This window comes from Carya illinoinensis, chromosome 5, assembly GCF_018687715.1.
Source record: "Carya illinoinensis cultivar Pawnee chromosome 5, C.illinoinensisPawnee_v1, whole genome shotgun sequence".
Classification (NCBI taxonomy): domain Eukaryota; kingdom Viridiplantae; phylum Streptophyta; class Magnoliopsida; order Fagales; family Juglandaceae; genus Carya; species Carya illinoinensis.
Genome location: NC_056756.1, coordinates 31213672 through 31285760, shown reverse-complemented (window position 1 = coordinate 31285760; position 72089 = coordinate 31213672). Strand labels below are relative to the sequence as shown.

Genomic DNA, 72089 nt, shown 5'->3' with positions numbered 1-72089 from the left:
TTCATATTTGAAGGGAAGTTCAAAAGCCCAAACCAAGTAGTTAGAATAGCATGGGAGGATCTTAAAGAATTCCAATTGTCTTAACAAATTTTAAGAAAGATTCAAGGCAGCAATGAAGAAAGGAGGAACCTAAAATGGAAGAAGCCGAGGGAGGACTATGTAAAGGCTAATTGGGATGCAGTTGTGAATCAAGAAGAAATGAAGGTGGGGGTAGGGATGGTTATTAGAGATAGGAAGGGGAAGTCTTGGTTGCAATGGGTGGACAAAGAAGTAATAATTGACCATCCTGCTATTGTAGAAAGCCATACTTTATGGAAAGCTGTGGAAGTATGTAGGGATCTTAATTTTAACAAGGTAATCTTTGAAGAAGTATGTAGGAATCTTAATTTTAACAAGGTAATCTTTGAAGGAGATTCCAAAGTTATTGTTAATGCAGTAAATGATGTAAATGAAGATATTTCTTTTTATGGGAGTGTTATAGAAGATATAAAGAAGTTGTTGAACACAAGGAATGAGTGGAATGTCCAATTTGTGTACGAAAATTCAAACGAGGTAGCACACTTGTTAGCAAAGGAAGTTTTACATTTACAATCTGAATTAGTTTTGATAGAAGAAGTACCTAATTGTATAAGAAACATTGTAGAGAGGGAACGATCATGTACTGAGTGATACAGATTATAAATGAATATAAAGTTTTTACTTCAAAAAAATATATATTTAATCTTAGCCACTAAGAAAGCAACTCAACTTGCAATTTTCAAATAAACCTTTGAGGCAGTTAGACAATACCTCAAATTGGCACTTGCAATGTTCAAGTATCCCTAACCTATATCTGTTAAGACCATACATATACTCATTTTATCATAAATTGAAAGAATTTTCCAAGAGTTCCTTGAAATAGGGGTGATCAAGATGAGTCGAGTCAGTCTCTTTTCTCTTCTCTCTTGTAGCTTTTTATTAGCCCTCACCTCTTCGACTGGCTCAACTTTCTCTATCTTCGATAAACTTTTCTCCATCACGATTTTCACTTATTTCCCTATGGTTTGCTTTGTTTACTCTGTTTCCTATATTTTTCTCGAATTATGATTGAGTTTATTGAGTTTTGAGGGATTCATTCCGAGTATAAGAAGGAAGGCCATGTGGTTATTTGGATGCAAATACTCCCGTGTGTATTAATCTCTAACAGTTAGTACTCTCTACTTTTCCCAAACATGCCTCAAGGGCCTTGTTTTATTTGTTGCTCTTGATTAGGGGTGAGATTCGGCTGGTCCGGACCGGCCATTTTTGGACCGGACCGGACCGGATTGGACCGGATCGGATCGGACCCAATACGGTCCGGTCCGGTCCAATTTGGGGAGGACCGAATGAGTTCGGTCCAGTCCCGGTCTAGGAGTTTTCCACCCCGGACCGGACTGAATGGAAAAAAAATAAAAAAATATATGTAATTTATATAAATAATTTTATAAATTAATTATATAATTTTTTACTAATACTAATATTTATAATTATATACTAATACTAATATCTATACTAATACTAATAGTCTAATATTATAATATACTATAGTTTTTTTTTTTTTTGAAAGGAAAGTTTTCATTTCATTGAAGAAGATACTGAAGACATGGAGGGTAGTCCTCCATAAAGATATGTTCCTCCGAACATGTCAATGCAAATTTAGCAAGTGCATGTGCTATTACATTGAATTTCCTAGATATGTAATGTATAGACCAAGTCTGAACTTTTGACAGTACAAGTTTAATATCTCTAATCACCAGACCCGTGGGGCTCCAACTTTCATCCTTGTGTTGGACAGCTTAAACCACTGCTAAGGAGTCTCCTTCTAGCATGATTTGGTTCAAGCCAAGTTCAGAACAAAAACAAAAGGCTCTGAGTGCTGATACTGCTTCCCCAAGTAAAGGATCAGGACTTAATGAAATGGATGAATATAATGAGGCTATGATTAGACCACCTGAATCTCTAACAACCACACCCACACCAACCTTAGAATTCTCTTTATCCACTGCTGCATCCCAATTAGCCTTGTAGAAATCTGGTGGAGGGGTAGTTCATCTAGTCCTCTGATCCATCTGTGCCTTCATGGGTTCTTCCTTGTTATTTGCCCACAGATCAATTGCTGACAATTCTGAGTGGATCTGTTTGGTAACCTGAAGGGGTGAGTGAAAGAGTTGCTCAAATAACCATAAGTTCCTCCTGTGCCAGATTGCTTTTGCTGTAACTGCAACTTCTGTGAGTTCATGAGAGGAAAGCTGATCTAATAAAGACTTCAGTACTTCTAAGAAGGAGCCAGTTTGAATACTTAGTTTTTGTAACCTTCTTGAACTCATGGACCAAATATCTTGGGCAGCTGAGCATGTCCAAATGGCATGAGTAACTGATTCAGGAGCCTTGGAGCAGATTGGACAGAGGGGGGATTCCACCACCTTTCTCTTATATAGATTCTAGCTCGTGGGTAGGGACTCCCTAGTTGCTCTCCATAGAAAAGATTTCATGGCTTGAGGTGCTTGCAGGCCCTATATTTTCCTCTAAAAGCTTGACAGTTGGTTCTGATTTGAACATTGCCCCTTCCTATCTTCCATCATTGTACCTTGTAAGTGATATGCACTTTTCACTGAGAATTTTCCATTTCTTGAACACCTCCATGTTAGCACATCCTGACTACCACACTGGCTCATTGTCATCTTGCTGATTACACTGGCCTCAGACTCTGAGAAAATGGCATGGATGAGGTTTAAGTCCCATTGCCTAGTGTCTGGATTGATGAGTTCTGCTACTGTTGCCTCTAAATTCAGAATGTTTACAGGTGATTTCACTCTAAAGGTGGAAGGGTTTGGAAGCCATTTGTCTTGCCAAATCTTGATTTGTTTTCCATCACCAACTCTTCATCGGAGTCCCTCTATAAGTATAGGCCTTGCTGAGAGGAAACTTCTCCATACAAAGGAGTCACTTGCTTTCCATTTGGCTGAATTGAAACTAGAACCCGAGAAGTACTTGGCCTTTAGTACCTGAGCAACAAGGGAGAGAGGGTTTTGAATGATCCTTCATCCTTGTTTAGCCAGCAAGGCTAAGTTGAAGAACTCAAAATCTCTAAATCCCAAACCCCTTGCTCCTTGGGTTTTTGTGACGCCCCCAAATCCCACGTACAGATACGAAAAAATCGAGATGTCCGAATGGTGACATCACGGGTCACCACCCTATCGCCAAGTGCCAAGTGTGTGTACATGCAACAAGTGTACAAAAGAAACACGCAGTGGATAACGATAGTCATAACTAAGTACCAGAATTTTTCTTAGTTTAATACAAAGCTGTTCAAAACATACATAATAAAATATTACAAACCACAAATATAGTTTCAAATCCAACAACATGGCATAAACCCCAACTCAAAACTTCGGCGGAGCCGCATCCTCGGGCTCAGCCTCCTCCTCCTCCTCGATCTCTGCATCAAAATCTACGGTACCAAAAATGGTGCTGCAGGTAAGTAAAGATCCAAACGCCACTAGATAAAAAAATATTAAAACTCAAACAATATGCATGAAAGGATGCCAATGCACATATCCCATAAAACGATATTTTTCCACGCACGCCAAAAATCTCATTTGGCCCCAAAAACGTATTACTTTCCAATTTCCGCCAAAAGTCTCATTTGGCCCAATTCCAACTCAATCCAATATCCAATTAGTCTGTATGTACCATGACCTCCCCTCGGGGTCATCCGCACACCCTGGCTCCTGTGTCACACTGCAGGTAATGATCACGTGTGTGACACCTAAACGAGCGATGCCCAGTTCCGCGCCCTGCGCGTTCGTAGCCAAGCATCCTCTAACCCTCGCCAGCAAAGGGCCACGGAGTCGGTACGAAAGCGTTACCGTCCCGCCCGCTCCCGTTGTCGCCTAGCAACAACTCAGGGGACATCACTCAGTATATTACGCTCCCGAGTGAACAGAGGAGCTCCACCGAGATAATACCCCATCTCGGCTTGGGGTTGTGATACACACGCACCCGAAAATCTATTTACGCCAACAAAACATGATTTTCTCAATTAAATAAAATGCACATGTATGCTCCATGTAATGCACGCCTCAAGGCACAAATAATCAACCAATCACAAAATCAACAAAACTAATCAACTCCGTCCTCAATCCATCCGACCCCCGAACTCCTCGAACTCAGTCCGGAATCAACCAACCAGCAGTCAAATAATTATTGTAAGAGCATAATATATTTAAATCTAAAAGTAGAGTTTGAAAAATACTTATAGCACTATACGGTATTTTTTGAAAGCTAGCGGCGTTGCAAACGACGGAGAAAAAGTAACGTAACAGTGTATTTTACACTGTGGCCGTGGGTAATAAATTACCCACTTTCGAACGGGGACAAACCAAAACATAAAATTGATAGAGAATGGTTTTGAGATTTTTATGAAGTTAAAGGAAGTGAGCTTTGGCCGTGGGTGGCGGTGGAAACGGCGGTGGAAGCGAAAAAAGGCTAAATCGGAGTTGAATTCGTGGGAGCTGCTCCGGCAACGGATCGAGGCCAGAAATGGGTGGGTTAGGTTGGCAAGAGGTAGGGGAAGAAGAGGTGAAGAGATGGTGGCCGGAGGTGGAGCGACGGCGCCGGAAACGGCTCAAAACCGTGCGGAAAGAAGGGGCTGTAGGAGGCTAACGGCGGCTCGGATGGAGGAGATTTTTGGTGGGGGTGTTCACCGGCTGGAGGGGGACCAAACGGTGGGGGTGGTGTTGGCCACGTCGGCTGGCAGCGGCAGGTCTGGGTGAAGAAGGCTGACGGTGACGGGAGAGAGGAGAGAGGGTGTCCGTGCGTGCGGAAGGAGAAAACCGGGAAAGGAAAAAGAAGAAAAAAAGAAAGAAAAGGAAAGAAAAAAGAGAAAGAAAAAGAAAAGAGAAAAAGAAAAAAATGAAAAAAGAAAAGATGAGAGAAAAGAAATGAGGTCTAGTCCTCACTTCCAGAATCCAAAAACTAATCTGCCAAAAACGATTTTAAAACCATAAAACGACTAAAATAAATTAAACACCACATCAAATAAAATAAAAACCACTTTAAAATACAATAATTTAAAATAAAAGAACTATTATATTAATTAAATTAAAAAGCTCATTCAGTGAAAATACACGTAAAAACAGGTCATCACAGTTTTCCCATTTTCTGCCAACTCAACCAGTGAATTTTAGATTTATTATCTGTTTGACCCCACCAAAAGGATTGTAACAGCTTATTGAGACTCTTGAGGATTGACTTAGGGAGTTTAAAGATTCCCATACTATAAGTGGGAATTGACTACAAGACAGATTTCAGTAGGATTTCCTTCCCACCTTGAGATAACACTTTAGTCTTCCAGCTTGCCATTTTAGTCTTAATTATGTCCAACACTACACTGAAGGCTTTGACTCTTTGTTTTCCAACATATGAAGGGAGTCCCAAGTATTTATCAAAATGACCATAAGCTTTGAGCCCTGCTTGCTGAAGAACAGATTGCTGGACCTCTCTCTTGGTGTTGTTGCTAAAGAAGATGGAAGTTTTTTTCTATGTTAAGCCTTTGTCCAGTGACTTGTTCATAATTGCTGAGCACTTGTCGTTGTCTACTCCATTCTTCTGGCTTGGATCTGCAAAAGACTAAATTGTCATTAGCAAATAGCAAATGGTTCACCTTTAAGCCACCTTGAGCTGCTGGTAAACCAAAAATTAGGCCTTGACTCTCTACTCTGTTGAGGCTGTGACTTAGAAATTCTGAACATATAATGAATAGATAGGGAGAGAGAGGATCTCCCTACCTGATTCCTCTGTTGGGGTGAAAAGGCTTTTGAGGGATGCCATTGATCAACAAGGAGTAGCTGATAGTTGTAACACACTGCATGATCAAATCTAACCAAGTGACAGCAAACATTTTAAGCATTACTTTCTGCAAGAACTCCCATTCCACTCGATCATAAGCCTTGCCCATGTCTAACTTTAAAGCCATAAACCCATTATGTTTTCCTTTGAGTCTAGTTTGCATCAAGTGTAAAAGCTCATAAGCCACCACTACATTGTCAGAAATTAACCTCTCTGGGACAAAGGCACTTTGAGAGGATGAAATCAGGTTTGGTAGGATGGTTTTGAGCCTGTTTGCTACTACTTTGGAGATGATTTTGTAGAGAACATTACATAAGCTGATGGGTCTGAAGTCAACAACTGATTGGGGGGATTTCTTCTTTGGGATTAGAGAGATGAAGGTTTGGTTGAGGTCAAAAAGGCCTTGCCTACTGTTCAGTACTTCGATGACTGCTTCTGTAACTCTCTTACCAATTGTGCACCAGTGTTGTTGATAAAAGACAGCTGGGAATCCATCAGGGCCTGGTGAGCCAAGGGGGTTCATTCCCTTGATTGCTGCTACCACTTCTTCTTCAGTGAAAGCCTTAGTGAGATAGGAGTTCATGTCTTCACTCACTAGAGGCTGAACAGACTGCAAAGCTTCTTCGATGTTCATTGGATGAGAAGTAGAGAAAAGGGCTTGGTAAAAGGTTTGAAAGATCCTGGCTATGCCTTCTTGACTGGACTCTACAACACCATCCTCACCTTTAACCAATCTAATAGAATTCATCGGTTTCCTTTGAGTAGCACACTTATGAAAGTACTTGGTATTTCTGTCCCCATCCCTAAGCCATCTTTGTTTGGCTCTTTGCCTCCATTTGAGTTCTTCCTCTTCAAGATACCCATCTATTTCCTTTTGTATTGATCTTATCTGACAACTAAATTGGCCTGTGTTTGAGTCTTGAAGTCTTCTGAGCTCTCCTCTCTTTTGATCAAGCTGTCTCTTCTGATTTCTGAAAGCCTCCTTACTCCATGACTTGAGTTTTTCTCTACATCCCTCTAGACCTTCTCGAGTGTCTTTAAGTTTAGTCCCCCTAAGATTTCCCTGATTCCATACTTCTTTAATAAGCTCCATAAATCCCTCTCTTTTGCCCCAAGCCACTTCATATCTGAATATTTTTCTTTTTGGAGCTTCTTCCTGAGCAGAGTTGGTACATTGGATTATTAGTGGGTTATGGTCAGAGCATTGGCCAGGCAGAATATAGGCTTGATTAATAGCAAACAGATTTGCCCAATCCTCATTTATTAGGGCCCTGTCTAATCTGGACTTTGTAAGCTTAGACCCTTCCCTTCTGTTGCACCAAGTAAAAGTAGAGCCTATATAACCAATGTCCATCAGACCACAGTCCAATAGGACCAATCTGAATTCTTCCATTTGCTTGAAGGGGCGGGTACTAGAACCAAATTGCTCTTCTTGGTACATGATTTCATTAAAATCTCTCATACATAACCAAGGAGTTTGGATTCTAGAATGGATTAGCCTCAAAAGATCCCAACTTTCATTTCTTTTAGCTGTTATTGGTTGACCATTGAAACCAGTTATAGTCCTTTTATAGCTTGCGTTATTAGCATTGATCAAAAGGGATATGTGGTGTTGAGAATAAGAGTCTAATTCTGCTTCCACCCCCTCCTTCCATAGAAAGGCCAGTCCACCACTCCTACCAAGACTGTCAACTGAGAAACTACATTCAAACTTTAATCTATCTCTAATCTTTTCAATCCTTCCCCTCCTACACTTCATTTCACTAAGAAAAATCACATCTGGGCTCTTCTCCTTCACCAGAAGGTGAAGTTCACGAACTGTTCGAGGGTTCCCAAGCCCTCGGCAGTTCCAAGCTAAGTGTTTCATGGGGAATGGCAGGGCTGGAATCCAGCCTCTGCCAACTTAACTTGTTTAGCCCTTCTTCTTGTCATTATAGGTTCATGCAACTCCATCCCTGATCTTTTCTTATGTTTCAAGCCATTAGAGTCAGTCATAATAGTGTCACTAAGACCATGTGATCCAGGAGGGTCAGGCAAACCCATAGACCCAATGCCTCTTGCTCTTCTTTTCCACGTAGGACCTTTAGGGTGACTAGTGGAGAGTACTTTAATGGGAGAGTTGGGGAGCTAACCTGGGGAGTATCTCTGATAGGACTTGTGTTAGAACAGTTCTTTTGGACCATGCTGAGACCTTGACTTGTGGTGGCTCGAACTGATATCACAGCCTCTTTAGACTGCACTTCAACCACTAGGGGAGTCCGTAGGTTATCACTGCTTGCCTGAAGAGGGATGTCAACTTGACTGCCAGGTTTGTACTTACTTCTTTTCCCTAGTAGAAGACTACTTAGATGGAAGTTGTCAGAACTCCCCATCTCTGCTTGCTCGAGGACTGCTCCAAGGTTGCCCTGCATGCTAGGCCCCATCCCATCCAAGTCAGCCCTACTGTCCCTTGACTTGTTTTGGCGCCAATGTGACGACCCCAAATCCCCATGCACGGATACGGAAAAATCGAGACGTCCGGATGATGACATCACGGGTCATCACCCTATCGACGTGTGCCAAGTGTGTGTATAAGCGACGAATGTGCACGAGAAATACGCAGCGAAAAGCCAGACAATAACTAACTACCAGAATTTTTCTTGTTTAATACAAAACTATTCAAAACATACATAAATAAATATTACAAGACACAAATATAATTTTATACTAAATACAAAACATAACATCAGCACCCCGGCGGAGCCGCATCCTCGGGCTCAGCCTCCTCCTCCTCATCCTCGACCTCTGCACCAAAATCTACGGTACCAAAAATGGTGCCACAGGTAAGTAAACTCCAAACACTACTAGATAAAAACATATAAAACTCAAACAATATGCATGAAATAAAAACCAATGCACATGTGCCATAAAACATGATTTTTACACGCATGCCAAAAACCCATTTGGCCCACAAAAACATATCCTTAAAACCAAGCCTCGCCATTATCCCAGATAATGGCCCAAACCACCATTTTCCCAGAAAATGGATCAAAAACCTAGGAAACCAAACATCGCCATTTTTCCAGAAAATGGCCCACATCCGAAAACCATAAAAACAATCTGGTTATGCATGCACCATGATCTCTCCTAGGGATCACCCGCATACCCTGGCTCTGTGCCACACCGCAGGTAACGACTACGCATGTGACACCTAAACGAGCGATGCCCAAACTCATGCCTCGCGCGTACCTGGCCGGGCCATTCTCTAATCCCCGCCACTCTAGGGACCACGGAGTCGACACGACAGCGTTACCGTATCGTGCGATCCGGTCGTCGCCCTGCGACAACCCAGGGGATGTCACTCAGTTTTATCCACTCCCGAGTGACCAGAGGAGCTCCACCGAGATAATAACCCATCCCGGCTTGGGCTCGTGAGACACACGCACCCAAAAACCATTTACGCCAATAAAATGAAATTTTCCCGATTAAAATAATATGCACATAAACACAATATGCAACTCACGCCGCATAGCACAAATAATCAAGCAAACATAAACAAGCAAAACCAAGCACTCCGTCCTCAATCCATCCGACCCCCGAACTCCTCGGACTCAGTTCGGAATCAGCCCACCAACAGATAAATATTTATTGAATGAGCAAAATATATTTAAATCTAAAAGTAGAGTTTGAAAAATACTTACAGCGCTATACGGTATTTTTAGAAAGCTAGCGGCATTGCAAATGGCGGAAGGAAAGCAACGTAACAATGTAATTTACACTGTAGCCGTGGGTTATAAAATACCCACTTTTGAACGAGGACAAACCAAGGCTCGAAATTGATAGAGAATGGCCTTGAGATATTTTTGAAGTTAAGGAAAATGAGTTTTGGCCGTGGGTGGTGGTGGAAATGGCGGTCGAAGGCCAAAAAGGGGCTGAACAGAGTTGAGCTCGTGGGAGCTGCTCCGACAATGGATCGAGGCCAGAAATGGGTGGTTTAGGTCGGCAAGAGGTAGGGGAAGAAGCTGTGAAGAGATGGTGGCCGGAGGTGGTGCGACGGCGCCAGAAACGGTGAAAAACCGTATGGCTTGAAGGAGCTCGTGGCGGCTAACGGTGGCTCGGATGGAGGTGAAACTTGGTGGGGATGTTCACCGGTGAGAGGGGAAGAAAACTGGGTGGGTGGTGCAGGCCACGCCACCGGCGAACGGCGGTTCTAGGCTGCGAAAGCAACCGGCGACAGGGGTAAAAACAAAGCAGGTGCAGCGACTTCCGGCGGCTCTCGAAAGCTAATGGCTGGTCCGATGGCTCTGAAAATTGGTGGGGATGATCTCTGGTGGAAGGGGAAGAGAATGGTGGTGGCGGTGCACTAAACGGTGGCCGGACGGTGGAGAACTGGGCGGTCAAAGTGGAGGTGACGGGAAGGAGAAAAGAGAGGAGCTGCGCACGGGGAGAGGGGGAAAACGGGAAGAAAAAGAAGAAGAAAAAAAGAAGAAAAGAAAGAAAAGAAGAAAAGAAAAGGAAAAAGGGAAAAAGAAAAAGAAAAGAAAAGAAATGAGATCCAATCCTCACCTCTAGAGTCCAACAACTGATCCAACGAAAATAAGTTTAAAAGCAATAAAACTAAGAAAATATTTTAAACACAACGTAAAGCTAAAGTATAATAATTAACTAGTAAAAACAAACTATTTAATTTTAAATCCAAAGACAAGCTAAAATAAATTAAACAGCAATTTAAATCCAATTAAAATCTGATAATTTAAAATAAAAGAACTATTATATTAATTAAATTAAAATATTCCTTCAGTGAAAATACACGTAAAAACGGGGTGTCACATCCTCCCCCTCTTAAAATAAATTTCGTCCTTGAAATTTGTGAGATCAATATCAGCGCCAAGTAGGATACACTACGCAACTCAGAGTATACTTGAGAAAATCATACCATCAGCCATTTCCACACAAGTATGATTAAAGATCTCTCCAATTATACTCCTAAAGCAATTCCATCATATTCGTACTAGTCTCCCAGCGACGCATCATGTCTAGAACTCCTAAAGCAGCCACGTAAACCGGAATCACCATATCGTCAAGAACTTCAAAACCACACCCAAGAAAATTCTAAAAATTATTACTTCTTAGAATGAATTGTATTAACCTCAATCAACCTTCATGCTATATCATCGAAACTTTCATTGTATACTATATCTTGGTAACCTAATAGTCACTTCCAAATTAAACCATCAATAAACATAATTTGCCCAAACAAAATATTACTCTCCAATTACAAGCACCTTCTCGAAATTTTAAGTCATCACTAATTACTCAAAATCAGCACACCTAATCATGAACTATCACTCCTATTTCCTCAATTATCTCTAGCTACCTTAACTAAATCAAAATTCCGCAACGACACCCATGATCATCAACAAAGAAGACGATATCAATCAATTGCAACCTTCCAAATTAAAAACAAGTATCATTATCTCAAAATACGCCAATCTCATCTAAGATAAAGAACATAGGGCTCAAATCCGTCCCGACCAACTAATAAAGCACCTATAACTCCTACCTAACAACTTACACTTTCAAGATCATCACCTAAATTCTGAATATTGTTTAATTTAGAGATAACTAAATTCACTACGAACCACGATTAAATTCACGATAACCTTAATAAACCCTTCTTATAAACTCACTTACCTACTTCTATTCTCATAACCCTAATATTAGCACGACTATTTCCTTCAATTGCATACAAAATTAAATCTCAAGATAGGCCATGCTATTCAAACCTCCAATCCATCAAAACTATGGCACTACCCTCCTGACTTCTACTGCTTATTACCTTATGTACCTGTTTAGGCTAATCATCGTTGAATCCCAAACTTTCACTTTCAAGATTTTATTATCCACTACACATGGCGACTCAACAATCTCTCTTCAAGTTAAATAAAATGTATATAATTCTCCCAACTGGACACTCAAACTCCAAAGGAAAGTATAGCCTCAAAATTTAAATTCCTGTGTGACCTCAAGTCACAATTAATTCTTGAAGATAGTCTCAACAATAAATGCCAACCATCACTCCAATTGGTAACCCACTTCAACTGTACACTCCGATCAACTCACTAAGAACTCGAAGTTAAAATCTATTGAATTTAATACTATCACATGTAATCCACTTCAGTACTCACCAAAGCCACTTCTCTCAAGCCAAAAAGAGACTACGATTTGTACTCTCCGAAATTCATACACCCTTACCACCACTATAAATGGATCTCATGTACCCTTAGCTAAGATCAATAATCATTCTAACGTATAAGTGATCCATCACTTCCATTTCCAACATCCGTACCTTATCCTCAAAATAAACAAAATTTCATTTCCCAAAACCTGCATCATCTATTATCCTCAACTCGGTATGAATCAATCCTAAAACTTGTCACTATAACCTCGAGCTATAACAATTATTGCCAACCCACATTCCATTGAGTAACACGCTTCGACTGAACGCTCAAATCGATTCACCACTATCATGTGTCAATCTCATACGTCCTTAGTCGAAACCAATAGTCATTCCAACGTACAAGTAATCCATTACTACTATTTCCATCATCTGGACTTATATCCGCAAATCAACATGAATCATTCCTATATCTGCTTAACTTATACCCTTAACATCAGCAAATAGTTATCGCTTAAAGCTTTGTACTGAAAATGACCTTAAACCTGCTAATAATCCGTTCCCAAAAGTCTCTAGAACATAAGGTCTCAACTTCAATCGAATTCAATACCAACAATTAAACTATTGCTTCCAAAACCTCAATGGATCATTTCCTAAAATCGATTACTACAACCTCGAGTTAACAATAGTCATTTTCTGAACTAAGTCAATATCTACAATCCTCAAAGAAGTATATGAGCTAAATCATTACCTTCCATTCTCAAAGAAATGTACCCCAGAAAAATTTCATATTATTAACTAAACTCTGATCAACCCCATTTTAATGGTTGCAAACTAATCACTCTCCAGAGTGGATCAAGCTAGCACCCCAAGTCTGTAAAATTAAGAACTCAACTCTTATTATAAATTGGTCCTTCAACTCTGCAATTCTAAAACCTTAAATCAAATAAGAATAATTTCTAAACTTTCTAAGATCAATGAGCTTACACCCCATAATAGAACAATCGGCTCCCAAAGCTTTTAAAATCTAATACATTAACGGAAAATAAATCATTTTCTGAAATCCTCGAGATTGATGGCTTTAATCCAAAGCATTCACCTTAAAACTTGTAAATTTTAAAACCCCAATTGCCACCAAATTGTTCATCCGAATCAGCGAAATTTAAAACTTGAAATTTAATTATTTCCCCCAAAGCTTGTCGAACCTAAAACCTTAATTACCAAAATCTTATTTCCTAAAATCTATAAGGCCTCAAACCTTAGATAAAATTATCTTAAACCAATCCTTAAAGTTTGTTGAACCTACACTCTCCTATTCTATAGTCTCATTACATAGATTCTACAAAACCTAAGACCTCAGCCATCTTAAGCGACTTAAAGCTAACTCCCCTCCTTAGTTGCAACTTACATTCCTACTCCCAAGAAATTGCCTAATCCATGTCGTTCCCTTCTAGCCACAATATTATAAAAGTAACCCACCTCTATAAAATTCAACCCTACTTCACTAAGTATTTTTTTTTCCTATCAACGACATTCTTGATAGTACCGTCCTCCTGCCATAGCACAAACCTCAACCCCACTTAACTCCGGACAAAACAAAACAAAACAACTTAAAACAAAATAAATAAAACAAATAAACAACATACTTGCAATTCAAATAAAATCAAATCAAACCAAACCAAATCAAATGGAATTAAATAAAATAAATTCAAATCAAATAAAATCGAATCAAGTTAAAGAAAAACAATTCAACTTAAATAAATTAAAATAATTTTAACACCAGCTTTTAAAACTTTCTGGCACTCCACCTATGGGACATATGGTTTTACCCAGAGCCGAACCGCTCTGATACCACCTGTGACGACCCCAAATCCCCATGCACGGACACGGGAAAATCGAGACGTCCGGATGATGACATCACGGGTCATCACCCTATCGACGTGTGCCAAGTAGGGCTGAGCATCGGCCGGTCCGGACCGGCAAAACCGACCGGACCGACACTGTTTGGACCGGACCGGACCGGACCGAATTGGGTCCGGTCCGGTCCGGTCCCATTTTTAAGGGACCGAAAAGATTCGGTCCGGTCCCGGTCCGGGAGTTTTTCACCCCGGACCGGACCGGACCGAATAGAAATAAAAATAAATAAATATTATTTATATAATAGTATTAGCATATTACTAATATATACAATAGTATACTATATGTATATATATTAAATATATTACAATATAATTACATAAATATTAAAAAAATGTCATTAAATATTAGCATATTATATAAATATATAGTTATCACTATTACTATTATTACATATAGTTATTAGTTATAGTATAGTTATTATTACATATATTTATTAGCTATAGTATTATTACTAATAGACTAATAGTATTAGCATATTATTAATATATATATAATACTATATGTATATATATTAAATATATTACAATATAATTACATAAATATTAAAAAAAATGTCATTAGATAAAAAAAAAAAAAAAAAAAAAAAAAAAAAAAAAAAAAGTCAACCTTGGACCGAATGGACCGACCGGACCGGACCGGACCGAATAGGACCGGACCGGACCGGTCCTGATGGAGTTCGGTCCGGTCCAGGGTGGGAAAACCCTGGACCGAATAGGTCCGGTCCGGTCCACAAAACCTCCCCGGACCGGACCGGACCGGACCGAACTCACCCCTAGTGCCAAGTGTGTGTATAAGCGACGAATGTGCACGAGAAATACGCAGCGAAAAGCCAGACAATAACTAAGTACCAGAAATTTTCTTGTTTAATACAAAACTATTCAAAACATACATAAATAAATATTACAAGACACAAATATAATTTTGTACTAAATACAAAACATAACATCAGCACCCCGGCGGAGCCGCATCCTCGGGTTCAGCCTCCTCCTCCTCATCCTCGACCTCTGCACCAAAATCTACGGTACCAAAAATGGTGCCGCAGGTAAGTAAACTCCAAACACCACTAGATAAAAACATATAAAACTTAAACAATATGCATGAAATAAAAACCAATGCACATGTGCCATAAAACATGATTTTTACACGCACGCCAAAAACTCATTTGGCCCACAAAAACATATCCTTAAAACCAAGCCTCACCATTATCCCAGATAATGGCCCAAACCACCATTTTCCCAAAAAATGGATCAAAAATCTCGGAAACCAAACATCGCCATTTTTCCAGAAAATGGCCCACATCCGAAAACCATAAAAACAATCTGGTTATGCATGCATCATGATCTCCCCTAGGGATCACCCGCATACCCTGGCTCTGTGCCACACCGCAGGTAACGACTACGCATGTGACACCTAAACGAGCGATGCCCAGACTCGCGCTCCGCGCGTACCTGGCCGGGCCATCCTCTAGTCCCCGCCACTCTAGGGACCACGGAGTCGACATGACAGCGTTACCGTATCGTGCGATTCGGTCGTCGCCCTGCGACAACCCAGGGGATGTCACTCAGTTTTATCCACTCCCAAGTGACCAGAGGAGCTCCACCGAGATAATAACTCATCCCGGCTTGGGCTCGTGAGACATACGCACCCAAAAACCATTTACGCCAATAAAACGGGATTTTTCCGATTAAAACAATATGCACATAAACACAATATGCAACTCACGCCGCATAGCACAAATAATCAAGCAAACATAAACAAGCAAAACCAAGCACTCCGTCCTCAATCCAAACTTCCTGAGCTATCGGATTCTCCACCCTTCTTGTCAAAAAAAGAAGCACTTCTCTGCTGAGAGTTGGCCCTAAGCCACGTTCCATACTGCACTTCTGTTTCTTCACGTAGTTTCCCTCCTAAAGGAGAGTTTGGACAGGAGAGGCCAATGTGTTTGATAGTCCCGCAATGAAAACAAAACGTAGGTAACCTTTCATACTTGAAAGGGATCCAATATCGTTTCCCATCCATGTTGATGAATCTACCACGCAAAAGAGGTTTGGATATATCTAGTAAGACACGGACCTTGAGGAAATTTCCCCATGCCATTCCACTTGCATCTATGTCCACTGAAAGAACAGGACCTACTGTTGAGCCCAACCTTTCCCCCATAGTTTTGTTCATAGCAGCAGAAGGTAACTCATGGAGTTGTAGCCAGAAAGGTTCAAATTTGAAGACGATATCCTTGGGAGCCATACATCCTTCACAGTTGAATAAGCACACTAAGACCAGGGTCTTCCCTCTAGAACACGATCTTTCTCTATGGGATTTTGAAACTCCACAAGACTTCTGTTAAATCCTAAGTCCTTGAAATGCACCTGGCCTTCCATTTTGCACGCTTTACTCATGGTGGAACGAAAATGCTCCTCTATTTACTTCTTTTTCTACTACCACTAAAACTGCCAAGCATTTCTTACTTTTCTCAATAGATAGCAATACTTCCTCTGTTAGGATAGGAACTTCTTGCTTCTCCTCCTCTGTGAGCCGTAGACCCTCGTAAAGATTGGACAATTCTTCTGCCATAACAATAAGCTGAAACCGACCTGTGACTGAACCGTAACAATCTCTTCAAACAAAGTTCAAGAGATGAACCTCTATGTTTTGAAAGAACAGTAGAGAGAAAAGACCTCACCTCTCAAGCCGAGAGAGAGGAAAAATCCACCGCTGTTGATCTTTCTACTATAGTTATACTTATACTAATATAGACTATATAGTTATATTAATACTATAAGTAATACTAATAATTAATATAGCTAAATCACTATAAGTATAACTATATATATTTAGTATGAATGTATTATTATATTCTTTAATGTATAACTATAATATATAGTACTATTATATATTAATATATTGACATATTATAAGAGTTATAGTATAAATTATAATATAGAAATTATAATATACTAAATCACTATAACAATATAACTAATACTAATATATAGCTATACTATTAGTCTACTATTAATACTATTATAAAGTTATAATTTTCGCTATAATTAATATTAATATATAATTATACAGTTGTACTAATACTATTAGTGTATTATATAGTATAAGACTCTTAAGTCTAATATAGGCTATATGACTATAACTAATACTAATATTATTAATACTAATAATGTAGAAAATAGTTATACTAATTGATTGATTCAACATAACTAACATTACTAATATAATATAGCTATACTAAATTACTAATAGTCTAATACAAATATTATTATATAGTTATACTAATCGTAAATTCATAATAATTAAATCATTATAAGTCTATAACTATATATATTTAGTATCAATATTGTATTATTATACTATTTAATGTATAACTATTAACTATAATATATAGTACTAGTATATATTAATATATTAACATATTATAAGAGTTATGGTATAAATTATAATATATCATATATGTATAAATTTATAATGTATTAGTATAGTTAACTTAATATGTAATATGTTAGTATTAAATCACTATAACTACATAGAGTATTAGTAATATAGTATTTAATATAACTACATAAAGTATTAGTAATAAGAGTATTACTATTATTTAATATAGTATGACATAGAGTATTAATAAATGTATGGTGTTTGAAGAGATATAGTAATACTAGTATATTACATATAATATTACTATTATTACATATAGTTATTAGTTATAGTATTAGTACTAGTGTATTATTAGTTATAGCAAATAAGTTAATAACTATTACTAATTTACTATATACTGATAGACTAATAGTGCTAGCATATTACTAATATATATATATATATTAATATATATATAATAGTATACTATATATATAAATATTAAATATATCACAATATAATTACATAAGTATTACAAAATGTCATAGGATTAAAAAAAAAAAAATCAACCGTGGACCGAATGGACCGACCGGACCGAATGGGACCGGAACGTCCCAACCCTTAGGGAGTTCAGTCCGATCCAGGGTGGAAAAACCCTAGACCGAATAGGTCCGATCCGATCCACAAACTCTCCCGAGCCGAACCGAACTCACCCCTACTCTTGATATAGGGGAGATAAATGTCATAAATTGCCACTGTCATTGACACGTACAAGAAATGATATTTGTAAATTTTTGCAATTCGTTGTTTTACAATTTGATTATCAGAACTGCTAGATGCAGTCGGTAAATACAAGCGGGATGCAAACGGTTGTACGGAATGAATAAAAAAAAGTTATAAAAATAATTTTTTTTTCATGTAGATCCCATATTAATTCATTTTTTTCAAAACGACTGCACGCCGCTTGCACAACCACAACTACAAATATCACTTCTCTTTTATTATTTAAAGCTATTGGTTTGTTTTCTTCTGAATATAGGTAGGCTTACAACTTATTCACAATTTTATATACAATTTTAAATATAAATGATATCTTTTCTTATATTTAAACCCGTCAAATCAAAATTAAAAGTCAAAATAAAATTTAAAATAATATCCTTTTATTACATAATTATAAACAAGTTGATATACAGAAATAATTCTATCATTTCTCTTATTTTTGTATTCCATAGTGGTAGTACTCTCTTTGAATGGGAAAAAGACTTACTCTCTTTGAATTTAAATTTGCAAACCTTTCTTTTTTGGGTCCTGCCTATTTAAATCGTGTATCCATGGATGCCAACAAAAGCTGACGGAAGGATCTGGTAATTAACCCATGATCTGATCTCATCCCACCCATATTTCCAAACAAAAAAACTCAACAAGTACAACATCACATGGGGAAAAGAACTCAACAAAACTGTAAGCAAAGAATAATTTATACTTTGCTGTTGTCCGTGATTGAGAGAGAAATAATGGCACAACTCTATTTGTCTTCCAAGCAAATCCAGATGGGCCAGCATCGGTATGTTAGCAGCAGTTTCACCATCTTTGGGTTTGAAGAGCTTTACACGTACGCCTAAATTCTAACAACCAAAAAGAGCAACAATAAAAAATCTATAAATAAAAATTTAAACAGAAAATGAACCTACAGGGATTCTTAGATGCTAATAACCCTAAATGCGTTTCAACATCTTTGGGTTTGAAGAATTTTTCGGAATCCATCTTCCAAAATAAGTTAGAATTTATGATGCAAAAGGCCAGAGAGAAAGTAAAGGGTAAGAAGAAGCTTGGGTGTCCCACATTAATACCATAGTCGATGTTAATATACAATAATCAATAACCAAGATTGATGATGACTCGCCAAAGTGCTACAGACCAGATGGCATAAGGTCTGATCTCCAAATGAGAGAATTAGGTTCGAACCCTCCCACTCCCAGCATAAAAAAATAAAAAGATTGAAGCTAACTCCACGCTTGAAGTATCTCCTAACAGCAATCATTGAGCCTCAAATTATGGGATTCCAAACAACAATCCTTCCGCAACTGTCAAGCTTACCAACAAGGAAAAGAACCAATGACTAGCTAGTTACTTGATCATAGGTGACCAAATGTAGCTTCTTTGTAAAGTGTATACATACTTGTAAACTCAGCCTTTTTTGTTAATAGAAATTCTCTATTTTCTCTCAATTCTTTCAGTCGGCACTACTATTACTGGTACTACCACTTACCTCCATTCTTGAATAAGCCTCTTCTATCTTTGGTTATGGGTGATATCTGTTCTACCTTATGGTTATTGGGTGTAAACCATATGAGATGTGTCATGAGATGATGACTAAAAGTTATGGCTATGATATGCAAGCATATAAGTTTATGATTATGAGATGTGTACCAAAAGTTTCGGAATTTTAACCATAAGGATGAAACGAGGAAAGAGAAATCTCAACTGGAACTGAAGAAAATCATAAGGATTTTAACCAAAATTTTGAATTCCATTAGAAGATTATTAGGGTTGAGAAAACAGAATATTTCGATATCAATATGTTTCGACATATCGTTTCGGAATAGTTATTATATGGATAAACTATAAAAACCAATTATATATATAGACAAAAATTATATTCCAAAAGAACATCAATACAAATCTTAAAAACATACATACATGAAAAACTTAATAATACTTCTCAATACAATCTTAAAAACATATGTATCTGAAAAACTCATAATACCATACATATCCAAAGTCCCGATCACACTATTTTCCCACCTTCACAAACTCAATTATCGTATACAACACAGCCTCCTAAATTCACACCGATTCCATACAAATATAAAATATAGACACATCCTTTGATTTGGACGATCAGTTATCAAACAATAATATTCTGAGGCAAGACAACAAATTAGATAAAAGAGACAACATAGTAAAGAAGGGCCCTCAGTTGTTCGGTGCGCTAAACATATGCAAGCAACCCACAAAAAAGAATCAGATTCCAGAAAATGGTTCACCAAATCCAACCGACTTTAGTAAGCAAACCAATGCCTCCACTCACAAATCAACCATGAAACTTCAACGAACTGAGCAAGTTCTTGTCCGTTTCCTGCTCCTATGTCCTATTATTTAACATCAACTCACATATGATATCAAAGCAGAGAAATAAGCTGCAAAAGTTTTACAGCTTTGCTCTGTCGCAGCTCAAATCGAGCAATAACCGGTCAAAATGGGTGTGGAGTGGGTTTATACTAGCGGTCTGGAGTGAGTGGTGGAGTGTGGAGGTGGACATCGACCTACAGCAGAGGAACACAAGCTGAGACAGAGCTGATCGATCAACACGAGCGAACAGAGCTTCAACAGAGCAACAGTAGCTGCAATGGCATGGAACACGAGGCTCGAGCTGCGAGTCTGCAACGGCATGGAGTGTGGAGGTGGCTTCGGTGTCGGTTGTCAGAGTGTAGAGAGTGGAGACAGAGAGCAAAATGCCAAAACAGAAGACTGGAACTAGGGATCTCAGTTCTCATCTAAAGGGAAGGGGAAGAAGTAAATGGTGGGGAATTACAAACTTGCCCCTTACTATTCAAAGCATTTACGATAATGCCATATGTAGATGTTTCATTCTGGCCGGAATACCAGAATTCGTCCCGAATGGATCGGAACAGGCCGATGGCTACAATTTTAGCTGGTACGGAACAACTACCTAAGCCGTGCTGGAACGGCAAAATTCGGTCATTCCGGCTGGAACGGAGCGGAAATAAAAACATTGATTTTAACTACTTAGATGACTAGTGAGGTCTCTACAAGTTCCCATTAGAAAAACTGCAAGGAAAAGAGTGCACTCCCATAAATACTGCCCTTGATAGGTGAACCAACAGAAAGGGTGTAGATCGCAAAAAACCTAACAAACTAGCATTACACTTTTGAGGAACTTCTTTATAACTTGGCAGTACCTATTCTAAACTCACGTTCAGATGAAGGAAAAGGGGGAAGATAAGAAAATGGGGGAGGGAAATAAAATAATTTAGTGCACAGTAAAACTCACTCTTCTCCAGAGCAAGAATGGCAATCATTACACTGGCCAAATATATCAGGAATTCCATCCCAGTTCTTTTTTTCTTTTGCTTCCCAGTATCCACCCATATAACGGTAGCAACCATCCTCATCCTTCTGAAACCATCTTGGCTGCCAGCCTGTCTCCTGCAACTTCCTTGCCTGTGTCATGAAGTAAAACAGGGGTTGCTAAATGTGCTTATGATATGATAAAAGATATGAAAGAAGACTTGCATATATTGCACTTATCAACTTCATTCCCTGATAATCATGACTACCAAAAATAGAGGCTTTCAATCCAATGCATTAAAAAAATGGATTCTCAAAAGCACAACTTTAGATATCTGTTGTAAACTTGAAGTATTTGAAGTTCACTCCAGTCGGTAATTTGCTATACAAATGATGAAAAGATATATATGAAAGTGGTGAAAGGCTGGATGGAGTTCACAACTAGTAAATACATATCCACGTGGCCCAGACCTGTGGCTAAACTCGATCTTTCATCACATAGCTATTCCCAATTCCCTTAGACTTGAACATGAACGCAAGGATAAATACATCATAGGATGAAAAGGTGAATACCTGTCTCTGTAACTGTTCAAGTCTTAGCTTCTCGGTATTTGCCAATTCATAGTCTCCATTCTCTACGTGTCTTTGATCTGGCCTCAGCCTCGAATCAGTTGGAGGCAATTTCTCCAATAATCCAGGTGTCAGTTCATTTAAGGATATTGCAAAAGGAGAGAGATTGTATCTTGTCTTAGTAACATATTTATCTCTTTCCCACAGGAGTACAGCTTCTGTCATTGGATCATAACCCTTAGGCTTTGTAAATGGATCTCCCAGCACATAATACATCGCCCCATCCCACTTCCCTACCAACATAGCTACCTTCTCGCCAGTTCTATTGTCATGCACAAATCCATGGACCTGAATTTTATGAAATTAGACATAACTTCTTATTAGTGATTAGTGGAGAAGTAGGAAAAATGGTCTAAATTTTTCAATGCTTTTCTCATCAATGGCTTTAAAATTTTGTTAGCATGATTCATGAATGCAGAACATTTTCTGAATGAGAAGTTAGCCTTTTCTTTCCAGAAAGGGAGGGGGTGTGGGACTGTAGCACCAAAATTCTGGTCTGCTATGATATTGTTACTGCATATTTTTTCTATGGTTATTTTTAAATTTACATTTGATCTGCACACAATGATACTTTACGGATGAGAGCAGAAAGGGTAATAATCACCAAATCCTCTATTTCCTTTCCATTTGGTACATAGAAGTGGAAATCTAGTTAAAAAGCAAAGTACCATGGAACAAACAAAACCAAAGATGCTGTGTCTGATACATACTGCGTCATGTTTGGCTTCTTTCCTTTCATGGTTGTTTTCATTTAATCTGCATACAATTATACTTCATGGATGGAAGTGAAAGGGTAATAATCACCAATTCATCCATTTCCCTTCCATGTGTACATTGAAGTGGAAATCTCATTACAAAGCAAAGCACCACAAAAGGAAAAAAAAAAAAAAACCACAGATGCTGCATCTGAGACTGCACCTTGTCTGTCAAACAAAAGTGTAGGGGCATGATGTGTCTGATACTGCAACTTTTATCCTCTTATTTGAAACTATGAACTTACCTGATGGGGATTTCGGTCGATGATGGACTGCTCCTTGAACTTCAGCTTGCAGGAGTAATTGCCACTTCCCTTAATGCGCATGGTTCCATAATGGTCAAAATAGATTTTACCTAGTATGATATTGTATATAGAAGTGGTAACCTTGCTCCACTGAAATGTCTCACCATCCTCAAACTGCAGAGTAAGGATACCTACAGGATCAAGCTGAATAGAGCGCCCCCAAAACTTGCCTTGGAGATTGGAATCAGCCCAGAATTTCCATCCTCTTCCCTCACAATGACAAGCAACAATCATTGGGTGGTGACTAACCTGAGTGGGAGCTGCTCGTTAGACAACAGTTTGTTTGTGGTTTTTAAAACACATGGCCTCCATCAATTATTTCTATAAGTAATGTAATGCAATTTTATTAAAACTTCAGAGAGATGCAACTCAAATACACAGGTGGTATACCAAAAGAAACACCCCAACTAGCAAGAAAAAGAAAAAGAGTAAAAATCTTTAAAGTCCAGAAAAGTAGAGCACCCATAACAAAACTCAAAAATTCAATGAGTCAGAACAACAAGGCAAGGAAGACATGACTTCACAGTTACCCATCAAAATTTCTTGCAGGTAGTGTTAAAACTACAAAAGGTCAAAACTTTGAAGAAAAACATTACTTTCTCGGAGAAAAAACGAAGCCCTTTATCTGGATAATCAGCCTCATATGTCTCCCCAAGGAGAGGATTGAAGGGTTTGCACTGCCGACCTTCTGTAGATGCATAACCAGAGATGGCAAAAGCCGCAATGTTTAAAATTCTCATCAAGTCATTTCCCTGCACCACATAAAATCCTAAATTTTAAGTCACAATTCTCATTCATATATCAACCTAGTCATAACATAAGAAAAACCAGAACAATCATGAAATCATCAGGGAAACAGTCCAGATTAATTCCAGGATACAATTTGGATAAGAACAGATTGAAAAATGTGGGGAAAATAAAGTGTTCTGGCCACTTCAGTGTACCATTAAATCTCAACTCCTTAAACTTTTGAATTCCATTTTTTATTTTTTATTCTTTACAGCATTCTTCATCAAACCAATCTTTCTTGAAAAAAGATGTAAGCAAACACACTTGGAAAAACACAAAACCAACAATGAGTTTTCCGATAGTCTCTTAAAGGGGAAGTCTGTTTTCATGTGTAGAGAGAGAGAGAGAGAGAGAGAGAGAGATTGTGTTGCCTTAGATAAAACAATTCGCTATGTCAAAGTATGAAGAGTCAACTACATTTGGATAATGTGCTGGTCCCTTAACTTCATTGTAACAAGCATTACTCTTGCCGATTAATTAAATTGTTTTCTATACCATCTCTCAAAAAGTACATAAAGCTACTTCCAGAAATAAAAATAGAAGAAGCAAAAGTGGGTATCAAGTATCAACACCTACCATTGATTGTAACTTTAACTAGATGAACCATAAATAGCACTTTGAAAAGGAAGAAGAAATAGAATATATTTTCATGCCTAACTGCTCAATAAGAATGATGAGCAATAATGAATAAAGGTTCACATTAATTGGTTTTCCTTTTCTGTAGTATGTATACACATTAAGAACAAGCCTTCTGACTTGGTTGTCTCTGTCCAGTCGGAAGTGAAGGGGCTCAAGTCCATGGATTTCCATAGAGCAACCAAGAGTGAGGAGTGAGTGTTACCCATAAGTTAAGGCCTAGCTTAAAAGGCTAAACTCCTCAAACTTCACCCCCCCCCCCCCCCCCCAACAAAAAACAACAACGCCAGAAAAAAAAAATACACATTGAAAATTTTATTGCGTTCAAACTCTATACAAGACGCCCAAGTACTATATAAATAACATAAAGGCCTCATTTGGTTATACAGATGAGATGAGATGAAAAATATGTGAATAGTAGCAAGATAGTTTGAGTTAAGATGTTTTATGAGGTTTTGGGAAAGGAGAGAGAAAGTTAAATAAATATATTATAAAGTTAAAATATTGTTAAAATATAATTTTTTTAATTGGAATTTGAAAAAGTTGAATTGTTTTTTGTATTTTATTTAGAAGTTTGGAAAATTTATAATGATTAGGTAATGATTAGATGAAAAAGTTGAAAATTTGAAAATTTGAAATTGGAAAGTATTTGTGTTTTAATGTGTTTAGATGTTGAGATGAGATGAGATAGGTAGAGCCAGTAGCTCAACTACCTGGGATTTAAATGCAACTAGGACATCAAATTTTAAATCTGCTTTGAGACAAAAGAAAGTACAGGTGAGAACATGACCTGCTTTCCCCATTCCAGTGCTCGATCAACCAAGTAAGAATACTCCAGATCTTCAAAGCACTTTTGCAATGAAGACAGCGGTTCATTAAAATATACAGGAAGACAAACTCCAGAAAGGTCCTTTCCAATATTATCCTTAATAATCGACCACAAGCCGACAGGCTTCTCTTTCTCCTTTGGTTCTGGCAAATTTTTCCTTCTGTTGACATAAGGATATTCAACTACCCTGATCACCTTCTCAATTCCACACAAATGTTCAGAAGAAAAAGAATCTCTATTGAACATACAAGCATTTCCAAGTGTTTCCCTACTCCTATACGAAGCACTTCTTAAAGCGTCTGAAGATAAAAAATCATTTGTATCAAAATATGTTCCATCATCTTCATCCATTTCAACATCTACACCATCTTGACTCTCATTATCAGCACAAGAGTCTGTTGCACTGCCCTCTGACATGACAGAATAGAAATCTGTAACATGAAATGAGATAAGAGAATGAGTGGCATGTAAAACTAAATGCATAAATGTGTGTGCAAGCGCACATGCTTATCTATTTATGTAAGTATATGTTATATATAATTTTAGGGATAAATACATTTTGCACCCCTCAAACCCCTTTCCACCCTAAACTACTAAAAGTGACCCATTGTATCCTCAAACTACCCAAACCAGACACTTTGCAATCTCTATTAAGATTCAAACTTCAAGATAGTGTCATATATTTTCCATCCATCTTACCAGCCAGAACTAATTAAGAGAGTAAAATGTCAGTTTTTAACAGTTTGAGGGTGCAATTTGTTAGTTTTCTTAGTTTAAGGTGAAAAGTGCAAATTAGCAGTTGGAGTGTGTACAGTGTACTTTCCCCACTATTTTAATACAAGAAACTATAGGAAAGAAACTTTTGGAGCAATCTCAGTGAGTTGTTGAGGAAAATTTAGTATGAACGACTGGTTCGACAGCCTAGGAATGCATAAAAGAATCTGCCCAAAAATATATAGTGCTGCAGTTCAATGAGCTACGTTAAGTGACAGAAAGGATACTTTTCTAAGAGTAGTGTGGAAGATGGTTCCAACATGCTAACTGTGGCGTATTTTGAGAGAGAGAAATTATCGGAATTTCGAAGATTGAGAACGGTCTCTGGATGAACTTAGAAACCTCTTCATCAATACCTTGTTTTTACGAGCAATAGTTATAGATTTCAATGGGCTGTCTTCATGATTTTCTTGTATCTTCATCTGTTTTTAATACTTAGTTAGGTGCTTTGTCTTGTATATGTCCCGTGTACTTTTGGACCTATTTATCATTTATCAATAAAGTTTTTGTTTACCATCAAAAAATATTTCTAAGATTTACGAGCCTCATGGTTCTTGTTCCAGTTCAATGAGTTACATTAAGGGCCAACAAGGACATATTTCTAAGATTTAAGAGCGTCATGCAGTTAAACTAAAGGTACTTAAAATGTAGACTACTGTAAATGATCAGGAACTAAACTTGTTATCCATTTAATAGCCGGAACGTTCATGCACTCATATTTATCCACTTCTTAATAAACTTTTGTATACCACATCAGTCCAAGTTTAAGGAATATATATTTTACAAACACTATTACCATAGAAGCAGGACTAACCACTAAATCGCCTATTCCCTTGTTCGCAGTATGACTCACGTTCCTTTGTTTCATCCACTACTTTTGTTTCCAGCTCTATTTTATCAGTCTGCAAAACAAATTTTAGAGGAAGAAATGATTCCTCAAACTATCAAGTTTTTTGTCACAATATATTCACAGAAACTTAGCCGAGAAAAATAAACTGCTCTGCCAAGTACAGTGCAAGAATTTTGTGTATAGCCTTACAATCTCATAAGACATTTATCAACAGATGCCATTCCCAAGGAAATCACACTCTGCAGGTGAGGAAGTCAAACTAAACGTTATGCTGCTCATCTACAGCCCTACCTTCAATAAAGCTATTTACTGACAAATTTAAAAAATATTTGGTCACTCAATATAACAAGCTTCCATATACCGAGCATGGCTAAGATTAAAAAAGCTCCAAGGGAATAAAATAGAGAAAGCTAAAAAGGTTATGAATAAGGTTCTTGTGGTTTTGAAGTTTTGCATCAACTATCTTACATGTACATCAAACACAGAAACTTGCTTCGCGCCACACAAGTTGCCAAGTACTAAGATGTACAACATGTTAAGTCCATAAATAAGGTAGAATACCGGGACAACATTCAGAACGTAGGCAGTAACTGTCCAGCGCATCCCGACAGAACCATGGCATGATTGTCATCCTCACATTTTAAATACTGTTTACCAGAGTAAAATGTGCTAGGATGGAGAAATGGAAGCAAGACAAGTACCTCCAGTTGTCTCAATGAGTCCAACAACATTACATGTTTATGTTGAAGAGCCTTGAACTGGCTTGTCAACTCAGAGAGTTCTAATAGCATGATTGATTCGCAATCTTTGATGACTGATTCGCCAATGCCTTCCTGCAGCATTCGTAAACGGAGTTTCTCTGTTGAAACAACTACATCTTCAGTAGAGGCAAAATCATTGCCAGTCAACACTCTAGGAAATAGATCTTTAGCAGCCAGTAGTGCCTCAATCCATGCAGATCTGTTCTCCGTAGATACACACCACAAATGAAGTGTTTTTGTTCCTGTAAAAATGGAAAGCCTTTTATCGTCTGATTTGCTTGCACGGATTGAAGAAACCTACAAAGCAAACTTACATAATTTCACCAACTGATAAAACAAAGGAAAATATGGAAGATAGAGATCACAAGCACACAATTAGTGCATATGATCATCAAGGTTGAGAGATAATAATTGTTTTATAAGTAATAAAAGATTTTATTCCCAAGAAATAGGCATAAGCCGAAGTATACAGGACGTATACAAAGGAAATACCTACTACTTTCCAAAAATGAATGGAAAACTAAAACAGATTCTGGAAATTATCTTCCATTACAAAAGCTTTTATAAAGGTTAAGAGATAATAATTAAATAGCGCAAGAACCATTTGGAGCTACGGATGAGGACATTCAACGTTAATTTTCAACTGCAGGTTGGGAGAATACATGGTTGAGTCTGCTTTTCATTGGTACGCTGAGCACTTACTGAATTGAACTTGAATGGATAAATACAGAACTAGTCTGTAAGAGGCCCTCGCACATGACACCATAATCTCCCAAGCTTACATAGATTGCATATATTTAACCAAAGGCCATAATTGAAGTTCCCATAAGCATCTTACTAATCAATTTGGTAGTAGAAATTGTACTACAGAGAGATCTTTTCAGAAGGTATAACCTTCTCTCGCTGTGTTTTGCATCCATGATATCCCCAGAAAGTAGAACTAGGGTTCACGGCAGGTAGCATGGACATATAAGCTTCCTGACAACATTGTCTACTTCTGTTTTCTTGCTTTGAATTGGACATTCTTGGAAACAAATTTTAATTTCAATACTAAAAGTTGAATATGTAAACGAAAATGCAGTTGCGTGTTCATCTTAGTACATGCAGTGTACACTTGTGGGTACTAAAAATTGTTCTATATCCATGGAAGGGTTCTTTCCACTGCAAAGCAGTTCCTCGTCTTCTCTTGCAAAGAGTGGTTCCCAAATTTATTAGTCTTGTTTTCGGTGGTCTACTTGCGATTGCTTCAGGAAATAATCCCCTCATTCTTTGTGTGAGATACTAGTAGCTTCCATGTTTACTTCATGTGCCAATTACTGTGCAAGCAACTGTTATAGTAAAACTAAAACTTCACGTTTAAGTTAAACAAACAGTTGAGCGACGACTAATCAAATCGTATCAAAACGAGTTAGTCTACATACATACATGGTGGTCATGCAAGCTATACAATTATGTTTAAAAAAAAAAAAATTAAATTATAATAATATTTTTTTGAAAATAATAATTTTTTTCCTTTTATTCTCATTTATCAATCAAAAGAATTTCTCGTGTCTGAATATAAACGGAGTTAAATATGCATTTCGTTTTGGACGAAACTAAAGTCAAAAACCTTCAAATGCACTTCGCCAAAAGGCTTGCACTGCTTGGCCGACGAACCGAGCCGATTGCTACTCCAATTAGCCTTCCTCATATACCTCAGAGAGTCGTCGCCGATCACCCTACCGCCTTTCTCTCTTGCCGGGTTCATTAGAATCTTGTCCGGGCCGTGAATCTTATAGTACGAGATCACACCGTCTTCGAGCACGAACCACCTCGACCTCCATCCCCTCCCGTAGTTCACCCACTTGTACAGAATCCCGGCCACGCTGCCACTCACGCCCCCATACGCTTTCGAGTCCCTCGCTTCGACGACTGCATCTTCAAAATCCTGGTTCGCTGCTGCCGAAACTTTGTCAGAGTCAGTCCCAGTCGACGAAACCTGAGCCGAGAGACCGGTTTTCGGGTAGTACACCGATGTAATCGACGCGCCGAGCCCTAACTGGCACTGAACCGGAGACTTCTCAAGGATCGGATTAGCCGGGTCCCGATCGATGGAAACCGGAGCAATGCAGCAAAGTGGGTTCATCTCAGTCAATCAAAAAAGCATTCAACGAAAAAGCAATCATAACATGACACCATGGATCACAATAGCCGAATAACACACCGACTCAGGGCCGTAAGCAGTACTAAAAATGCAAAAGATCTGATTTGAGGTAGGTCGGGCAATGCAGGACACGATCGGAGCCAAAAGAGGATGGGAAACGAAACTTTCCGGCGATGACATAAAGATCAAGACCCTCAAAACGAAACGGGCTTGGAATATAAGTGAGAGAGAGAGAGAGAGAGAGAGAGAGAGAGAGAGAGGGTAGGGTGTTTATAAGAAGAAGAGGTGTGGAGCACCGAGATGCATTGTAGACACTGGACAGTGAGTAAATTGAGTAGCGCAGCACCACCTTCCCCTCCCCAGACGGAAACGTAGGCCAATTTATTACATTATATCAAATAAAGATGCATGGGTTGGTCCTTTTGTCTTGAAAAAGATGCACGGGCTTGTCTGCTGGTAGTTCTCAGTTCTAACTTTGTTTGGTTAACTTTGTCTGCTAAATTTATTTAGGGGATATTTTGTAAGTTTAATTGAGGTAAGTAGAGAGATATGGGATGGGAGTTTTTCATTTTTAATTTTTTTTTATTAAAATACATGAAATATGAAATGATAGTTAAAAGTTAAATAAAATATTATTTTTATTTTAAAATTTAAAGATTAAATTATATATTATATTTTATTTAAAAATTATAATAATTAGATAAAATGATATTAGTTGAGATGATTTTAATCTGGTTTGTTTTTACAAACCATCTCAACTCATCTCATCATTATAATTTTTTTAAATCTCCATACAAAATAAAATAAATAATTTAATTTTTTTCAAATTTTAAAATAAAAATAATATTAAAATAATATATTTTAATAATATTTTATTTAAATTTAAATTTTATTTTTAATTGTCTCACCTCAATTCATCTTATCAAAAAAATAAAAACAGAGAGAGAAGTTTTAATAATAGGGGCATGAGATTTAAGGTAATAATAATAATAATGAGAGCCATAAACTCCATGCTCCAATCACATATCCCCAAAGTGCCAAACACTTGACCCCATGCTCTTCTCTGTATCTTCCAATTTCCACTGATCGTCATGATCCTGTTATCCTCAAAGAGCCGTGGAGCATGTCCTGCACAAGAACAAAACTCACTACATTATTTAACTTTTGAATGGCAATAGCAAAACAAAGGGAAGGGGAAGCCCAGAAACTAGGCAATTGGAATGTTTGGAAATAGTTTTGTTCTCATTCTATCTCATTTTCTTTTTAAATAGTATTAAAACATAAATATTTTCAAATTCATCATTACAATATTTTCAAACTAATTATTAGAAAGATTTTTTCCAAAGGCCTAAAGTCCAAGAATATAGGCCTAGACAAGGGATGCCCAGGCAAGCTAGGTAAAACCCATCCCAGCAAGGCTCTTCGAATCCGGAATGGAGGAAATAAAGGATGTTTGGGTCCCCGCTAGGCCACCCGACCCCAAAGAAGTAAGCTTGGCAAGCAACCAGAATAGAACAAAAGAATCCAGACCCTCTAACAACAAGCGACAAGGATGGAGCAACCCGACGCATCACACCCCCAATATTTAGATGGGATAGAGATCGCACCGTATTAAATGCCTCTCCAAAGGGTCACACTATATTAAATGGGCATGGCCAAAGAAGCAATGGGGAACACACCACCCCGGCGACAGGGCATGGGTCTCTGACCTCAAACGCAAGTATAAAAACGACTCCCAAAAATCGAAATAGGGGTTAGACTTTCTAAACTCTTCTCACTACTACATCTCACCTACTCCTTTGCCTGAAGCATTACTAACTTAGACATTCAAGGCTCCCCCGGCTACCACTACAAACGCCAAACTCTGAAGTTTTTCTTTGTATTTGCAAACCCAATATCGAAGACCCGAGTTGCTGAGGGCTTGACTTAAAATTGTACAAAATACGACGTCAACAGTAGTGTCATATATGGAATCTTTAAAAAAAAAAAAAAATCACATGTCCTTTGTATGCTTGTAAGAACCCATTCTCAGACAAATTGGGAGCACAACAAAGCAAGACTATAGATAAATATGGAAATAGAGACCACGGAAACAATACAATTAGAAGGAACAAAGAGGGAGATGCGCAACGGCCCGACCGATGAACTAAAAGACACTAGAGGGGAGCCAACACCACAAAAACAAAGAAGGAGATGCCAACCATCCTCCCACCTGCACTGGAGTGCATCCCCGCCGATGGCGAAATACGAGACTAGTACACACTCAAGAAGGTGGAGCCAAATCAGATACTGGAGATAGTCCTGTTGGACCCAAACCAACCAGAAGTCACCGCTAGGATCGGCATTGGGATGACCATCGAAACGAGGGACACCCTACAGCAGCTCCTCATGGAACATCATGACTTCTTTGCCTAGAGTCATGAAAACATGTCGGGAATCAACCCAACAATCATGCAGCATCATCTGAAAGTGGATCCTAAAGCCAAGGGAGTAAGGTAGAGGCCTAAGAGCTTCAACGCAAAGAAGAACATTGCCATTGCCGCAAAGGTCGACTTGTTACTCATGGTAGGTTTCATCTGCACTACCCGGACTGGCTGTCCAATGTAGTGCTTGTAAAGAAACCAAATGGCAAGTGGAGAATGTGCATGAACTTCACTGACCTGAACAAGTCCTGCCCGAAGGATAGCTTTCCGCTTCCTCGCATCGACTTCATTGTGGACTTGACAGCAAGCCACCGCATGTTAAGCTTCATGGATGCCTACTCCTAGTACAATCAGATCCATATCAACCCGGATGATAAAGAGAATACGTCGTTCATCATAGACCGGGGGTTGTACTGTTATTCAGCCATGTCATTCAACTTGAAGAATCAGGGGCCACCTACTAGCGGTTAGTCAATCATATGTTCAAGGATCAAATCAGGAGAAATATGGAGGACTACATGGAAGACTTGCTAGTCAAGAGCGGAAACCCTGTACAGCACCTAGACGATCTGCTAGAGGCCTTTGTGGTATTGAGACAGTACAAGATGAAGCTGAACCCAACAAAGTACACATTCGGTGTGGGCTCCAGGAAGTTCCTATGTTTCATGGTGTCGAAACGAGGAATCGAAGCCAACCTTGAGAAAGTGGAGGCCATCTTCGATATGCCTTCTTTGTGGAGCATAAACAACTTACAAAAGCTAGCAGGCTAGGTGGCAGCCCTCAACTGCTTCGTGTCAAGGTCAACTGACAAGTGTCTTCCTTTCTTCAAGGTGTTGAGGAAGGCCTAGGACTGGGATGAGAAGTGTAACGAGGCGTTTGCCACCCTTAAAAAATACCTAACCAGCCCTCATTTGCTTAGCCAACCCCGATGCAAGGAGGTCTTAACCTTATACATGTCTGTCTCCCCGCAAGCAGCTTCCTCGACCCTGGTACAAGATGATGGCAGGGTTTAGCAGTCGGTATACTACATTAGGCGAGCTTATAGGGGCAGAGGCCAAATACCCCCACATTGAGTAACTCGTCTTCGTTTTGGTGGTGACCACTCGGAAACTCCGACCCTGTTTCTAGGCCCACCAAGTCAAAGTCCTCACTAAGGCCCCCATGAAAAAGCTCCTACAACGACTAGATGCCTCAAGCCTCCTCACCAACTGGGTTATGAAACTAAGCAAATTCGACATCGAATACACCTCACGCACCTTCACAAAGGGAAAATTACTAGCAGATTTTGTCACGGAGTTCACAAGTTTTCCTGAAGAAGTTGAACATGCACAACCCATGAAGCCCTGACAAGTCTTTATCAATTGCTCATCTTGCCAGGCTAGAAGGGGAGTGAGAGTACATATTATTATGGTTAAAAGCAAAGAAAACGACTACGCCGTTAAGCTGGCGTTCAAGATTACAAACAACAAAGCAGAGTATGAGGCGTTATTCTTTGGCCTGACAGTCACCAAGTCTTTGGGCGCTAAGGAGGTGGAAGTTCAAGCCAATTCCCAAGTACGGGGAGAGTTTGAGGCGAAAAGTGAGAAATTGAAGAAGTACCTAGCCCTGGTAAAGACTGAGTGTGCTCACTTCAAATATTTTCAGATACGACAAATCCAAAGGGCTGAAAATCACAAGGTGGACAAGCTAACGAAAACAGCATTTGGACAAGAAGGTACCTTAATTCCAAAATTAGTCGTTCTCATGACTGCTAAAGTACCACCCGTAAGGATCGAGATACTGGAAATCAGGCTAGGAGCACTAAAGTGGGCTACAGACATCCTCAAGTATTTGAACACCAACAAAGTGCCTGACAACAGGCAAAGCGCAAGGAAGGTTAGGTACCAAGCGGCAAGGTACACCATAGTTGACGGCGTCTTATACCGAAGGGGATATAGGCTTACAGCACCCCCCTCATGAGGTGCATTTCAAACGAGCATGCCCAACATGTGCTGGCAGAAATACACAAGAGAATCTGCGATGACCATTCCAGAGATAGGGTACTGGTAGGCAAAGCAATGCGGGCAGCATACTACTGGTTGCAAACCCTGAAGGACGCCGAAGAATATGTGTGGAGATGCAAAAAGTGCCAGGAGAACTCCAGGATGCTCCATCACCCACTGTAAAAGCTGACATTAATCTCCTCGCCCGAGTCCTTTGCCCAGTGGGGGGTCGACCCAGTAGGCCCCAATCCCTCGAGCAAGGACAGTGTAAAGTTTGTAGTGATCGTGGTAGACTACTTCACCAAGTGGGTGAAGGTCGAAGCACTAGCAACAATTACGGCAAGTTGCATCACCCGTTTCCTATGGAAGAACGTCCTCTGTAGGTTTGGCGTCCCCTGCAACATCATTTCAAACAATGGGAAGTAGTTTGACTCTAATCACTACCGAGACTGGTGCCAAGACCTAGGAATCGAGTTTCGATACTCTTCCCCGAAGCACCCCCAGTCCAACGATCAAGTAGAGGTGATTAACAAAATCCTGCTGAGAGTATTGAAGAAGAAACTCAATGACAAAAAAGGGGTATGGGCAGAGGAACTCCCTGCAGTCCTATGGGCGTACTGGGTGATAGTAAGGACACTGATGGGAGAGACACTATTTACCCTCCCTTACGGCCATGAAGCAATGCCGCCAGTTGAGGTGGAAATCCCTACCTACAGGCTGCAGCACTACGAACAATGCTCTAATGACCAGAAGCTCGAAGAATAGCTTGACCTAGTAGAAGAAATCTGGGAAGAGGCAAAATTGACAATGGCAGCTTATAAAAAGAGAGTAGAGTGCTACTTCAATAAGAGGGTATGCCAGAGGTCATTCAAAGTCGGGAATTTTGTGCTGAATCAAACAGGAACCACCTCTAGAGAAGAAGGAAAATTGGGGCCGCAATGGGAAGGCTCTTACGTGGCTGTCACCAGCAACTACTCATGAGTCTATTGGCCTCGAGACTCCCAGAAGAACGAGCTACAACACCTGTGGAACACTGAGCATCTACAAATATTCTACAAAAAATGCCTTGTGATGTGTAAATTTGTAGTTTGTTTGAATGATTAATGTGTACGCTCTAATGCAGATGTTTCAAGAATTGGGTGTGAACTATGGCTACTCTCTACATTATCCAATGAACAGCTAAAATCCTGACTTTTATCCTTTAACTTATTGTCGTCTTCGTGATTATCATCAATGTCAATGGTGACGGCTCTAGTCAACCCTTTGGCTCTCTAGGCTTGGCAATCCCAATCGATTTGAGCCAAAACGAACAACATGGTCACAAAGCATGAGCCTTGCGCGGCTAAAAGGCCAAGCCAAAGTCCTCTGAAATCATACCCGGAGTAAAAGCTCAACCACACTACAACTAGCATTTCGACAAGATAGAAGCAGCTGGGATTGATGTTGGCTCCCAGTTTAGGTCAAGTTGTTCCTCTCAGAAGGATAATGGGCAAGACCATAGATGTTAAGGCTATAATCTCTACATCTTGGATGAACATGCTAGCCCATATCTTCATAATCAATACAGCAAAAAACAATGTTGAGAATCTCAACATGAAGCTGGAAGAGAGGATGACACTTGTGGCAAGATTTGCTTTTTGGCTACGGTGAGGGGTGTCGCTAGCTAGGGTGAGGGTAGTTCTGGGGTGATGGAGAAAGGGAGAAGAGTTGGGAGAAGTGGTGGGGTGATCATAGTTTCAGGGTGATGGAGAAGAGAAAAAGAATATGGAAAAGTGGGAGAAGCGGGAGAAGTGGAAGAAGTTTGAGAAAAGAGAATCAATAAACCGTGACGTAGGGAAAGGAACCAAGTTCGGTGTGTGGTGTGTTGGTTGAGAAAAGTTTTTGAATAAATAATCATCATCTCTCTATGTTTTTTGTTTTTTATTTTTGTTTTCCTGTTTTGCTTTTTGAATAATGTTACATTCTCTTTATTTTATCTCTTTATTTGCACTATTTATGTATTTAATTTTTTTAAATTTATTTTACTAATTATTTTAGAAAATGACTATTAGTAATACGTTGATATTTTTTTTATATTTTTAAAAATATGAAAAAAAAATTTAAAAATTTAAAATCTGAATTTTGCCGCTAGCAGCACTCTTTTCCTAATGAATTTGTTTCTCTCTCTCGGGTCGGCAGTACGAACTCTCTCTCTCTCTCTCTCTCTCTCTCTCTCTCTCGTATTCTCTGAAAACACGACCCCACTCATCGTCAACGTCTCCCATGATTTTGCAGCCGCTTGATTTCGGACATATTGTGGGGCCCAAAGGGTCTATCTAGGGCTGACATCTAACCGTTACCACCTTTTTCAGGTTCCCAAATCTCACGGTCCAAAGACCCCGTCATACCCTAAAACTATAAGGACAAATCGCACTGTATATTTATGTGTTTTTTTGAGCGTAATGACTAATTGCACCAGCAAAAGAAACAAAACAAACCCAACCAGAGAGGGAGGCATCAGAATCATCAGAGATCGGTGGGTCTGTTGTTTCATTGCCAAGAAAAGTATCGAAGAAACGAGCGCGCACACACTCACACGCACAACCATGTCGACGAAGTTGATAAGACTAGCTCCACTCGCCTTATATGCTCCTCTTTTTTGTTGAAATGGGTGGTTCAATCACCAACTCCTGTACGTTGAGTGGCTGCTTTCGCTTACGATCTAAGTCTGCATCGCCATCACTAACACCTGCTCCTCCTTCTTCCTCGCGCTCCACAAACTGCCCTTCTCTACCATGATCCTCTGCCCTAAACAGTCTCTCGGATCTTAGCCACAGGTCCGCCTTCAACGCAGACATCTCCTTCTCTCTTATCCTCATGGACCCAGCTACTTCCCGTCCCGCTGTAGTAATCGACAACGGCACCGGGTACACTTTTATACGTCTCCATAGTTAGTGGTGTATTTTTCTATGTAGTATATGTAGGCGCAAAAACTGTTTGACGAAATTCCTGAATTGGATTTGCTTAATTTTACCTATATTCATGTGGGTTTATATCAATCGGATTCTTACAACCCACGAGGACTCCAGCAATTTGACAAAATTATTCATCAATTTGGTTTTCAATAAGTTCTGTGTCTATTTTGATTTTGATTTTTTTTTTTTTACAGCTATACTAAGATGGGGTTCGCCGGTAATGTTGAACCGTGCTTCATCGCTCCGACAGTAGTTGCCATAAACGAATCGTTTTTGAACCAATCACGAACCTCTTCAAAAGCCAATTGGCAGGCGCAGCACAGTGCGGGCGTAATGGCCGATCTCGACTTCTTTATCGGGGATGAGGCGCTTGCGAGATCCCGATCTAGTAGTACTTACAATCTCAGCTATCCGATTCGGAATGGTCAGGTGGACAACTGGGATGCAATGGAGCGATTTTGGCAGCAGTGTATATTTAACTATTTGCGGTGTGATCCAGAGGATCATTACTTTCTCTTGACAGAGAGTCCGCTTACTGCACCGGAGAGTCGCGAGTATACCGGGGAAATTATGTTCGAAACGTTCAATGTTCCTGGGCTTTATATAGCGGTGAATTCCGTCCTTGCTCTTGCGGCCGGTTACACAACATCTAAGGTTGGTTTTGATGTTCAAGTTTCTTATTTTATTTCGCGGATTTAGAATCACGACATTCGCTGCTTATAATTTATTTCAGATGGTGTTCGGATTGGTTTGAGTAGTTTTAATATTTTTTTTGTAAGTAGTAAGAGATTTTGTTAATGGAAGTATTTAGGCATAACTCAACTATACAGGAAGTATACAAATGGAAACACCTAAATACAAGCTATGAACTATGAACTAGCAAAGTCTAAAAAATAAGCATTTAAAATATCCCTATTCATTACAAGAGTTATCACCCAAAAGCAAAGAGTTAGAAAGAAAAACTCTCTAAATTCTCCCAACGAACGTTCTCTGTCATCAAAACTGCATCCATTCCTTTCTAGCCATAAACACCACATTAAATATAGAGGAATCATTTCCAAATATCAGCAATATGTTGGCTGCCCATATATCCTTCCCACCAAGCCAATAGATCCACCATTCTCTTGGGCATCACCCAAGCTACACCTGACCTGCTGAAAATCTCATCCTAAATAGTCTTTGCCACCTCACAATGCATAAACAAATGATCAACCGACTCCCCATCTTTCTTGCACAAGTAACACCAATATTAAAATAGTTTTAATATTTGAAATTGGCTAGTTATATAGTCAGTTTTAAGTAGTTTAGTATTTGAATTTGGGTGGTTATTGTGTAACCTATTTAAAGGCCACATGTTAATAAAAATGTTGAGAATTTTCTTGTGAAAATTGTGGTCTTCTCCATCCCCAAGTAGAGTTTGTGGTGTTCTACTACCCTAAGTGGAAAATTTCTACCTTGTTATTGTCTCGGTTCCTATCAGATGGTGCAAGTTTTAGTTCAAATTTAATTCGAGCAGTTGGCTTCTTGAATTCAATCTGCAATTCTGGTATTGCTCATTCAAGTGACTACTGGTAACCATAAAATTTGACTGAGAAATCACTGGAGGCCTCATAGTGTTGAGAAATGGCAGTGGCAAACCCCACTTACTACTCTTAGCTAAAAACATATGCAATTTTTATAATAACTCTGTTTTTACTTAAGAAAACTTACATGGAGGAGGTGGAGGTCTTAAAACAAAAGCAAACCCGTATGGTACAGCTACTCACGTCCCTTCCTCCCACCAACAATATAGGTGCGCACAAACATTTGTAAATCATTCATAGACTCACACGGCTAGCTCAAACCCCACTTTAACAAGTTAATTACTCATACAGGTTAAGTCACCTTGCTTCACATTACATTACATGCGATAGGAATGAAGATTCTAGTATGTTTATGCCTGTGGGTATCCCCCAACCTGAAATTTTAACTACTTTCATTTGTGAGATATATATATATATATATTTTGATAAGTAAACGATTGTATTAAAAATAATAGGCGTAGCTCAAGTACACAAGATGGTATACAAGAGGTGACACCTGTCTAGGAGTGACGATTTGTGGGATAATTTTCTGGATGATAATAAGGGGGGGGGGGGGGGGGGAGGAGGCAATGGTGAGGTTTCATAGAGAGGGGCATGGCTCTCAAATTTATCATTTCTAACCCCAAGGGGTTTGCCCAAGTTGTGAAGGTCTTGGTCTTGAGGTCTCACTCCCTTCAAGGTCCAAGGTTCAGCACCTCATGGGTGCAAACAATCATTTGGGGTCACACTCCCTGGTGAAAAGCGAGCAATTTAACCAATTCCATGTAGGGAAACTTCCAAGAGTGCGGTGCATGGGACCAGGGTTTACTCTGAAAGGGTGGGTCCGAATGGGCCTTGCCTTGGAGAGGTTCCCCGACATAAAAAGAAAAATAAAATAAAAATTTATCATTTCTGTTCTTAGATATAAGGCAAGGGGTACTAGCACAAAAAAGCTCGTCTTAAAATTTCTGATAAAGCTCTTGCCATAAATTAGTTTAACAATGTAGAATTTTAATATTATGTACAGCTTCAAACCAATTGCTGGAACACTTTTTTCCATGCTTATTTGTGCCTCATTCTTTTTTTTTTTTTTTTTTTGTTAAGTAAGAAGAATTTATCAATTCACGTAATTAGGCTTGCAACTCTTTCTATAAATGGTCAGAATAAATTTACTGATCTGCCAAAAATGGTGCATTGCCAGGAATCTCGTCAGATGTTGTTTGGCTTTTGCTTTGCTGCTGTTGGTTATTATTTTTGGTTTCTGCTTATGTTGTTGTGGTGGTTACTACTTATGTTGTTGTGGTTGTCGAAACCTATATCTGTCCATCCGTCCATTCATCTAGATCTATGAGCCTGTGCATATTTCTACTGTCATCTTTGTATTTTTTTTATTTTTTTTCTTCCATTTAGATTGACCTACAGTTCTTCTTAGTGTGAGATGACAGGGGTGGTAGTAGATGTTGGAGATGGGGCCACTCATGTTGTACCTGTTGCAGATGGTTATGTAATTGGGAGCAGCATTAAGTCAATTCCTATTGCCGGGAAGGATGTTACTCTTTTTGTCCAGCAGCTTATGCGGGTATGCTCTCCTTGAATCTCATTGTACAAACTGTAAGTTGGTTGTGCTGGCTATGTTTGGAAGATCATTGTTGTCAAATATATACATTATATCGCATCCTTTATTAATTACAATTCTATTGGAAAATTCTCACATTTTTGGCCATCGGACCGGTCACTAGGGGAATTTTCCCTTGAATTACCTGAGGTGCATTTGCGGGAAACTCCTTGCTAAGGGTCCGTGCACCCCCATGATTTGTCGGGTCAATGTTTCCTAAGGGCCTGTGCACTCCTTGGATTAGTTGGGACTTTGTCTCGGACACCCATTGCCAATAATAAAATCTGTTGGCAAATTCTTATGTCATAATGAGCAGGATTTAGGTGATGGAATTGAAGACCCTTGGACCTATGATGAAGAATAGAAATTTTTGACATAATTTAGTTTGTAGTGTTAATTTAATTAGCAATACCAATTTAATAATAGAGGCTTGTGTTCCATCAAGGGTTGCTTTTTTTGTTTGGACAGCAGTAATTGGGAACATTCAGACTATTGATTACTTGAGAAAGCGTGAAATGATAGTTATGGAGTGGTGCTTCATGTGTAAGATAGCTGGAGAATCAGTGGATCATTTACTTATACACTGTGATGTGGCTAAAGGGTTATGGGATGGGGTGTTTAGAAGATCTGGACTGTCCTGGGTTATGCCAAAATTGGTGATGGAATTACTTGCATATTGGCCTAGACTTCATTCTTGCTCTCAAGTGGCAGCTGGGTGGAAGATGATTCCTTTGTGTATCATGTGGTGCATTTTGTTGGAAAGGAATGAGACGTGTTTTAATACTAGGGAACGTACTGTAGAAGAACTGTGGAATTTTTTTTATGTTTCCTTGTTTAGTTGGTTTTCAGCTACTGTTCTTAATGGTGGGGCAGTTCATGTGTTTCTGTCCTCGTTGCTTTAGTAGTTGAATGTATTTAGGTGTTTCTTTTGTATACTTTGTGTTTACATGGGCTTTGCCTGTTGCATTTGTTGAATAAAATGTGTACTTATCAAAAAAATAAAAATAATAAAAGCTCGTTGTTTGGTGCCTACAGTATTGGGCACTCTTGAAATGTAGCTCCTGGAATGTTTTAATCTTTCCAATTTTAAGTTCTTCATTAGAGAAAAACTCAATAGTAGACTGATTGAATTTTTTTACTGTCATAAATGTAACATGTCCTTGCAGTGATATATGAGAGAAATTTTTGGTCCCATCCTATGCCTCATTGTCCCACCCTTTTCATTGTTGGATTCGAACAGTTTTGTCTGCATCAATATTTTATAACTGGAAAGTTTGAATCCCTTTAATGGCTTCTTGTGGACTCTTGCATTTTGGTATTGTTTCATGTAGGAAAGAGGAGAGAATGTGCCCCCTGAAGACTCATTTGAAGTTGCTCGGAAAGTAAAGGAAACATATTGCTACACTTGTTCTGATATCGTCAAGGTGCACTTGCTTTTATAGCAATTTTAGTCCAACAAATTTTGCTACAAATGTATATAAACACTTTGTCCTGGGCATTATATTGCAAGTTTCCAGCTCTTCATATTACTTTCTCCACTAGAAATTTGTCAATCTGAATTTCATCTAGAAATTACTTGATGACAACTCTCATTTCTCCAACGTTTTCAGGAGTTCAATAAACATGATAAAGAGCCAGCAAAGTATATTAAGCAATGGAGAGGTATTAAACCAAAGACAGGGGCACCATACTCTTGTGATATTGGCTATGAACGGTTTCTTGGCCCTGAGGTTTGATCTATCTATCTTTGACCATCTTCTCCATCCTACCTTAGTTCATTCTATTGAATGAACAGCAGGTGGTTTTCCAGATTTAATGAGCAACTGTCTTAGAACTTAAGCTAATGTGGTGTAAGTTGCAATTATGTCAGTAGGAGCTGGTAATGGAGACCTGTTATAATTATAGGGTTTGGTTGCTCTTTTAGCTGCCTGTCTCTAACTCTTCCCTTATATAAATACAAATATCTGTGTCTGTCACTTGATGCAGTCAAGCAGAACATGTCAGTTCTTTGCTTAGATGTTCAATTGAGTTTTTGTTGTAGCCTTCCCAATAATTTTTTTTTTTCAATTCCTGGTCGTCTTAAATTGATATTCCACATGAACTGTGTTGGAATTTTTACTTTTTCAGTCTTTTGATTCTTAAATTGATTGGTAGGAAATACCATTCCAGCAAACTATGAGGCGGGGTGGACATCGGATTAGCTGGTATTAATTGTTGGGAGATCTTTTTTATTTATTATTTCATACCTATAAAAAGTCTAATAGATCTTTTTTGTTTTGATAAGTTTGTTGGGAAATAATTATATATTTCAATCTAAGGATATACCCATACCAGAATCTTGACAAGGAAAAATTTGTTCCAACAGATTAGATTATTTTCTCAAACAATTACAGTTACTTTTGGACCCAAAAGATGAGGAATTTGATGTAAATTCCCAAAAAGTTCATGTTTTTGGTTTGGTCACTGTATTTGCAGGCTCTCATAATCTTTAATGTCAGTGATACAATTGAAAAGATTATGTAGTGTTCAAGAATAATAAAATTGCAAAGCATTTCTGAAAGAGGTTGGAAATAATAAACAGCTGGTTGCAATCATAACTTTGTCACTTTTGAATGTCTTTTTACCAACTGCATACTGCTGAAACTGTTTTCTGTAATTTGTTTGACATGTTTACAGGTTTTCTTTAGTCCTGAGATTTATAGCAGCAAGTTTAACACCCCTTTACCAGAGGTAATCGACAAGTGTATTCAGTCTGCACCAATTGACACAAGAAGAGCTTTGTATAAGGTGAACTACAAATGCCCAAGAAACTTATGCAAACTTTGTTATTAGATTTATTATATTCCGATGGAATACTGTGAGTGGCTATGTTGGAGGGCTGAAACCTAGTGATGATTGCTTGTACTTATGAAAAGAAAAAAGTATTAAGGGGGGCTTGTATAGTTGCTCCTTTATCCTTCAGTTGTGTTTGATAGACTCTTATACTCTATAATTTATTGTGGGCATCCATGATCCAACAGTTCTTAACTCAAAAATCATGATTGTTTTGATTTCCAAACTTTTTTTTTTTATTGGCACTGGGTGTCCGAAAACAAAGTCCTGACTAATCCCGGGGGTGCACAGGCCCTCGGCAAGGAGTTTTCCACAAGTACATCTTGGGTAATTAATGGGAAAGTTTCCCCAGTCCAATGACCCTAGAAATTGTTTGCACTCGAGAAGATTTGAACCTCAGACCTAGAGAGAGCATACCACCAAGACTAGGGTCTTTACCTCTTGAGCCAACCCCTAGGGGTTTGATTACCAAACTTTAGCATGGATAGTTCTCTTGTGATATATTATATGGTTATTTGACTTGCTTATAGTTCCAAGGTTCTAATTTTTTCAAATTCCTTGTTTTTTGTTTTCATAGTTTGCATTAATGAAAGGTTATTGTTACTTACCAACAAGGAAATAAAGTTATTGCTGTATGCCTTGTATATATGAATTTTTCTCACATTCTGCCTCGTTCATATCCAATTGTTTCTCGTACGACTCTGATTTTATTTTTTCCTTTCTTGGTTTTCCCGTTCTTCTCAGAATATAGTTTTATCTGGGGGATCAACAATGTTTAAGGACTTCCACAGGAGGTTGCAGCGGGATCTGAAGAAGATTGTGGATGCTCGGGTTCTTGCATCAGAGGCTCGATTTGGTGGGGAAGTTAAAGTAAGAGTTTCATATTTACAACTGACTTCATAGTTTACAATTTCGTTCATATGTTTTGTTATATATAGAATGTGTTTCACCAATCACCATATGGAAATGCTGACCCTTTTTTGTTTGTTTTCTCTCTCTCTCTCTCCTACCCTTTGGTCTCCAGTCACAACCAGTGGAAGTCAATGTAGTTAGCCATCCCATCCAGAGATTTGCAGTTTGGTTTGGAGGCTCTGTCCTTGCATCGACACCTGAATTTTTTGCGGTAGGAAGTTTGCCCTCTCATACAAGTAGACATAAATTACAGCAATTACTGCATAGGTTCTCTTTTTGCACCTGAATCATCAAGTTTCATATTCTACTTTACCGTAGAAGGCATGGTATGGTTTGTCAGAGGTATTTACGATGTCACACTTTAGTGTTGCTTATACCCTGAACCTACTTATTATAGAAGAGTCGTTATCTTGCATATTGCCTCTTGAGAATCAAGGGAACCACTTCATTGGTTTCAGAGAAGACAATCACGGGGACACTCAATAGCTAAAAAGCTGAATGGTTTAAAGAGGATTTTTAAAGTTTGAAGGAATAAGCTGGATTCTTGATTGCTCTAGTGTTAGCTAAAAACAATACATTACATCATTTCAGTTGGGCAAGATTTTGTACTCATTTGTGAAGTTCCAGTTGTCAAACAAACTTTCAAAAGAAATTTATGAAGTTAATTTCTGTCATTGTAGCTTTTGATGTTTGATTCATTGAGGTCTCTATCAACATTACCCAAGTTGAGATATTCTTGACTCTCCAAATATTGGATTTATGACTGGAAGTTGTGCCCCATGTGCAGGCTTGCCATACAAAAGCAGAGTATGAAGAATATGGTGCAAGTATATGCCGAACAAATCCTGTTTTCAAGGGAATGTATTGATACAAAAACCATTTTGGATGATCATTATTTCCTGAGTGAGATGGTCAATGGAATGCCTCGTCATTTCCGCCTTCCATATTCACCTCATTCACTTCATGGACCCTATCTTGTTGGCATTCACGCTCTCTTGAGTTGGTGTAGGTGATGTAAAATGTGTTTAGTATCATTTTTGTAAGAATATATGGGTTTTTCCTGTATCCATTCTTTCACTAGGGTTTCAACAGTCTGATCTCAGCAGCCAAATGGAAATGGTCATTGTCATTGGGGTAAATGGTAACCGAGCTGAAGTGCAGTGTTCAGCATAGATTAGAATCTGATAAAGATTTTATTCTTTTATTAAGAGTGATTACTCTACCAGCCCTCAACTCTCATTGCCTTGTCCACTTTTTAAATTATCAATAATTTTATTTCTATCCAGCTGCCCTTTGGTGGCTTCAATCAATTTTGAAATTCTCTTTAGAGGTCGGGCGAATAAATGAATTGCAACAAAGAGAAAGATGAAAAATATTGTAGAGAGCAGAGAAACAATGGATGTGGGGATTAACTTTTTATGTTGGAATCATTCTTTTCATCATCAAGATCGATGGCAATAATGGGGATGGGTCTTTTCTACTGTCAATTTCAACAAGGTTAGAGGCTAAAAGTCTATTGAAGAGAATGCTTCCAACATGAAAGTGTGGATGCGCCTCATTCCGTTTTGTTAACCTTATGTTGCTTTCCTTGAAAAGACTTACAATTTAAATGGTTAAATTCATTATCTTCAAACTGTTTAAAGTTTTTAGTACAGTTGATGATTCAATAGGATATCATAGGAATGATTTTGATTTTGAATTTGAATTCTGAATTTTGCTTTTCTAAATTCCTCTCTTATTATGAATATGAGTTTTTAGGACAATCAATGGTTTAACACTTTATATGGCCTTGCATGATTGCTACAATTAGTATCAAAGACTCATTTCATATGACTCACAAAATTCTCAACTATCAAATGCTTATGTAATTGTTAATAGGACTGTTTAACGGAATTGGATTTCATCCGAAACTTGGGTATCCATTTTTAGCCTGAATAAAACTCAGGTCGAAAACCACATCACCCTACACGGTCCTACCCAAGCCAAGTACGGTTATGATACCCGAGTACTGAGTTTTATAAAAAGAAAATATCGGGTCGATTATCAACATATCACATCTTTTTCACATATCTCAATTGACCCAGAAACAAGATTGAAAGCAATAACTTTCTTGCTTTGTTCCATCCTAAAACCCTTAAGTAGAAACAATTTTTAAAAAGGGATTTTGTTGCTTGTGTGCGAGCAAGTAGAGAGATGGGCCTTATGATATCATAGATAACTACATGACAACTTCTTTTGGTGCTTTTAATGGTCATTATAAACCCTGGGCCATTATCTAAAAGTTGATAACATCATTTATTTGGACCTAAATTCATCTTGTTTGTATTGCTCGTTTATTGGGTTTTCCTAAACTCGAGTGAATTTCTTTGAAAAACACCAATAATAGACAAAAAGATGGACTTGTTCGCCATATCACTATCCTAAAACCCTACATTTAGTGGGAGCTGTCTCCTCACTAGATGGGCTCATGGAGACTTCACATCGCTTCTGTTCAATTATTTTATGGGAGTTGCACTCCCAACATTTTATTATCTAATATGTTTCAACTTCAACAATTTACAATTGTTTTATCTTTTATCAAAATAGGGGAACACTATATGGTGTAATAGAGAGTCTCAACTAATCAACTATCAATGCACATGTTTAACTCTTGAGGGTGGTGGACATGCCGCAGACGCTACTGCAACGCCACTTGAGGGTGGTGGACACGTCAGAAGCTTCATCGTGCTAGCAACAAAGATGCCGACAGAGGTGGTGGCTGCAACAGAGGTTGGGTTGGTGGTGCAGGAGATGTTGTTGACGTCAGCAGAGTTGGTAGAGTTTCTTCCTCCACCACCGTGCATCAATCTACCTCCAGGGAATGGACAAAAATCACCGACAATGTGTAGGGTGTGCTGACAATCCAGCGATGCTCTCCAAGATGCATAGTGAGGATGAGATGGTGGGAATCAGTGAGGAGAACCCTGCTTTGGTGTTGAAGACACAGTCAATGATGATCTCTTCCTCTCAGATGAGGAGAACCCTATAGGGGAAGTGGGTTTTATGCTTGGAGATGAGAACTTGGAGGAACAGCTGGAGTTCAGAATACATAACCCGATACCTTTGAATTGTTTGTTTCCTGATTAGTCAAGTGCCTCAGATTGGGTGTTTAACACATTGAAGGATATACAGGAAATTGTGGGCTTGAAGTGTGAAGGATACGAGGAGCAATTCATGGCCTTACTCACTACCATTGAAGCGGGTCACCAAGTGGTGGAGAAACGGGAGGAGTTCAGTGGGTTATTCACGGTAGCATGCTCTTTTAGGAGTGTGTCAGGTGGTTTTTTGTGGGCTTTTGCAGGTGTTTATGGCCCTAATTCAGACATTGATCGTAGATTGTTGTGGGATGAACTAATTAGAGTGCACAGTTGGGGGATCTTCCTTGGGGTATTGGTGGAGATTTTAACGTAACAAGATTTTCCACTAGTGCTTTGGTAATAGAAGAATGCGACCAGTAATGTCAGATTTTTCAGAATGCATTTTCAAGTTGAAGTTAGTGGATTTACCAATGGTAGGAGGTACATGCACGTGGGCGAATAATCAGACGTGGTCTTGTTTAGATCATTTCTTAATGTCTCTGGAGTGGGAAATTCACTTTCAGGAGGTTTGGCAGAAGAGATTGCCTCGGCAGTGTTCAGACTATTGACCTATTGTGTTGGATTGTGGGGAGATTCAAAGAAGACGCCAATATTTTAAGTTTGAAAACATGTGGCTGAAGTTGGAAGGTTTTATGGATAGGGTCCGAATGTGGTGGTCATCCTACTAGATTCAGGGTACTCCTAGTTTCACTTTTGTCGGCAAATTGAAAGTTTTAAAACAAGATTTGAAGATTTTGAATAGTCAGTCTTTTGATGACATTGAGGAATACAAGGAAAGTAAGTTAATGGAGATTCATGAGCTAGAAAGGTTACAAGAGTCCAGGATTTTAACACCGGAGGAATTAGCCCCAAAGCTAGTGCTGGTTGCAGATCTTGAGAGGATCATTTTACTAGAAGAGATTTCGTGGCAACAAAAGTCTAGAGCATTATGGTTGAAGGAAGGAGACCAAAGCATTAAGTTTTTTCACAGGGTAGCCAAGTCTCACAGGAGATCCAATAATATTGAGATATTGAAGATTGATGGGGCTAACTATAGTGATGAGCATTTTGATTAATAATCATGTATTTGATTTTTTTCAAACAGTTACTAACTGAGCAGGAGGGTTGGCGGCCCAAGCCTGATGGTTTACTTTTTGATTATATTGGACCTATGGATGGTATCTGTTTGGAGAGGTCTTTTGAGGAGGCTGAGGTTTTTGATGTGGTGAGGAAGATGTCTAAAGATAAGGCTCCGGGTCCTGATGGGTTTTCTATGAGTTTCTTTCAAACTTATTGGGATGTTTTAAAGGTGGATCTCATGAAGGTATTTTAGGAATTTCATTCGGTTGAAAAATTTGAGAAAAGCCTAAACGCCACTTTTCTTGCTTTGATACCAAATAAGGTTGGGGTAGTGGAGATCAAGGAATTCCGACATATTAACCTGGTAAATGGGGTATACAAGATTATTTCTAAAGTACTTGCAAACCACCTTAGTGAGGTAGTGGGAAATATAATTTCGAAGTCCCAAAACGCTTTTGTAAAAGAGAGATAGATTCTAAACGCAGTTCTCATTGCAAATGAATACGTGGATAGTAGATTGAAAGCTGGCAAGGCCGGGATTATCTGTAAGTTAGACACGGAGAAGGCGTATGACCATATTAATTGGGATTTCCTTATCGACCTTCTGGGAGATGTGGCTTTGGAGAGAAATACTGATCTTGGATCTGTTGGTGTAAAACTACAGTGAAATTCTCAGTGTTGACATATGGAAGTCTAACAGGTTTTTTCAATAGCACACAAGGTCTAAAACAAGGAGATCTGTTGTCCCCTTTACTCTTTGTTATTGTGATGGAGGCTTTGAGCAGAATGACCTCAGCCCTGGTAGCCTATGAGCGGGTGACTGGTTACTTGATTGGATCATCGAGAGGGGGTTTAATTAATATTTCTTATTTTTTGTTTGCAGATGACACTCTAATATTTTGTGAGGCTGACCATAATTAGATCGAGTATTGAAGGCTCTTCTATTTTTTTTTGAAGCAGCTTCGGGTTTGAAAGTGAATTTGGACAAATAAGAGATGGTGCCTATTGGAGGGGTATAACACCTTAAATAGTTGGTCAATACTTTGGGGTCTAAGATTGCCTCACTCTCCATGTCTTATCTTGGCCTACCGTTGGAGGCAGCCTCGAGAGTGGCCTCGATGTGGGATAAAGTGATTGAGAAGGTAGAGCGTCGTTTAGCAGGTTGGAAGAGAATGTACCTATCAAAAAGAGATAGAATTACCCTGATAAAGAGTACATTATCTAACTGACCGACCTATTTCTTGTCCTTGTTCCCCATTCCTGCAAGTGTGGCACTCCGTATTGAGAAATTACAGCGGAATTTTTTTATGGGGTGGAATAGGCGAGGAATTTAAATTCCACCTAGTCAGGTGGAAGAAGGTTTGTAACTCTCTTTCTCATGGTAGTTTGGGTATTAGAAATCTGAGAATTTTTAATCAGGCATTACTTGGAAAATGGCTGTAGAGATTTCATAAAGAACTAGAAGCCCTATAGAAGTTACTGATTGAGAGCAAATATGAGGGTTTATGGGGAGGGTGGTGTACCAATGAAGTGAGAGAGGCTTGTGGATTGGGGTTGTGGAAACATATAAGAATAGGTTGGGGGGTCTTCTCTTGGCACTCAAGATTTTGTCTAGGAGATGGGACTATGATCAAATTCTGGCATGATTCTTGGAGTGGATATGATGCGCTAAAGGAACTATTTCCTGAACTCTTCAAGGTCGCAAATGTTAAGGATGCTTCAGTGGTAGATGTCATGGTGATCACAGGGGAACGCATCTAGTGGAACATCACTTTTAGCCGAGTGGCAAATGATTCAGAAATGGACAGCTATGCAGCCTTTTTCAGTATTTTGTACTCACTCAAACCAAACAACCAGCATATCGACTTATTGTAGTGGATACCTACAGGTAAAGGTATGTTCTCGGTTCGCTCGTTCTATAAATCCCTTTCACATGAGCTCCCTGTTCAGTTCCCTTGGAAAAGAATTTGGAGACATAAGGTGTCCCTCAAAACAACTTTTTGTGTGTGGAGTGCTTCCTTGGATAAGATTCTCACAACGGATAATTTGAAGAAACGAAGGGTCATCATCACAGATTGGTGTTGCATGTGTTGGAATGGGGGTGAATCAGTGGACCATCTTCTACTACATTGTGACGTGGCTAGATGGTTATGGAACGAAATATTTAGTAGATTGGACTTGGGATGGGTTATGCCCAAGACAATAGTGGCAGTTTTGGCTAGATGCACATATATATGAGGCAATCAACAAATCAAGGCTGTATGAAAGATGATTCCTATATGCATCATGTGATGTGTGGGGCTGGAGCACAATGATCGGACTTTCGAGGACAAAGAGAGATCGAGGGAGGAACTTATAGCTTTCTTTTTTAGAACTCTTTATGCTTGGGCCACAGCTGTTATTTTTAATGGCCAAGATTTCCATGATTTCCTGTATCTATACTCCCTACGTAGTTAGGGCTTTTTTGTACTGCATATGACTTTGCCTATTCTTTTATTAATACACTTTAATTACTTATAAAAAAAAATGTTTAACTCTTGAGAATACTCACATTATGCGAGAGTTTTGTAGTCTCACTCCCAGCCTCTAGGATCATCTTTTTTTTTTTTTTCTTGTTTTTATAGGATCATTACCAAAGTAACAACTTATTCTAAAACTTGGAAGAACAAATAGAACAAGAATGATATTTCTATAAAATCTTGGTTAATACAGCACTTGGTGAAGATATGGAATAAACATACACCTTTTTTGGCCTTATGAATCGTAAAAATATATATTAATTCACTGCTTTTTTTTTTCCCGATTTGTAACTATACTTCCATATTGTTTTCTTTCTCTCATTATGATATTTATTTTTCTCATTGTTGATCTTTTAGCGATTTGTTACTTATTACTCAATAACAAATAGAAGAAGATACATTGAATTGTAATGTTGGTACAACACGTAGGATGGTGGTGACTCTTCTTATATTAAGATGTAAAGGAGCATGGGAGTCTTCCCCCTTCATCCACATATACACAAACATCCTACCCAATCCATCCTAAGTTTACCCAAGAAATCCAAAAACATACCTAGCAATCAATTGGCAAGATGGGAACACTTAAAGTGGAACCTATTGATCGTGCTAACCCGTAAGTTTAGTGCAATTATTGTGGTAAGCTAACTAATTGCCATTACAAAAATATCACTTCATCTATGATGCACCACATCCATGATGCGTTGAAACTTCTCCTCTTAGAATTGAAGGAGTTCAAAAAATTAAAACCTCTAGTATTAAGAGGGATGCGGAAGGATGGGTGTGTAGTCTACAAGAACTTGTGAATTATGATGCAGAAAAACTTAGGGTATCAATCGCTAAGTTATTTATTAGGTGTGAATTATCATTTAGGTTTATGGAGTATGATAGGTTTATTGAGCATGTGGTTAATTTGGAATCTAGATTTATATTGTCATTCCGAACCATTTTATGAAGGGATTGCATTAAACTACATAATGAAGAGAAGACACGGTTAAAGAAATTGTTGGATGGTCAAAGGATTTGTCTTAACACCGATACTTGGACATTAATGCAAAATATGAACTAAATGTGCATTATCATATATTTTATTGATTACAATTGTAGACTGTGCAAGAAAATACTCAAATTTTGCCAAATTCCTTACCATAAGGGGGAGACCATTAGAAGGGTGTTGGATTTAGGATTGAGATGAGGATTGATAAGATTTTGATTATTACTATTGATAACATCTCCTCTAATAATGTTGCCGTAGATTACATGAGGAGGATGATAAAGGATAATGATTGTATCATCTTTGGTGGTGAATTTCTTCACATTTGGTGTGTTGCCTATATATTAAATTTAATTGTTATGAATAATTTGAAAAATGTTTATGAATTTGTAATGAAGATTATAGATACCGTCAAATATATTAAGATTTGTCGAGTTCAAGGTTTGTGCGACAAATGGAAAGATCAGTGAGAGGATAATTTGCTTGGATGTTAATTTTAGATGGAACTCCACATAATTGATATTGAGTACCGTTGAAAAATATAAACAAACTTTTGAACAGTATTATGTGTATGTGGATGATCAATTCGTGAATCTCACTTGTGATGATTGAAAATATATACGAATTTTTGTAGAGTTGTTGAAATTTTTTATGATATTACATTGAAAATTTTTTATTTTTTGTATGTGACTGCTAATGTATATTTTCAAAAACTATGCACAATAGAAAATGTATTAAATGATATATGCATGAATAATGATATTATCACTAATACCGTGGGCATAAATATGAAAAATAAATATGATAAGTATTGTAATAGTACAAATAGGTTCAACTTGATGATATATATTATTTTTGTGCTTGATCCACGATATATTCAAAAATATTTTTATAATAAATTTGGCCTTGGCTCTGTAAGGGAAGGTTTGGATAATAAGTTGAAATAAGATGAGTTGAGATGAAAGTTGAAAATTGAATAAAATATTATTAGAATATTATTTTTTAATATTATTATTATTTTGAGATTTGAAAAAGTTTAATTGTTTATTATATTTTGTGTGAAAATTAGATGAGATGAGTTAGGGGGACTTTTGTATCCAAACCGGACTGCAGTTACTCTTCTATACATTTTCTTTTGGTATTGAAATAAGTGCAAAAAAGAAGGTGATGTTTGTTACATCTTCTAATAATATCAATAAGAAGATGTTTGCGATGATATTCCTAAGTCCAAGTTACTTCCACCTCTCAATAGACAACCTTCTTTGGCAAGTGAGTCACATATTGCCAAATTTTTGGCAGTTGAAACTTTATGAGACTTTAAAGATTATGTATTTTCTAAAAATACTCCTAGAAAATCCATTGATAATATGAATATGATTTTAAGATATAAAGTTTTAGTTATCACACTCACAATTATGTACTTAGAACTAGGGAACTTTTGATTTCTTAAGTTTTATAGACATTCATCTATTGAGGGAAAGTGATAGTTGTTCTATTTAGATATAGAATTTTACATTACATGCATAGGAGTGCACTTCATGCATTTATGTTTTTTGTGCGTCTTCTGTGAAACATCTTGCATTTTTATGTCCATATTTCCTTAATTTTCAAAAAAAAGGAGAAAGAGAGGTGTAAGTTTCCCATCTTGTTCTATATATTTTGCACTCATATATACACTCATCAAATTCTTTCTTGAATATTATAAAAAATGATCATTCTATAATTTCAACTTGTTGCTTTAAATGCATGGAAATTGAGGGCTTGATGTATTATTTATTCTTTGTAATAGTAAATGTTGTGTTACATTTGAGCTGTTCTTAATATTGATGCACATTAAAGCTCAAGGTAAGTCTTGGGGCTCATTTGGATATTAAAAATATATTTGAATAGTAGTAAAATAATTTGTAAATAGTAATAAAATAACAATGAAATAGTTTGAGAATATATAATAACAGTTGTAGTTCCAAACAAGTCCCAAGGTCTCCAAGTATTTGTAAAAATTGATTTCCTTAATTAGGTAAAACTGATTAAAGTCAAATTGAATTCATGACTCCATATCATATATGATTCTAGTCCCTTATTTACAAAAGAAATGAATAAAAGATACTTCAATGATGATATCCAAGTTCTTATAGAAAACGCGATTCAAATTATTGTAGAAAAACGTGAACAATCGACCATGATTAGAATCATGTACTTCATTAAAGGAGTCCTTATGGTTTATCGTTTCAACTAGGCCGACTCAAATACTTATGATCTTAAGCTCTTAATGTGGAAAGCTTACCTACAAAACACACAAGCATGATTTGAGTGGGACACAAATGTTTAGATGATGTTTTTCATCTTCATATATTCATATATAGAAGTTGCATATAAACTATTTGACAAAATATTTGAATGATGTTTTCTTTAATGTTCTTTAACTGATTTCATTAATTTTTCATGAGTTTAAATTGTTTTTTATGTATGCTCACATTGTGTACCAAATATTATTTTCATCATTAGGCAGTTGCATATGTAATTAATGGCTTATTACAATATGTGTTCATTAGCATGTTGTTCATTTTAAAATATAGTTTGGTTGGTGCATACCTTGATTGCACTCTCTCAAACAAATCCCATGCATTGCATTTCAATATAATATTATGTGAGGTAGGACTTGAGTTGTCCATTTGGTACATTTTTGTGGTCTTAGACTTCATTCGGTTGGAGAGATATCAAAGTGCTACAAAGTGTCTACTTAAAAGCAAAACAGGTAAAAGAAAATTATTGAACCTTTTAGCAAATCTTCTTAGTCATAAGTGTAACACTCTGCTCCCCACAGTTAATAATAAAGTCACTTTTAGAAATTCTTGAGAAAGTCGGAGCATTAATATTGAATTTGGCTTAAAAATATATTATTATTAATTTTTTTTTAAAAGAAGCGCCCAATACAAAGATTCTTTATAATCAACGGAGTCATTTCTTGATCTCACCAATGAATCATTTAGGTTTCTTTAAAAAGTTTTCAGCCTAAATATTGAGATTATTTGACTTTCGCAACCGATTAGTGCCTATTTATTTGCACGCGATTTCTTTACAAATATCTTCAATTTATTGACTTTGCTTACTATGGTAAGGGGCACACAGATTAAGGTCACAAACACATTTATCTCAAAAGTAATGAGTAATCCTGTTGTAAATTTACATAACTTTATCCTCTATCTGCTACTTTTTCAAAAAGTCAAATAGCAGAAAAGTTTAATGAGTTAGGCCTCATTTGGTTACACAGTTCAGATAAAATATTTTATTGAAAGTTGAATAAAATATTGTTATAATATAATTTTTTAATATTAGTTTTTTTTTTAGATTTAAAAAAGTTTAATTGTTTATTATATTTTATATGAGAATATAAAAAAGTTATAATGATGGGATGAGATGAGATAATTTAGGTTTAGGTAAACAAACGGAGCACTTTCTCAAATTCAGTCCACCATGGATGAATTTCAAACTAGTTGGGCTACCATTACTACTCATCATATTGAACTTCAAGATTAATAAGAACATCATATGTTGGTTTAGATACAAATATATAATTAGAGGTACAATTTATTTTTAATTGTATGACTTATCAAGAGAAAATAGATGATGATTGAGATTGATATATTTTGTTTTACATCCTATTGTTATCTATGACGAAAAGGGGAGTGTAGTATATTGATTGATCTGTTTGTTTGAGTCTTTATTTTGATTTTTATGTTTTTATTTGGATGGTTATTATTTGGATGTTGATGGTTATTATTATTTTGAGATTTTTAAGTATGTTTGAAGTTAATGATTTATTTTCTTATATCAAAACTAGCATGCTTATCAAGGTGTCTATACCTCTTTGTCGCTTAACTTATTTAGAGGCCATTTGGATTGAAAAATATTTTCAACCCATCACATTTCATATCATTATTATAATTTTTTCAAATTTTTATACAAAATATAATAAGTAATTCAACATTTTCAAATCTCAAAATAATAATAATATTAAAAAAATACTATTTTAATAATATTTTATTCAACTTTTAACTTTAATATAAAATTATCTTATCTCATCTTACTATTTAAATAACTTCTTAGAATTGTTTTGACGATTCATTTTGGTTTCGAAACATATTGCAATTAGGAATACTTTCTAGTTAGGAAACATATTGTAATGAGTTATTTTTTAGGATGTCAATATCGATGTCAAACATAATTATATAAAATCATGTAGTTAATGTGACACAATACCTAATTAATGCGACAAAAAACTTTGAAACCTAGTTCTATCCTTACAGATAGAGCACTAGCATTGGTTTCTCCATATACATATTTAAAATTACATCTTTTGAAAATTGATTTTACATATCAAGAAAAACTCTCACATTAGATTATGTATATTTGAACCAAATAATAGAATATTATTATTTTTTATTTTTTCCTTAAAATTATTATTATTTTATATATTTTACAATTAGCACCATGTGTTCATAAATACCAATTTCATATATCTAGATATTACTAATTTCATATGTCAAAATAATCAATTATATAAACAAATATTAATATGTACTAAAAAACATTTTGTATCATCAACTTAATACAAATTTCATATATCAAAATCATCAACTTATATCAAAATTGATTTTAATGGATAGGAGAGAGAGAACATTAAAAATAATGTTTGGAGAGTGAAAAGTGATTATTCACTTTTATAACAAACTCTCTTTGTACCAGATAAGAAATTTATTTGCCTATCCATTAAAATTTATTTGGAGTAGGCTATACCTTAGACTTGTTGTCTCAGTTCTTTAAAGAGGTTTCCACTGCGTTACTAAATTTTTATGCCTCATTTATTTATATTTTTGGTTTCTTAATAATTTTGTGATTGTATTCTTTCTTAATTTGAGGGTGGAGTCACTATAATAAATTCCACATTTTTTTGAAAACAAAGAGATGTTTTTAACCTTTAAACATCCTTTAAAAGACTCCTCGATTTTCTTAAACATTTTGATAGAGTAAAATATATTTGTATCAGAATGATGTTGATCACATTCAAGTGAAAAAATATAAAATATATATTTAATCGTGTAAATTACATCTTAATTTATTAAATAGAAATTATAGTTATAGTCGTGAATGTGCAAGTTGTAGTCGTGAATATGTAAACACCGTACAATCACTTTGAAAAAAATGAATAAATATGAAATTTATATAAAAATAAATTAATTTTTTAATAATAAATCTTAATATTTTTTAAAACGACTACACGATACTTAAATACTTTACAACTATATATAATATTACTCATTATTAAAATCGACTTATTATACTATCAAACTATTAAAATAGTGATATCTTACAAAATTCTTTCAAATCTAGAAGTCCAGAATATATCAAGTCACCTACTTTTTATCCGTTTGGATTTAATGGAGGATATGGAATATTAATTTTTGGTGGTTAATAAAGAAAAGTATTATGTTTATAGAAAAGATTTTATATAAGAAAACTTACAAATAAATATAGTTTGATATATGATGTAGATTTAATTTACAAGAAAATAAATTTTACAATCTAATTTATTAAACTTATTTTTTTTATAATTTCTTTATTGATAAAACATTTTTCATGACCATGTTATGTACTTTTTCCATTATCGTTATATTAAAAAAAAAAGAAATGATTTATATAAGTTTTAAATAGATAAAATCTCTCGCAAGTTTTTGTCGAAAAAGTATACCCCAACTCGAAAAATTGTAAAAAAATGTGAAACCCACTTTTTTTATGCACGGTTTACACAAGATTTATCTATTTAGATCTTACAATTAATATGAGTAGTGTTATAAATAATCGTAGAGTGTATAAATACCGTACAGTCGTTTTAAAAAAGAATATAATTTATTATTAAAAAATTAATTTTTTATGTTAATTCTGTATTTATTTATTTATTTTTAAATAATTATTTGATATGTATATACTCACAATTATAAATATTATTTCTCAATTAAGATTACTAAAATTAAAAATAAAAAATTCCTCTACGGATATTTATCCCGGCTTGTTTACACGAAACAGACTTTTCTACAGGATACGGAATTGTAAAAAAGGAAATGTTGGGGGTGAAAAAAAAAATAAAAGGAAAACCCAGTTGGGAGAGATGAGAAAAACGGGGGGCTAATCTGGTGCTTGTCTGACTCTGACTTGTTGCTGAGAGCCCAAGACAAAAAGCTGAAGACGACGCCGACGACGACGAGGAGAAGAAGAAGAGTAAAGAAACCTCTCTGAATCTGTAATCAGACGCGATAAATATGGCTCTATCATTCATAGTTTTGCTTTGTTCTGCTTGTGTCTAGGCTGCGTGTCGTTTTTTTTTACCTGTAATGTTTTGATCTCAATCTCTGGTGGGTGTTTGTGTCTTTGGGTTTATTCTATAAATTTTAAGAGCTATGTAACGCTGATTTACTAAGGCTTTCGGATTTTCCTACTTGCTTGTCTGGTGTTTCTTACGCTTTTACGAGGTGGAAATTGGGAATTCGCCTGTTTTTCTGTTGAGTTACTATGGGGATATTAGATATGTGCTAGTGTTTCTATGATTTATCTGCTCTTTTTTACTCTATTATTTCAATGATTTTTACGAGGTGAGTTTTGAAGATTTATCATTATTTTTGTCTGACATCATGCAGGTGCAATTAATTCTGTGATCATCATCAGTTTCTGAGACTTTTCTTTTTGGAATTTTTTTGATGTGGGTGTGGGAAGGTTTTTCCCCTTTTGTAGTTGATGGGTTTCAGAAAGTTTACTCTTTATTGATGTACCTTCCAGTAGATGCTAGGTATTCTAGTTTTCTTGTTCAAGATGCTTAAGACTTCAAGGCTGATAACTTTTGTAAAACCTCACTGTTAATAAACTGTCTCGTCAATGTTATCGAGTTGAGGATTTATTTATTATTGATATGAATGTACAATAATTTTTTTTTTCTTTTATTTCATATGTTTTTTCAATTTTCACACATGGTCTCGAGCTATGAGGAATTCTCTCCAGATGTAATAAGAGTCTCACAACCAATACTAAATGGATCTGTCTCTCTCCTTTTGATGTTATTATTGATGTGCGGTTGGAGATGAGTTTAATCGTGGTTTTCCTGCTCATGTATAATATAGGTGGAGATAGAGAAAGTTTATCTGTATTATATCTTGGTCAATCTATATGGATCCACTGGCTGAGGAGCAAACAGATTATGATGATGAGGAATATGGAGGGGCTCACAAGACGCAGTATCAAGGAGGTGGAGCCATACCTGCCCTTGCAGAGGAAGAACTGATGGGAGAAGATGATGATTATGATGATCTGTACAATGATGTTAATGTTGGAGAGGGTTTCCTTCAGTTGCACCGGTCTGAGGCAACAGTCCCACCTGCTACTGTTGGCAATGGAGCTCTTCAAACTCAGAAAAATGCTCCTCAATCAAGAGTGGAAGCTAGGGGTGCCCAAGAGCTAAGCATTCCTGGGGTTTCAGTCGAGGGAAAGTATTCTAATTCTGGTGCTCATTATCCTGAGCAGGAGGGGCCATCTGCTGTTAAGGGACCAGAAGTGGTATCTGTTAGTTACCCAGATGGGTCTTCGGCCTCACATGGAGCAAGGGTTGTGGAGATGCCTCATGATTCTCAATTAAAAAACATGGGGTTTCAAGGATCCACACCTGTGCCCCCCAATTCTGGGATTGATCCTTCTGATATGCCTGGAAAAATTACTAAAGATCCAATGCCTGTGGTAAATTCTGGCCCTGGTGGTCCTCGAGGGGTTCCACAGATGCCTGCTAATCAAATCAATGTGAATGTAAATGTCAATCATCCGATAGTGAGTGAAAATCAGATTCGTCCTCATGCAGAGAATGGTCAAACCACGCTGTTTGTGGGAGAACTACATTGGTGGACAACTGATGCAGAGCTTGAGAGTGCTTTATCTCAATATGGAAGGGTCAAGGAAATTAAGTTTTTTGATGAAAGAGCTAGTGGTAAATCCAAAGGGTATTGTCAGGTTGAGTTTTATGAGGCAGCTGCTGCGTCTTCATGCAAAGAGGGAATGAATGGTCATGTTTTCAATGGCCGAGCTTGTGTTGTGGCCTTTGCTTCTCCACAAACATTGAAGCAGATGGGAGCTTCTTATGTAAACAAGAACCAACCCCAGACTCAATCTCAGCCTCAGGGAAGGAGGCCAATGAATGATGGTGTGGGGAGAGGTGGCAATATGAATTATCAAAGTGGAGAAGGAGGAAGAAATTATGGACGGGGTGGATGGGGACGGGGTGGGCAGGGTGTACTCAACCGAGGTCCTGGGAGAGGAAGAGGAGGGGGCATGGGTGCAAGGAACATGGTTGGGAACAATGCTGGAGTTGGAAGTGGTGCCACTGGAGGAGGTTATGGACAAAACTTTGGAGGTCCTGCTTTTGGGGGTCCTGCTGGTGGTATGATGACCCCACAGGGCATGATGGGTTCTGGATTTGATCCAACATATATGGGTCGGGGAGGTGGTTATGGAGGGTTTCCAGGTCCTGCTTTTCCTGGAATGATTCCTTCATTTCCAGCTGTGAATACAATGGGACTTGCTGGGGTGGCACCTCATGTCAACCCTGCCTTCTTTGGTCGTGGAATGGCAACTAATGGAATGGGAATGATGGGTGCTGCTGGAATGGAGGGTCATCATGCAGGGATGTGGAATGAGACGAACATGGGTGGATGGGGAGGAGAAGAACATGGTCGAAGGACAAGGGAGTCAAGCTATGGTGGTGATGATGGTGCTTCTGAATATGGTTATGGGGATGCAAATCATGAAAAAGGGGTAAGGTCAAGTGCTGCCTCCAGGGAAAAAGAACGGGGATCTGAGCGTGACTGGTCAGGAAGCTCTGAGAGGAGGCCTCGTGATGACAGGGAACAGGACTGGGACAGATCAGAAAGGGAGCACAGGGACCGCCGTTACAAGGAAGAAAAAGACAATTACCGAGACCATCGGCAGAGAGAACGTGACGTGGGTTATGAGGATGACTGGGACAGGGGGCAGTCTTCTTCTAGACCTCGAAGCAGGTCTCGAGCAATGCCGGACGAAGATCACAAGTCTCGATCCAGGGATGGGGATTATGGAAAGAGGAGACGCTTGCCATCTGAATGATACAAGCATGATTTTCATCCATTGGCCGGTCTTACGAGACCTCATATCTATGTTCTCACTTGTTGAGTTTCTTGCTGGGATATCTATGGTGCACCTTCATTATTCTCTCTGGTTATCAGTAGCCCCACATTCAGAGTGTGGCTTCTTTGAGGGAAGAAGTAAGTTCTGCTTATGTTAGTTGGGAAGAACTAAATTGACTTTGCTTTTGTGCTGCATACTACAAAACATCATTATCTGCTATGCTTAGTATTTGTTTGCTGAAAAACGATTGATAACTTTTAGTAGCATGCCAATGTGGATATCTTTTGGACTCCTGGTATCCTTCACTAAGTATCCCTTTGGTTTCGTATTTATAGTACTATCTATCTTCAGACAATTACTTTCTTCAACTTGTGATATTGGTACACTTGGAACCACCTTCTTTGTTTATTGGGAGTCAATTATCCATATGCTCTCAGTGAAATGATTTTTTCATCGAATGGATCCTTTTGTCCTTGCTAGATTCATATGCTAGCATAAAGTTTTTAAGTTCCATAAACTCTTATGTGATATTTTTTCTTTGCTAAGTTATGTTGCGGGTTGAATTTTCCAATTAAGATGGCTGATAACAACTTCACTGCTTACCTAAGTCCTTGTACATATAAGTTAGTATTGATTGCATCGTTTTTGCTTAAAATTATTTTTGTTGTGTGCTGTCATCGTACATTTTTCAATTTTCAAATAAATGTTTTTGAGATGTATGTTTTGATTAGTTGTAGCTTCTGCAATTTGTTCTTAATACATTTTAGTTCTTGTTTTCATGCCAATTCAGAATCTCTTACTACTTTGCTTTGATTTCAGTTTTAATTGTGCTTGTAAGTGTTAAATTAGTCATTTTCATTTAAGTTTTCATCATATCTGTAATAGCTATGTCCTGCTGATGCTTATGTAATGATTTTGTTTATTATGTAAGTAGAAAAAATCTGATTAAGTTCAAGAATTGAAGTGTGGCTAAGTGCCATTGGTATGAGTAAGCTTTAGGTTGCCTGTTGGTTTAGGTATGTGGTTAGTGAAAAGGAAGTTTCAGGTTGCCAGTTTTAGGGTAGTGAGTAGGGTTGCAAACGAACCGAATCAAGTCGAATTCAAACAAGGGTACTTGAGCTCGATTAACATGTTTACTCGCTCGAATCCGGCTCGAATTCGAATAAAACTCGAATATCCTTGCTCGAACTCGGTTCGTTAATTATTAATGTTGTTCGAATTCGACTCGAGTTTGACTAAAAAATAAACAAACGACTTGAGCTCGAGCTACTCGAGCTCAAACTCGATTTTTTATTTTGAAATTTCTAATCTTAGCTTTAGATTAATAAAGAAATTTAAAATTTTACCAAAAAAAACTCAAACCATTTAACTATTCAACCAAATAATTTTGACTCAGTTCTTATGGTATAACTTTTTTTTATAAAAATAACTTATAGTTATAAATTAAAAGAATAATACACAAGATAAATGTAATAAACTAAACTATTTAATACATATAGATAATATAATAAATCAATAGTACTTGTAGTTATATGATATATTATTATACAAATTATCCTATACACATTTTGGGAACATAACATATCTATATTAAATAAGTTAAACTATAAATAAAGTAATAATATATAATTAAGTATATAAAATATAATTAACATGTAATATATATAACACATACATATATAAAACATATTACAAGCTTCAAAATGAGCTCAAACAAGTCAAGCCAAGCTTATACGAGTTTTGTCCATGATTCTAAACCGAGTCGAGCCGGGTTTATATGAGTTTTGCTCGTTTAATATTCGAATCTATATTAGTGTTTATGAACATCTCATTTATTAAATGAACTGAATTCGAATCAAGTATACACGAGCCGAGCTCAAGCTGTTCACGAGTTACTCTGTTCATTTGCAGCCCTAGTAGTGAGAGACTTGTTAATTTTAGTTAGTACTACGTAATCAAAATGGAATATATTGCTCCATTGGTTCAACCCAACCTTTAGCGTATATTCCTGAAGCCTCAGCTTCCACCCTATCCCACGGGCTGATTTTTAAAGACTCTAATCTTCCTCTACCCAAAAGCTACAATTTATGAAAAGCTTAAAGTTTACTTAAAAGGTTTGTAGTGTTGAAAACTAGTCTAGAAATGATGCTGTCCTTTTTCCTCTTATTAGAGCTTGGATAGTGTAGCAAATAAGCCCCATGGGTAGCAGGTAAAATATGGTTCTAGTTATAATCCTCATCAAATAACACTGGCTCTTTGGTTTCTGTTGTGGTGGATGGGGTCATAAAGCATCATTCTCAAATATCTATACTTGACTGACAGGCATTCCCGTTCCACCTCTCTTTTGTGGTGTGCTGCATTGAACTTAAAAACTTGGGGTGTTGGTTTCACCTAAGTGAAGTTATAAAGATGTGAACAAGAACAGTGGTAGAAAGTATAGTGGGGATAAAAACTGTTTCTTTCTAGAGAAAGTGTAATGGTTATTCTGGTTGATTCTGATGTGATGGTCATTTGTCTAAATCATACAGTATGATTCCTATTCTAATTTCCATTTTATCGCTATCTGTGGTAGAATGAGAAATAATCACTCCTTGCACTTGTTCGTAATTCTTACTAGCTTTGGTCTGCAACTAGATAGAACCAGTAAGTAGTTGAAGGGTGTATTTCTGAGTATCATAGAGGTACAATGCCGTAGGGCTGTGTGACAAATGGACTTGGGGGATACTTAGGCCTCATTTGTTTTCATAGATGAGATGAGATGAGATGAATTGAGATAAAAGTTGAAAATTGAATAAAATATTGTTAGAATATATTTTCTTAATATTACTATTGTTTTGGGATTTGAAAAAGTTGAATTATTTATTTTATTTTGTGGGGAAATTTGGTAAAGTTGTAATGATTAGATTAGATGAGATGAGATGTGATGTGAAAACAAATGAGGTTGTTTTCTTACAGATTTTGATTTGTTTCTATTTCTTAATCTCTCTCACCCTTGCCTATATATATATATATAAAAATCTCTTCCTAATATTGAGTGACTAAGTTAGATTATGGGTGGTGTCTTTGGCAGATTATTTTGTTCAATATCTATTAACTTGGGGGTTTTCTTTTTGAGAATAACTTCTACCCTGTCATGGCATAAAAGGTGTTTATACCCTCCAATAGAATTATGACACATAAGCTTTCCTTTTAATTTGAGAATATGCAATCAAGCACCCAGGTAACCCCAAAAATCTTGAAAAAACCCACAAACCCTTGGTTTCCATTTCCCCCACTGTGCTCTCTCTCCCACCCCATATGCAGTGCCACTCACCTCCACAACCTCTGAAAGGTTCAACCTCTCTCTCTCACACCTGCTCTACTAAGCATGAAACAGTAACCTTCATGCACTGGGTGGCACTGTGGGGTTTTTAAAGATTTTTGGAGTGAATCGGGTGATCCAGTGTTTATTCTCAAATTAAAGGAAAGCTCACCTGTCATACTCCATCGGAGGGTGTAAACCCCTTATTTTATGCCATGACCTGATAGAAGTCATTCGCTTTCTTTTTATCATCATATCCAGGGAGTGGAGTAGGCAACCTTTTGTTTTCATGATTGAATCAGCCTGTGCTAGTTTTATGGAGGAAGAGGTGTTATATGGGTTGCCTTCATTGGATTCCTCTGGTGATGGCTTTTGTCCAAGTGTGCGAAAGTAGCCTTGTACCATCTAAAATTCTGTAAACCGTGATCCTGCAACAAAATGTTTAGAAAGAGTTGCAGTCACGAATGTTTTTCATAAATGAATGTTGAGGTGAAGTTTGTGCATACGATTGCCCTTTTTGTCAGTCCATGTAAAGCACAGTACTGTCTTGTGCAAAGTTGACTTTTTGTACTAGGTCCACAGCTTGTAACGGCCTTCTTTTTTTGTTTCACTGTATTGATTTTATCTGTGAGCTTGTAAAAAGTTTTGTGAGGCTCATACTCGTTCATAACTGATCAGTTGTAACTGAGAATTAATGTTCTTTACATTAGGAGAGTCAGGGTCGAGTTCTTAGTACATTGTAACATAGGGTCACTGTTTCAATTGTAATTGGTTATTGTAAAATTTGTACAACCCTGTCTCTCTTGAAGCAATATCCTTGTAAGCAGTAAGGATTTCAGAGTTATCCTTTTAAGTGTATTTTATGTGAACTGCAAGCAGTACTTGCATATAGGATCAGAACTGGTGTCATGTATTGATGCTAAAGTATGATAGACTCGGGACCAGAAGAGTTTTGATTGCTTGAGGTTGTTTCCCTCGTGATGGAAGCCTGATGCTGCTCCTTGTGTATTTTTTATTTAACCTTTTCTATATGAATTTTTTTCTCCTGGGAAGCGGCTTATTTTTTGGCAACGGGTTTAAATCCTGTTTGTTTCAAATGGGATTTGGAATGTATAGATTCCCAGCAATTGTAAATTGGATCGTGTTACTTTAGTATTTTGTGATCGACATCGCCTGGATGGAGATGTACATGCTCAGTGGCCTGCCTGACTGTTTTATCCTGTATCATATTCTGACTAGAAAGAAATCCTGTAACAAATAAATCACTAAATAACTTGTTCATTGTTAGGTGTTCAGATCTGATCCTCACATCCATTTTGTTTTGTCTTTGTTCATTTGAAGAAGCTTTGTATAGGAAATGTGAAAAGCTGCATTCCTTTTCTTAAACTTACAATTCTTACCCATGTTGTTTTGGACCACATTTGATCTCCTCCCTCTACGGATACTTACTGTCTTTAGGTTTTGATTTATAGATATTCTGTTGCATAATTGATGCTGTTTTGCTCTTGAGTTAGTCTGGAAGGCTAGTCTTGCTTGATAGCACATTAGTTAGCGTTGTGCTCCTGATCAAGTGACCTTCTGATGTGGTTGGAGATTATTGGCTTACGGGGCATGTTGCAACATTTTAGGACCAACTCGTCAGTATTTTGCTTTTGAACCTATTATGAAAAATGGATATTTTACCTTACTTTATACAACAATGTTTTAAAAAGAAGGGTATTTTTGTAAAAATAACATCATTTTTACAAAATATCTTTATTTTATAACGGGCTGTGACTTAACTCTGCTGGCTGCAAATATCGCTATCATCTTCTGCAACATATTGAGAAGTGACTTGACGGATTATTTCATATCAATACATTTTGGTTTATACGGTGATTTTTTGTAATTATTTTTGTGAGCCAAACGTTTCTGGAGCGTTTGGCCAAAATGAACAAAATGGCTCCTGAATCTATAACCATGCTTCAGTCGAAAAGCCATGTGGGATATTTGATCGATTTTAGAGGTTTTTAGTGGTCACCTGATTCGAACAAACTTTCAATAGCTTCCATATCTAATCTTAGGTCAATTTATTATTCATGGAGTTTATGGGTTGCATGAGTAAAAGCTAGCTTGAGTAACATTAGATGTTACATTCTTAATTATTCAATTTTATAATTGTGACACTTCTCTTCATTTTTGGATCATCTTTTATTTTTTTTAAATAATTCGAAGTTGATGGGTAATATTGGTATCTCATCATAGTGAGATAAGAGTGAGATAGTACGGTAGTATATAGAATATTTTTTGTAAACCTTCCATTTTCACGAGGATGTTCTTACAATGCGACTTTCCAAGGTGGGTTTGGGTAGCTAGAGTTCGTGGGAAATTTGAGGTAACTTCGTATGGTTGAAGAGTTCTCAGTTTCCAAACACGTTAGAGACTACCCGATGAAACACTCCAAGTCAGAAAGAAATGTTCTTATCATTGTAGCTCGAAATGACCTGCTAATTCTAATCTCTCGTACTTTTCTGGTTTATGTCACTTCAATTGATTTTTTATGTATTATTGAAAAGAAAACTGGGGTTCGAGTTTATTGGTCTCGGTTACAATTCATTGTGTATATAAATACAACATATAAATAAAATCAATATTTCATCACATTTTTTAACTTTTTACTCAAAAGTCAACAACTAAACATATTTTACACATCTAAACACATTAAATTCATCTCAATGAGACTCACAAACTCACTCAATATCTACTCATAACTATTCACAATTCTTTTCAACTATCTTCAACTCCCGAACGCAATCTTAAATCTTGTAACACTTTCTACATTGCCATTCAATTTTACTTGGTTGATGTAGATACTAGTTATTTTTCAATCTATATATAGAAAAATTGTGTAATGAATGAGTCAGCTGTGAACCTTGCTCTTATATATTAGATTATCTTAGCCTTCCCTAATCAAAATTGAAGTGTATATAAATTTAAGGATCCAAAATATCATTTCTACATGGCGACTCGTGATAGAGAGCTGGAAAAGATTGCCTCTAGAATTTTGAAACGGTTATTTTTAGCCCATTTTCTACACACCTCCTCCTTGCATTGGTTAATGTTAGATTAAGCGTGCGATTGAGATTTATTAAAAGGATGTAGAATTGAGAGAGGTAGATATATGAATTGAGTCATACATTATTTTATTGTTATCTATGTAAATATCTTACGTAACATTAAATGATTAATAAATACTGTAATATTCGTAACTTATGTATTTATTTCTCTTTTGTTTTAGGATGTTCGATAGGAATATCCTAGATAATGCACACAATGAAATCTTAATATATATCTAAGTAAACATATGATATATATTAAGATAGGGAGACGCTAACAGCCAATCAGGTGTAATAATTGCTTTTACACCTGCAAATCGGGAGATGCCGTGTATGGGTTGCAAGAAAATAGACAATAAATCTACATGGAGCTGATTACATATTTTTTTTCTTCTTCCCCACTTTCCCTCCCTTGTCACTTTGCCATTTCTTTTCTGCCAGCTGGTTTTTGGTTCTGTAACTTTCCATTTGTTGCATCAAAGTGACCAAAATGAAATTAACTTTACGTGGCCACTACAACGAGATTGGTCTTTAATGGCATCCAAACAACAGTTGCGGCCATTTTTTTGTGGCTATTATAGGAACTTTGTGGGTGATTTTGGTTGTCTTGCTTTGGTTTTATAAGTGCAAATTCTGTACGTTAAGCTTGGATTGTTGAAAATTAGCTAAAAGTTGAGAGTCATTGGTTATTCTAGTTCTAGAGTGAGATTAATTTAGCTTCAAGATTTGATTGGAATTAAAATTTCGTATAACTTGAGTTATGTTGTTGATATATAAATCAATTTTATGGTTTTGGTTGTTGTATTTTCTTTGTTTGATCTACCTTTTCCCACATCCGAAGTGAAGACGTGCCATCTCTTTGTGAATCCTGCAATAATTTTATCTAGTGATTGTGTGGTTTGCATTATAGGCTGATCAATTGATCACTGCCAAAATTGGGGGGTGGGTTCTAGCTCTTTTTGATAATTTTAACAAAAGGTGGGTAGTGCCTGGTATGGGTGCTACCTGCACCATACGGTGCGGGGTAGACCCCCCCTCGCTCCCGCATGGGGCGGATGTGAAAATTTTTCCCCTTCCTCCACTCCCGGTGTGCGGGGGTGGGGTATCCCATCCAGCATGACGGGTACGGTTTGGGGGGGGGGGAATACCTCCGCCCCCCGCACCCCCTTTTGGACCTTGGAAGCAATTTCTGGGTCATTTTTGGTCCAGAAACCTCAGCAATGGGCCAAAAATAGCCCACAAGCTTGTATTTTTGGGCAAAAAAAAGCTTGTAGGCTATTTTCATTTTTCAGTCCATAAAATTATAAGTAAAAAGAAAAAAAAATTAAAAACCAAATTAAAAAAAAAAGTGTTATGAATGGTAATTGATTTTATGGCTAATAAAAGTTACTAGTCTAAGAGTCTAATACGTAATAAACTAATAATAATAACTAAGCTATTACAAAATTGAAAGGCTAAACAATTACAAAATTATAATATAAAAGTATTTAAGAGACATTGTATCAACATTACAAATCATTGAATACAAAATATGAACAAATAATTAAAAATTGAATATCCTAAAGAGGCTTGTCAGGTGTGGCTGTCTTTGATTGTGAGTCTGTGACACTTGGGGCGGCTCGGACTTGAGCACATTTTTATGTTGCAGAGATGCTAGACGTCTCATGTGTTACTACAAAAATTAATATTAAAATTAATAACGATGAAATCAAAATGAATATAAATAAATTAAAATAATAAAATAAAAAAATAATTACCAGGTGATCTAAATCCAGACTGATCACCACCCTCATCAGTATCCTTAAAATCTAAAATATCCGAAACATGAATATCCTTTCCTATCGTCCAACTCTGTGTGCATATCAATGTCTCTACAGTTGTAGGAGACAATGAATTACGGAAAGAATCTAATATACGACCTCTGGTACTAAAGGCTGACTATGAGGCAACGGTGCTAATAGGGATAACCAAAATACAGCGGACAATCTCAGAAATGATGGGATATTTCTTTGAGGCATTCTTCCACCATCCTAATATATTGAAATTATCATCATCATCTTAGACCATGTCGCTAACAAATAGTTGTCTAACTCAGAAACCACCTCCGTAGATTGATGGACAAGTGTGGGATTTTATGTGAGGGTCTTAGTCCACAGCATTCTGTGCTTCTTTGTAAGAGGCCTAGTCACGGTGTCTGTATAAAGCGTTGAGGTAGGTGTATGTGTCTTCGATGTAGTACCACCCTTAATTATATTAAACTTATCATACAATTTTTTCAGGGTATCTTGGGCCAATTCACCAATAAGTTCAGTTAATACTTGATCGTGAACAAGTCCCAACCCATATTACAAGCCTGAAACTTTCAGACGGGGATTAAGAATAACAGCCACATATAACAAAATATTCATTCTAGTCAAATCTCCTCAATACTTGTCATATTTTAGCATCATGGTCACTGTCATCCCTCTCATCCTTTCATTAGAACCCCTACGCATATCTTCTAATTCTTTTTTTACCCTACATATTTGTTGACAAAACCCATGAGATGTAAGGTACAAAGAACCAGATATATTTAATGTGACATCGTAAAATAATCTAAGAAAATCAACGAAAGTAGAAACTACCACCCAATCATTATCATTAGGCTTTCGTAATCCCCCGTGCTCATCAAAGTATTTGACATATTGGATGTCTTCATCACCCAATAATTGAAAGGCTACCTTATATTCTTGGGCCGCCTCCAACATCAAGAAGGTTGAGTTCTATCTGGCAGGAACATCAGTACAAAGACCCTTATTCAATGTTATGTCCGCAGCTTTTGCAGCAACTTTGAATTTCTCCAATCTAGAAGGAGAAAACCTCACAAATTTCACAGCCATTCTAATTCGTGCAATCGAGTCATCAACATCTTTCAATCCCTCAGTCATAATTAAATTCAAAATATGTGCAGCACATCTAACATGCAAATATTCACCACCCAAGAATGTCTTATTTGCATTTTTAAGATAATTTTTTAGATATCCCAAGGTGACATCATTAGACGACGCATTATCAATTGACACAGACAAAACCTTTCCAACCCCCACTCCTTTATTGTGGCCTCCAAGGCCTTCCCAATCTTCTCACCCTTATGATCAGTTATTTGATAAAATTTAATAATCTTTTTGTGCAAAACCCTATCAGCATCAACAAAATGCACAGTCAACGACATGTAATTCATATTTTGGATAGAAGTCCAAGTATCGGTAGTGAGTCAAACTACAAAACCCTCAAATTGGCCCCTCAAAACATCTTTATCACGGAAGTACATCTTCTTAATATCCTTTGCCACAGTATGACGAGAAAGAATCACAAATCTCGGTTATAACTCTTGGACAAATTCTTAGAACCCTTTACCCTCTACAAACTGAAAAGGCAGCTCGTCCATGACAATCATACGAGTTAACTTCCTTCTACACTTACTGGGGTTATACTTCGTATACCCCTTCAATGTTGGCCCTCGACTCCACTACTCCCATCTGCCATTTTAAAATCTAGTCTAAATTGACCATTCTCTACTAACGATTTTAAAATTGGACTCTTCTTGCATTGTTCCTCTAAATGGACCTTCAGCTGGGATGTACCATGTTTCCTATAGTGACATCTATACATTTTCCCACAGTGATTATATTTAACTTATGGGTTGTTGGAGTGAGTTTGGTAAAATGTTGCCAAACTATAGATACATGTTTCTTATCCTGTGTGGGCTTCAGGGTAAGGCAAGGTGTACTCGTTATAAGGGTAGGAGTATGGTTAGGTTCTGGGGTAGGGGTATTGGCTGGGACAAGTGAGCTATCACTGAAATCCGAAGACATTCTTGATTCTCCAACAAAAAAAAAAAAAAAAAAAAAATTCAAAGTGCAATCCAACACAATCATCAAAAACTGCATACAAATAGTAGACCCACACATCCTTTTATTATTTTTTTTTAGGGGTTTCATTGATTGAAACCCCAAAAGAAATCCCAAAAGCCTTTTAGGGGTTTCAATCAATGAAACCCCTCAATTAACATGTATGCATAACATTATTAAAAATCATATATAATGTCATTCAAGTATTTAATATCACGTATAAAAGAGTATAAATATAAAATAATAAATAAATAAATTAGGGTTAATAGTAAGTTAGTAACCATTTCATCTTAGGGGTTTCAATCAATTTAGGGGTTTCAATCAATAAAACTTCAAAAAAAATTAGGGTTTCGGATTGGAACCCTAAATCAATTTAGGGGTTTCATTGATTGAAACCTCCAAATCAATTTGATGAAACCGCAAAAAAAAAAAAAAAAAAAATAGGGTTTTGGATTGGAACTCCAATAATGAAACCCCCAAATCAATTTGGGGGTTTCAATGATTGAAACTCGGCTTCAATCAATAAAACCCCTAAAAAAATTAGGGTTTCGAATTGGAATCTCAAATTTGGAGTTCAAATCCGAAACCCTAAATCAATTTAGGGGTTTCAATCAATGAGACCCCTCAAAATGGTGCCGTTTCATTTAGTGGGTTAATGAATAAACCAGTTTATAGATGAAACGACGCCTTTTTGCCACGTACAAAACGACGCCGTTTCATATATAAACTGTATTTATTATATACATATATATA

General features: G+C 37.2%; 3 protein-coding genes across 11 annotated transcripts; 2 read left to right on the top strand and 1 right to left on the bottom strand.

Annotated features, from left to right (window-relative positions):
• Nucleotides 1-18631: 18631 nt before the first annotated feature.
• LOC122310776 (oxysterol-binding protein-related protein 1D) lies at nucleotides 18632-30270 on the bottom strand. Of its 3 annotated transcripts, none has more exons than XM_043124909.1 (9): nucleotides 29336-30270; nucleotides 27667-28023; nucleotides 26930-27017; nucleotides 25303-25772; nucleotides 23684-23839; nucleotides 23028-23336; nucleotides 21971-22315; nucleotides 21381-21550; nucleotides 18632-18930 (listed from the first exon to the last, which is right to left on the bottom strand). In XM_043124909.1, the coding sequence occupies exons 1-9, from the start codon at nucleotides 29849-29851 to the stop codon at nucleotides 18924-18926; spliced, it is 2418 nt and encodes an 805-aa protein (XP_042980843.1). In that variant the 5' UTR covers nucleotides 29852-30270; the 3' UTR covers nucleotides 18632-18923. The 3 variants fall into 3 exon arrangements, with proteins under 3 accessions (XP_042980843.1, XP_042980845.1, XP_042980844.1); XM_043124911.1 differs by having other exon boundaries at nucleotides 18633-18930; nucleotides 27667-27968; nucleotides 29336-29474; XM_043124910.1 differs by lacking the exon at nucleotides 18632-18930 and having other exon boundaries at nucleotides 19978-21550.
• A 6435-nt stretch (nucleotides 30271-36705) lies between these two features.
• On the top strand, nucleotides 36706-45382 carry LOC122310787 (actin-related protein 3). Its single transcript, XM_043124926.1, has 9 exons — nucleotides 36706-37180; nucleotides 37423-37882; nucleotides 40223-40369; nucleotides 41737-41829; nucleotides 42016-42135; nucleotides 43082-43192; nucleotides 43982-44107; nucleotides 44262-44360; nucleotides 44937-45382. Exons 1-9 carry the CDS (start codon nucleotides 37131-37133, stop codon nucleotides 45015-45017), a joined length of 1287 nt encoding a protein of 428 aa, XP_042980860.1. The 5' UTR covers nucleotides 36706-37130; the 3' UTR covers nucleotides 45018-45382.
• A 12594-nt stretch (nucleotides 45383-57976) lies between these two features.
• On the top strand, nucleotides 57977-65312 carry LOC122309472 (cleavage and polyadenylation specificity factor subunit 6). 7 transcript variants are annotated; one of them, XM_043122972.1, is made up of 3 exons: nucleotides 57988-58131; nucleotides 58548-58696; nucleotides 59025-61405. In XM_043122972.1, the coding sequence occupies exon 3, from the start codon at nucleotides 59071-59073 to the stop codon at nucleotides 61027-61029; it is 1959 nt and encodes a 652-aa protein (XP_042978906.1). In that variant the 5' UTR covers nucleotides 57988-58131; nucleotides 58548-58696; nucleotides 59025-59070; the 3' UTR covers nucleotides 61030-61405. The 7 variants fall into 7 exon arrangements, 6 of the variants coding, with proteins under 6 accessions (XP_042978902.1, XP_042978906.1, XP_042978905.1 ...); XM_043122971.1 differs by having other exon boundaries at nucleotides 57989-58153; XR_006242438.1 differs by lacking the exon at nucleotides 58548-58696 and adding an exon at nucleotides 64613-65312 and having other exon boundaries at nucleotides 57990-58153; nucleotides 59025-61187.
• Nucleotides 65313-72089: the final 6777 nt, after the last annotated feature.

What these genes read in the sequence shown, in the direction of transcription:
- LOC122310776 (XM_043124909.1), bottom strand. Translation starts at nt 29,851, where the DNA reads ATGAACCCACTTTGCTGCATTGCTCCGGTTTCCATCGATCGGGACCCG. An exon ending in ACTCATTGAGACAACTGGAG is followed by an intron (nt 27,018 to 27,666) that starts GTACTTGTCTTG and finishes TTTGTTTTGCAG; the next exon opens with ACTGATAAAATAGAGCTGGA. An exon ending in AGGGAATAGGCGATTTAGTG is followed by an intron (nt 25,773 to 26,929) that starts GTTAGTCCTGCT and finishes TTCATGTTACAG; the next exon opens with ATTTCTATTCTGTCATGTCA.
- LOC122309472 (XM_043122968.1), top strand. Translation starts at nt 59,071, where the DNA reads ATGGATCCACTGGCTGAGGAGCAAACAGATTATGATGATGAGGAATAT.
- LOC122310787 (XM_043124926.1), top strand. Translation starts at nt 37,131, where the DNA reads ATGGACCCAGCTACTTCCCGTCCCGCTGTAGTAATCGACAACGGCACC. An exon ending in CCGGTTACACAACATCTAAG is followed by an intron (nt 37,883 to 40,222) that starts GTTGGTTTTGAT and finishes AGTTCTTCTTAG; the next exon opens with TGTGAGATGACAGGGGTGGT. An exon ending in CAAGAAGAGCTTTGTATAAG is followed by an intron (nt 43,193 to 43,981) that starts GTGAACTACAAA and finishes CGTTCTTCTCAG; the next exon opens with AATATAGTTTTATCTGGGGG.